Source organism: Diadema setosum, chromosome 14 (assembly GCF_964275005.1).
Source record: "Diadema setosum chromosome 14, eeDiaSeto1, whole genome shotgun sequence".
Classification (NCBI taxonomy): Eukaryota; Metazoa; Echinodermata; class Echinoidea; order Diadematoida; family Diadematidae; genus Diadema; species Diadema setosum.
In genome coordinates this window covers 1,131,426-1,203,514 of record NC_092698.1, presented here as the reverse complement: position 1 = coordinate 1,203,514, position 72,089 = coordinate 1,131,426, and the positions used below count along the sequence as shown (strand labels likewise).

At 37.9% G+C, this 72,089-nt stretch overlaps 2 protein-coding genes across 2 annotated transcripts in view; one reads left to right on the top strand and one right to left on the bottom strand.

The window, feature by feature from the left end:
* Window positions 1-7,585, bottom strand: part of LOC140237416 (metaxin-2-like) — an 8,001-nt gene extending 416 nt beyond the window's left edge. Inside the window, exons 1-8 of the mRNA XM_072317336.1 lie at window positions 7,445-7,585; window positions 6,598-6,654; window positions 5,603-5,722; window positions 4,874-4,950; window positions 3,448-3,540; window positions 2,431-2,595; window positions 1,359-1,435; window positions 1-931 (exon numbers count right to left, since the gene is read on the bottom strand). The exon at window positions 1-931 is cut by the window's left edge and continues 416 nt beyond it. Of these exons, the coding sequence (XP_072173437.1) occupies window positions 766-931; window positions 1,359-1,435; window positions 2,431-2,595; window positions 3,448-3,540; window positions 4,874-4,950; window positions 5,603-5,722; window positions 6,598-6,654; window positions 7,445-7,490 (801 nt within the window). The 5' untranslated portion in view covers window positions 7,491-7,585 and the 3' untranslated portion in view covers window positions 1-765. The remainder of the gene's footprint in view (window positions 932-1,358; window positions 1,436-2,430; window positions 2,596-3,447; window positions 3,541-4,873; window positions 4,951-5,602; window positions 5,723-6,597; window positions 6,655-7,444) is intronic.
* Window positions 7,586-19,539: 11,954 nt separating this feature from the next.
* Window positions 19,540-69,646, top strand: LOC140237817 (uncharacterized). Its single transcript, XM_072317746.1, has 13 exons — window positions 19,540-19,596; window positions 22,787-22,859; window positions 23,520-24,274; window positions 24,784-24,969; window positions 30,564-30,677; window positions 31,598-31,723; window positions 32,577-32,746; window positions 33,608-33,650; window positions 34,451-34,647; window positions 35,825-36,052; window positions 43,256-44,783; window positions 48,976-49,031; window positions 69,528-69,646. Exons 1-13 carry the CDS (start codon window positions 19,540-19,542, stop codon window positions 69,622-69,624), a joined length of 3,630 nt encoding a protein of 1,209 aa, XP_072173847.1. The 3' UTR covers window positions 69,625-69,646.
* Window positions 69,647-72,089: the final 2,443 nt, after the last annotated feature.

Genomic DNA, 72,089 nt, shown 5'->3' with positions numbered 1-72,089 from the left:
TCATCAACAATTCTTTGTGAGTGTGTACTGTATATGCAGTGGCAGATCAAGGGAGGAGCGCACCGGGCGCGCGCCCGCCCCCTTATTTTTTGTTAAAACAAGAGAAATAAAAAGAAAAAATGGGGGATGGGTGCATGCGCCGTTCTTTACTTCAGTAAAGGGGCCCCTCTTTAAAGAATTCCTGGATCCACCCCTGATATTGCATATATTTCAAGGTGGGTTTTTTTTTTAGGTAAATTCCATGAGTCAACTGACATTTGCAAATTAATCACCTCATGAAAATATTGCCTCTCATAACAGAGAAGCAAAGTGCGTTGTCTCAAAGATGGCAACCCAAGTTTCAAAATACTGTGTCCATGAAATATACATGTATTGCGTATACAGTATGTTAATCAAGCAAAGTTTCGTACACTACACATAAGAAACATTTGACTTAAATACACAATCTTGGCACTGCAAGAGTAGTTGCTTCCTTGCTGACAGTGATCACAGGAATTCATGTAAGGGGCATGCAGATAAGATAGAGACTTAGAGTGTGTTATATCTCTCTGCAGAGTTGAATACCACACATGCCCAGCCAGGTTTGATCCATCCAATGATAATATACAGTACTCCAGTCCAGTCTTGACAAGAAATGATGTGGCGGCAACACCACAGTCTTTGACCCATAACACTTTTCTGTTGTTGACATCAACTATCAACACCAGCACACATAATAAGTCTAAGAGTCAACGATGTGCCAGTGTCGTTTCCCTGGCAACGGAATCATCTACTCCTCTCGCGTTCGATGAAGTACCGGTCCCTGATGCGGTCACAGAAGTGCACCAGGTTGTCGTACTTGTTGACCATCCTGGCAAGACGTTCGTCCTCGGCCTCAATCATCCGAAGAGTCTTGAGGTGGCCGTAGACCAGAGCATCCAGTTCAGTTGGTCTGCAAAGACATTCAGAAGACTACATCACTTTGAGTATATGTGTACATGAAGCAAAAAATGCACTGGGAAAACAATATAAAACCTGTGAAAACAGGGTCATTGACCTTCACATTATGCCTATCATTATAATACAATGTATATTGTCACATTTGTCTGCTTATGTTTCCTACAGTATCAGTACTGAATTAGACATTTCAAATATTTGAACCAAATACACACAGCCACTTCTACTTCTATTTCTTCCTCTGATAATTTCCACAAACCAAACATTTGTCTCTCCTTGATAAAATCACTTTTCTTTAAAATCATTATTTATGACCATGTTTTGTACACATCAACCCAATCCTGAACATATCCCTCCAAGAGCCCTCTATGTCACTGGTAGGTGACAAGATGGTGCTGACATGGACTGACTCTAGTACAAACCTGTCAAGAAAGAAGAAATTCTGCTCGCCCAGCTTGTCAGACAGAGCCTTGCAACAAAGGTTGACTTCGTCATACACCTGATTGAGAGATAAACAGAAATGTGTCACATTATCAACATACAGTACAACCACACAGCTGTGTTGTATAGAGCTGTATAGCCAATGGAGGAAACTAAGGCCCAGACCTGGAAAAAAAAAATGATAGCTTTAAAAATACATTGTAAAACAAACTTAACAATAGAACAAGCTCTTTCTTTGTCTCAAAGATGTTTAGAACAGGTCCTACTATAGGACCGCTAAACAAGCATACATGTACTCTTATCACACAAAAACTCCAATGTGTATACTTATCACAAGGAGTCAAAAGATTGGCAATGTCCGAGTTATGCTCGAGACAGACCTAATCTAACAAAACCAAATACTGTATGTGCAAATTAACCTCAACTTACACAGATAGGATTAACCAATCATGAAGTGTGACTTGCTTTCCAGTTGTACAGTGGACTCCCATTATAACATAGTCCTCGGAACAGGCAATTTTCTTTCGTTATATTGAAATTTCGTTGCTGCCTGAATTTGTACTTCCTTGTAACCGGAATTTCGCTATAACCATGTTCATTGCAACGGGAGTGCACTGTACTAGACTTTTTTGCAGTTAGCAGGAATAGGTGATTTGAATGAATATACATACCTTACTAGGATCAGTGGGTCTCTTCATGAACATGATGGAAGAAGCACTGATCTGCTTTACTCAAATTGTGTTGATTTGTTTGTCTTGTTTTCATATCACTTTCACTTTCCGTTCCAAGACTGGAAGGAGTAAGCCTATGGTTCCATGACATTTGCTCCTGCGACAATTGCTCCTATGAAATATCTGTACACTAAGTCAAACATAATTCTTCCAACAAACATAACCCTAACCCTAATCCTTATCCTCACATCAAACTAAAGCTAAAACCCTATCACAACCCTAACCCCAACCCTAACCCCAACCCTAAGTCCTTGGAGAAAACAAGACCAGAGCAATTGTCCCAGGAGCAAATGTTGTGTCAACAAGTCTGCCACCTGTTTACCTGTTCAGGGAGGAAGTCATGCCAGCTTTGTGCCTTCAGGTAGGCCATGATTTCTCGCTGCTTCAGGAAAGGTAGGATGACATCCAGGGGCCAGGGGTAAGGGGAGCCGTAGCGGGGCTTTGTCACCTCGTCAGCAGTCTTCTTTACATTCCAGGCAAGAAACAACTGAATGTACAAGGAGGAGGAGGAGGAGGAGGAGAATGGGAGATGAATCAGGAGGATAAACAAGATGAAGAGATGGAGGAGGGGGAGGAGGAGGAGAAGAAAAAGAGATGAATCAGGAGGATAAACAAGATGAAGAGATGGAGGAGGAGGAGGAATGGAAAGAGGAGGATGTGGAAGGAGAGCAAAAGGAAGATGAGCAGGATAAAGAGAAGGGAAAATGGGGGCAGGAAGATACAGTAAAGGTGATGAAAGAGAAGACACAAACAGGGACAAGGTTTAAATACAAACAAGATTTTGAGTTGGCACAGGAGCCGAAGACAGCGGCAATCCTGATGATATTGCTATCACCAAACTCACACGGTTTGACAGCATATGTGCTTACACAATGTCTTATTATGATGTTCATATTTGTGTGGTAAAGCCTAATTTGTACAAAGCTACAATAGAGAATACAGCAGTGTTCCCTTTCAATTTGTTATCAAGTCTGCAGTTGGGTTATATGATGAAATCACCTAAAACCATCATTTTGCCACCCTGGTAATGAATGACCTGGATATATTCCACTGATAAATTATGGAAGCTGATGACTCATGAAACCGCTGGAAAGTGTCTAAAAATTCAGCCAAAAGTAACTTCAAGCAGAACACTTCGACAAATACAGCACTTGCATAACCCTTTGATTTTAGCAGAACCCCACCAAACACATGCATGCACACACACACACACACACACACACACACACACACACACACACACACAAAGCAGTAACAATAACCAATGGTGAATCTATGAAATCTACCCTCTACCCTGATTCTACCATCTATTTGAATTCAGAATAAAATCTGAATTTACCTCGGCCAAGTAGAGTCTGTTGATGGATAATGCCATGTACGCCTTCATCTCAGACTTCTGTCCACCACTCAGCTCTTCAGACAGTGATACACCCTTGAGAAAGAGAAAGTGGGGGAGGATATGATGAAGACGTAAAAAAAAAAAAGGTGATACATTTATATTGCCATTGTGATATTGATCACTTATATTTTTATCATTTATTTCACGAAGTAATGCCAAGTAGTTTTCTCCTTTCTCATACACAATGACATGAAGGGCAGTAAGATGGCTCAATCGGTAGCTGATCTGCCTTTGAATGGCTTGGTTTTGAGTCCCAGTGAGTTTTATTACTGAGCAGTGTTGTTTGTAATCATTCTTTTCTGTATTAACACTCAACTTATCACAAAGGCATTATTCAAAATTTGCAGATAAAACAAAACCCAGCTTTAGTGCTTCAAAATAGTCCTAAAATGTGAGTTAGGGATAGAAACAACCACTGTTGAAATTTGACCAAGTATAATCAATGTTGAAATATACAAGATGTGAACAATACTTATCATAAAAAATGTTTCTACACTTAACCGTCTACAGTTATGGTTTATTGAGAAAGTTAGTGAAATCTAATTACATTTTAGGCTTTATTGCCAAATGTTTATATGGTAGGATGTTTTGTGATATAAATGACCTACGCATATGCATCAGATGCGATTTTTCAAACGTTTTTTAAATCAGTGCTCCTAATGGTAAACAGCACCTTTAAAACATTATCCATGGTTCACATATTGTATATTATATACCTCATATATAGATTCCTCTCATCTGATTGGTTAAAAGTGGAGTCATGAAAATAGCTGTGCCCCATTTTTGATCAAAATGACGTCATGATTTACTGTGCCCAAGGCGTAGAATCAACTGTGCCCTGTAAATAGGTTTGGAGACAGTCGCAACCCCGTACACATAGATCACTCATATGTACGCACCAATGATATGACCGCCGTGCTGTCAATCAGCGTTGATTACGAGTGCTGTAAAAGAGACTAGAATCTATATTTTCGGTATCTATATTTCGGAATCTACATTTTCGGTATATAAAACAAATAATGACAGCTTGATATTCGGGGCACAGTTAAAATTATGTAGGCCCTAGGTGCTGTGAAAACCATAACTATGCCCTCAGCTTTGCTTCGGGCATAGTTATGGTTTTCACATCACCTTGGGCCCATAATTTTTAACTGTGCCCCGAATATCAAGCTGTCATTATTTGTATACTATTGAAATCTCATTTCAGTACTGAGTAAGATATTTTAACTATATAAGTCTTTGCTATGTCTATCAAATCATTCTACATTTTACTTGGTCATTACTGCCCATATCAGATATTTCAATGGTATCTGGCAAAATTAGAAATTATTGCTTGATAACATGAAGCATGTACTGGTGTACTTACTTTCATTGACAAAAATTCCACAATTGGGTCAAATTCTGAGATGATCTGGGATCCTGCCTTGATGAAGGGAAGAACTCCTAGGAACAAGAAAAAGGAAATTTAGTTCCAGGTAACTAAGATTTGATAACCTTCCTCATTAGAGAATTTGTCAACACTGAACTAGATCTCCACTTCAGAATTGCACTGTTGTTTAATACTAGAAATGTGCAGATAGAAAGAGAAGCATAACTAAATGATGCTCTGTTAATGGATACCTGGCTGAAATGATTTCTAGATATGATATGAACCAACTAGTAATCAGGGATTAGGGTAGGCTCTACTCAGCCAATTCTATCCACGTAGTCCACTAATAGCAAACATTTAAATACAAACTGTATCTCAGGTATCTGTCGTCAGGAAATAGCTTCCACTGAAGAGATAGACAGAGAGATGGATATATAGATAGCTGGACAGATACAAGGATAAAACAATGATGAATATATAGAAAGACATGGAAAGTAAGAGACTGAGAGTGTGTAAGAAATGGTATGCTATTACTGGGCCCCGTTTCATAAAACTTGTTATCAATAACAAGTTACAATAGTTGTTATAAACTACTGAAATCCGTGCATCTGACTGGCTGAGAGCAAATTTGTCACAGAAATGTGGCAGTTGTGGTACTGATAACAGGTTTTATGTAACGGGACCCCAGTGTAACTGCTGCTCTGACAGAGCATAATCACACTATACCTGAAGGAGACATATGTTCTGCATTGCTTCTGAGCTTGATCACAAAAGGGATGTCACACATCTTGAGGAAAGCTTTAACGGCAAGACACTGTGCTCTCTCAGGCAATGTGATCTGGTCCACTGGGAAATGAAAGAAACATTCAGCTTACAAATGCTCAAGTAATTCCATTCAATTTCATGCACTCAATCCACAGCATAGGGTAGAAAATTCTCATTATTATGGGCTATATCAGCTTTTCTTATTTCTAATAGAAATCCACAGAGTTCAATAAAGCATTCCATAATATGCAATGCAGCTCAATGCATCACACATACACAACATGAGTTGAAATACATGTGCACCAACAGAAACAAGAAAAAAGAGACAGAAAAATCAGTTAATTGTGAGATATTGTAGACCTGTTCAGAAGCTTAACACAGCTGACTATCCTTTTTTATGATTAATTGATTTCGTGATCACTTTACTGAATTAAGACATCACGTGATGCTTCAAAGGTAAACAAAATAAATGCTAAGCTTTTGCAAATATCCACATCAAGTAACTAAGCTTTTTCCCCTCAGAGCAGCTTACCAAATACACAATACTCTTACATCTTGTGACAAGACATTCAAAACTGTTTGCCAGAGGTTTACAAAACATGAACTATCCTGACATTAATTCCATTACTTTCACAGTTCTAGGGTACACACAAAAGAATTGTGTATTATTCAACTTCCAATCTGGCTGTTAGTATTATTTTTAGCAGTTTTACAACAAGAACAATAAAAAATGGAGTGCTCATAGTTTAATATGGAGAAGAAAGAAGATGTGTTGAAAACTGCACACAGATACATGCATTTTACGCAGTGTATGCCATTTCAGATATTTCTTTCTTTCACACCGAATTCAGTTTCAATCATTCAATGACACACTCTATCTTTGATTCTTAAATTTTTACATGTTCAAATTCATAACAATATCAATAATGAGAGACAATGTGGCAATGACAACAAACCTTCATATGGTTGATAAAATTCAACATCATCAGGAATTTGAGGCTGTCCACCGGAACCTACGGCAAAATGGAAAGAATTTAATGAGATACAATTACATCAAAGATCCTACACTCTTTGATTACATCTGGACTAGAATCATAGATGTAGATCTAGTTAATGAAAATCTCTTTAAGTTTCATATCCAGACTGGCTAGCTGCAATAGATGTTAGAGGTCACCTTCAACTACGCGGAGTATTGGCATTACAAAATTAATCCCACCAAAAGTGCAGTGATAGCTATCAACAATGCTAAGCAACCTACGAGATCATCTTGGTGTGTCAATGGATTCATTGTTGAGGAGAAATCCAGTCATCCAGTCATACTACCCCTGTCGTGATCCTGAATGCTACAGTCCACAGCCCCATTACGCTACGCGTTTGGGGCTGCTGGTCGAAATTAGAGCTAGAGTTACTAAGTTTATGCGTTACACTACAGTTACTTGTAAAGTTGTAGTCTGCCTGACTGAGCTGCTAAAATTGCACATCTTCACTCCAATTCAGCAATGCCAATAATTACAATGCATGCCTGGTCTAGATCTAATTACAAATGGGTGAGATGACGCTAGCCCGACCACACGCCGGGCGAAGCACAGCAGACTTCTGCTGTACAGCGACAGGGTTGTGTCCTACTCCATCCTAGTATTCCAACTTCATAAACAAATGATCAGCGCGACGTCAACAAGTCAACATTACTCTAGTTGCGGTGACCAACATGAAATAAAGTACGTGGGACTACTATCACCTCGCGCATGTATGTTGAATATCAACAGATAAAACATATTTAATCAAGTTAGAGATAATCATTACCACTGTTGTGTATTTCAGCCGCCTGCTGAGCCAGTGAAGTTGCCATTTTTATCCAAACTCAAACGTCGCTGTGTCTAGCATTCGCCGGTGAATTCGAGTTGATCCGAGCCCTCTCTCATGCACTGCATGCACTGCCGTGGTGGCAAAGGTGATACAGGCACACGTATACGGTGACACACACACGTACACATGTTACACCAACTGCAACGCACTAAACGATTACATAATCATGGAGTCCCCTGAGCTAGCTGTGTGATAAGCAGGCAACACGAATCGTACGCAAAAAAACAAACAAACAAACAAACAAACAACATAACAACTTAACAACAACTACTACTACAATAACAACAACAACAACAACTACAATAACAACAACAACAACAACAACAACAACCATAAGCAGTATCCTTAAAGTATTCTATTAAGATGTCATGTGCAGGGATTCTTCAGGGAGCAGTGTGTCCAAGAAGGGAAGAGTCAGGGAGGTGGAAGATGGAGTCTAGTATCTAGGAAGATGAAACTCTTCTAAGGGCATTGTTGTGGCGAACATGAAGCAACCTTTTGGAACTCGTAGGTTTTGTTGTGATGTCCTTTTTCTGTGGATATCTTTATTCTTGTTCCAGTGTGTGGTGGTGGTGTCGGTGGGCGTACCCCCCCCCCCCCCTGCAACTTATGGTGCGTGAGGTGTGAAAACTATAAGGAGCAATATGCCTATCTAATCGACAATAAGTTGGAACAGTAGCTTGAATATAATACTGTAACCTATTAAATAACTTTGTCCAATCAACTTTGTGTTACGGGGAAAAAAAGAAATGCAGAAATAAAATCAATAGGCCTAAATCATCAACGAATCAATCATTCATTATCATCTCAATCATCCATCCATCCATCCATCCATCCATCCATCCATCAATCAATCAATCAATCAATCAATCAATCAATCAATCAATCAATCAAAATCAATCAATCAATCAATCAATCAATCAATCAATCAATCAATCAATCAATCAATCAATCAATCAATCAATCAAAATCAATCAATCAATTCAATCAATCAATCAATCATCCATCCATCCATCAATCAATCAATCAATCAAGTAAGCAGGCAAGCAAGCAGTCAATCGATATATTTGACATCCAACAGAGCTGTGGTATCCAAAGATGTCCGTTCTGTTCTGAACTACAAAAGACAGGTGTAGCTCTTCGGCCTTTGGTTTAATTCATGAGAAGCAATTAACCCTTTGTATGCTTTGACTGCTGATTGGCACAGAACACCCCATAGCATTATACACACTGTCCAAAGTCCATGGCACAGAAAGGGTTAACAAGGGTGCACGTCACGAGACCGACGCTCACGAGTCATACAGCTCACAAGTCATTACAGCCCATGAGTTACACAGCTCACGAGTCATATTTTACAGCACATTAGTTCGACACTAAGCTAACAGGGCCCACGAGATCGACACATTAAGTCCCGTGTTGTATATTTATGTCGAACTCGTGGGCTGTATACTAGTAATTTACCTGTCGAACTCCTGGGCTTTATTTGCTTATAGTGTTGAACTCATGGGCTGTATGATCGACTCGTGAGCCTGTATGACTCATGAACCTGTTTTCAATGTCGAACTCGTGGGCTGTATGACTCGTGGGTGTCCGTCTATGGGATGACCCCTTTAACAGTTCCCAGCTATAGTGCAGGGGATGGTCTATAAGAAAGTTGCCTGAATAGAGAGAAGGGTTTGACAAAATGCTCTTCTAGTTGATTATTTTAAATTCTACTTGCTATTAAAGTACAAATCGAAAAAAAAAAAAACCCGCACAAAATACAAAGTACCGATTTTTTTTTTTTTTTGTTACCGAAGATAACGTGTTCCCCAAAGATAGAGCAGTAGGATGATGTAGGGCCTACCTGGTACATGTACATGGATTTACCGACTACAGTGTTTTCGCTTTTTCTTTATCATTTTTTTTTAATAGGCAATATGATTCAATTTCAGAATATCAGATCTTATGCTTGCATAAGTTGGACTCTCGATTGAGTGTTAGTTTAAACCACCACCATACTAGATTTGATGTTTATCGTGTTGATGATGAATAGATACGTTGATAGTGATAACAGCCTGAAACAGCAAAGTAAAGTATGATTTTTGGATAGACCACTACTGGAAGAACAGTATTGCATGCCTATTCCCACTCAACACTGGTTACTGCGCCACAGCAAATGTTCGACTACCAGTGACCACAGTGTTACTTTTATGTTTGCTCTTTTTCAATTTGTGCAATAAAATTCCATTTTAGAATAATTGATATACCTCTTAAGTTTGATTCTGATTATGGGTGTGTTTAGGTGTGATAGCATTGTTTATAAAGTGACTGAATGTGTAACATGACTTTATTCAATATGACAACACTTGAAGAGTTTGTTCGCAAAAACCGATAAGTCCGTTTTTGAAGATTTTGATGTACGGTCACTGTCATAAAGTACAACATAATACCTTTTAAATGATATATTGGTCACTACATATAAAGGTATATTTTTGAAGTTATGGTCAAAAGAAGCAAAAATTTTCTTATTATTCTCAGTATTTTTCTTGACCTTTAATCGCAAATATCTCCATTTGGCAAATGTGGACTTATCGGTTTTTGCAAACAAACTCTTCACTTGTAGATTTGAAATTTAGTGTCACATGATGACGAGATATGGAACATACATTGATAATGATATTTGGGGGAATCTGTCATAATTTCGAACCTGATAATATTATATACCTTGTACATGTTCCATGTGGAAATTCATTTTGTCTTACCGTCTATCTTTGTATAACTGCATGCATGTGTATAATTATTATTATCTACATTGTATATTTGAAGAGTTTGTTCGCAAAAAGCGATAAGTCCATATTTGCCAAATAGAGATATATGCGATTTAAGGTCAAGAAAAATAAAGAGAATAATAAGGAAATTTTTGCTTCTTTTGACCATAACATCAAAAAATATACCTTAATATCTAGTGACCAATATATCATTTAAAAGGTATTATTTTGTACTTTATGACAGAGACTGTACTTCAAAATCTTCAAAAATGGACTTATTTGTTTTTGCGAACAAACTCTTCATTTAGACATGTTTCAACTTTCTGTATTATATGTGCAATGCTCAAATATAAGTCAATATTTTTGTTTTTAGTTTTGAATGATTGTTAAAATGATTGGTAAAACGTGTGGGCTCACATTACTACGTAGTACTGTGTATCATGTTCGTGATGTTCATTCTGGTTTTTGTTTCATGTTTGTAATGTCTAGATCAATACGCTGCCGGACCTGGTGGTATAGTGCAGCGGGGAGAGAGAGAGCGCGAAACTAATTAGTCGTAACGAATGTTTATGATATGTATCCTATATTCTTTACCTGGTCGAATAATGATAGTAGTAGTAGTAGTAGTAGTAGTAGTAGTAGTAATAATAACAACAACAACAACAACAATAATAATAGTAACATATCATCGTTATGATTAAGATATAGCTTGTTTATGTATCTTGGATATGATATTATGTAAGCCTTTTATTTTTCTGAAGGGCTAATTATAATTTCTCTCTGTAGGGCCTACGCATGGTAGTGAATACTAATGATATTAGTATGCAGACTTACGCTCCATTTTACTTGCAATAAAAACCGAAACTGAATAGAATTGAATTCAGATGTAGATGTTGCTTTTGTTTGTTTATTTCTTGTTATCATTATTCACCCCTGCTTCTCGTCTGCCCTTATCTGAATGTATCGGTGAAACTAACTTTCAACCAATCAGAAACCAGCTGCATCGCGAAGGAATTAGGTATCTTAACATAGAGGAGATTAAATCCCCGCTTCATTGCACATGGCAACACTATGTCAAACACTGCCATGATACAATAATCCAAATTTTATGATTATTACCGATCAAAAAAGGTAGCTATGGCACAAAATAATTCGTGCGTTGTTTTCATACTGATCAGTAACGACAGTGGTTGTTTGGGGCACCATTTCCACTACTGAATTCGAGTTACGTATTATTTTCCTGACAAACTTTCTAAGATGTCTGCCGCCATCTTTAGTTCGTTCAAACTAAACACCGCGAAAGGATCAAGGTGACAAAAAGTCATACACAGGAGTGGGTGAGTTTTCCGTCGGTTTCTAATGCGTGGGAAGCCGCACGTCAACGCGGGTAATGCTGTCAAATTTCACGGTGTGTGTGTGTTTGTGTGTATCATGCACCGGTTGTGTACTGTGAATGAACGGTAATACGGTACACGTACGGAAGTTTTGCCATCGCCAAGATTGCATGCACGGCGCGCGATGATCGAAGTGAAATTCCCGTCGCGGTAAACATACACCGGAAAGTCACCTGTTGCAACAATACTGAGGAGGTAAATTATCACGTCTTTTCACACTTGAGACTGTATTGTTGTCTCAGGATATTTCGAGATAGGTTGTTGGCGTAGACGTAGCGTAAATCTTGTGTTGTATACTTGTATCACGATGGGGTGTATTGCTCTAGCTAAAGATCAAACTCAACACTGTACAACTACCATAAACACTTCGCAGCCAATAAATCATAGGGTGCCACCTACGGAGTAGTGATGGTTTCATATCGGTAAAGCCCCCCGGCCCCGCGCGATGCCTGCCCACCAACCTGTACTGTAGCTATGCTTTACTGTGGCCTTTGTGGTAAACACCTGTCGTGCCGCGAATGACTTTCGAAGCCATCTTCTTTTCACGGCATATTGATTGTTTCTGTACAAATATGGTGAAGAATTTTTAAACCTACTTATCTAGAATGTTGAGTCATTTCGTCCCCACAATAATGTTACTTTTTTTCCTACGACCACCAAGACCACGCAATACTACTTTACTAGAACTACGTAGGCCTAGTACGTTAGTAGATGATAGTCTAGAGTCTATAGGTCTAGGCCCTATACATTTTCTACTAATATACCAACGGAGCTGTTTTCAAACACTCCTAGTCCTACTCCTAGGCTCCTATATTCCACAAACCATAAAGGACTGGAACTTGTTACCACCGGACATTTAGAGCACAGACAACAATGACACATTTAAATTCAAGCAACCACTTTTTTTTTCTGTAATCATGAAAGACTCAAGCTACAAGGACTAACGGAGCAGAGCAACAATAAACATTGCGCACTCCTCCCCCCCCCCCCCCTTCGTCCTCGTTTGGTTCCAAATGGAACGTTGAGGAGTATATTGAAGAAGAAGAAGAGATGTATAAATGACTAGATTTATGCATGATATGTCATGATGTGTACGTGTGCAAGCTCCAGTATCAACACCTTTTCCACTTCTTGTACAATGTACGTACATGTAGCTGGTGCTACTTGTAATGTAATGAAGTGTGTGTATAAAGCCTATTAAAGGGGAATAGTAGACTGATATTGTACAAAATAAGTGTAGACTATACAGCTGTAGATCGATTACAAGGTGGGAGGATCGATGGTGAGTTGGAAATGTAAATGATGAAAGAAGAACGTTGTGTGCCGAGATCGCAGAAGTAAACAGAAAGAAGAACATTTAACGTAATCCCGGTGTCTATATCATCAGTCATTCTATGTGTTGTCAGACGTCCCCCTACAACTTCATACAAGTGACACAAGCGTCTTTCAGATATTTTCGTACATTTGTAGACTACCAAGAAGAACATACAAGTACAAAGAATTACTCTCTAGATCTGTAGAATACATTGTACTTTGGTTTTAGGTAATTGCATCTCTACTCTTTAGTCCGACCAGACACCATGCAAAGCATGGCCGCGACAATTGTGTTCTAACATTACAGCAACAGGGCTGTGTATAGTTACTCTACTCTAAGTCTAGATTTATTTAGTTTTAGACTACCTCTTATAAACCTCATAGGTACTGTAATACCTTCAGTATGTCATCAGAACTTTTGGCAGTTTTGCGTGTATACTTGTAGTATAAAAGTAGTAGTTTTCAAAGCACAGAGGACCCTGAATGTCTTTCGAAAGAATCTCTGGGGTTGTGACAAGACCACATGACCTATCTGATCCTGGTGAGACCACTGCTCAAGTATGCAGCAACAGCTTCTAGGATCCGTCTTCCACCTGGGACATGTGGACAGATATTCAATCACTGTTAAGAGTTCAACGACAGGCTGCTAAATTTTGCACCAGCAACTAGTGTGAGAAAGAGGGCTTTGTTACTAAGGCCCAGAACGACCCTGGATGGGAATCCCTTCAGAAGGAAAAGGAGGGACCAGAAGCTGTGTGTACTTTACAAGATGAAAAGTGGAATAGAACGTTAAAATGAGTTCATTCAACATAAAACGGAGAACCACAAGTTCCACCAGATTCCCCACAAAGGCCAGGGCTTTTCAAGATTCATTCTTTGTCACTGAATTGTAACCACTGTGAAAACTAAAACATCTATATTGTAAAGAGTCCCTCTTTGGAAGCATCTACCTTGAAGTCAAAGCTAAAACAATCTTGCTACAATGATTCTACATGCAGTGCATTTCTCATGTCACCAAGTTTTAGATATTTATATTGTGGATTTGTCTACTAGGGACATTTTTCTATTACCAACAAAATTCAGATTCAGATCTAATTTTATGGAAAACAAGCAAAATAAACATGCACTGTATATAAGTCTGTCCATGGCAATGCACTGTACAATGTACGTAATGTTATGTTTAATTGCAGACGATTATAATTCATGATTTGCCATGTACCGGTAGGTCTTGCAAGACATGTTTGTTTGTTTGTTAGGTGATACGCTATCAGCGTATCACCTATTGTGATTGTCAAAATCTCTCTTTATTTCTTTTTATTCTTCTTTCTTTCTGGACAATTTTGTGTCATCAATATCTCAAGAGTGACATTACAGAATGACATGACATTTTCAGGGAACATGTCTCATGACAATATCTAGCCACAATAAGGTTTTCATGACAGTAACATGTCTATGACGTCATCTAGGCGCCATTTTGTGATTTTCGGACCATGTTACATGATCGATCATAACTTCATAAATAAAGGTCATTTCTGTATCATTTTCGGTGGACATTAAGTTCAGGTCACGCTCTATCTTACATTTTAATGCTAATTACCTAGGACATTATTACGCGCGCGTACGCGCGCGTCAAACTTTTAAAAGGCTCAAAACAACTTACCAATGGGAAATCTCGAAGTTTCAGACAATTTTAAGCGTTTCGCGCGTTCGCGTCCGTCCGCACATTTTCGCGCGTAGTGCGCGTAAGCAACATGAAAATGCACATTTTTTGACAGATTTGGATTCCTGATACATTAAGCAACAATATCCATTGATTTCCGATCAATTTTGACCTATAACAAAGGAATGCGTTGGCGGCAAAGTTGAAATTTCGTGTGCGCGTCTATGTGCAAATATAGCGAAAAACATGTCTTTGTTTATTTCGCCATAGCTCTTTAAAACGTCTGGTTACCCTATGTTTTTATTGCATATTACAAAAACATATGAATTGGAAATAACGTTTCAAGCATCAATATCTCCATGAATACATTATGACGTCATCATATCATCATCTGAAATAAAAAAAGTGGAATTAAATTTTTTAAGGTACTGTTTCTGACATTCATTTGCTCGTATCTCTGTTGTTTAAGCTCAATATTATCCCAAATTCAGATATGTTGTACTTTGAACATTTTCCTTTCAAGTCCACGCCATAGTTTTGAAATTTGATGACGTCATCATGCTTTAAATTGTGTTTAAAGGTAAAGACGCAAAATCGGACAAGTTTACGTGTTATGTCTATGGGAGGTGATTTTTTTTAGAAACCGTGCATTGACTTGACAACGTTTAAGCACCTTTATCTCAGCTGATTTTGCTTCATTTCCTCTGAAACTTAAGTATGTTGTAGCTGTGACAATAATCTGCAGTAATCATGCATTTTATGTTTTGAAATCTCCTCATGAGGTTGACAATTTTGCAATTTAAAACTGAAAATGAGAATGGAATGCGGACGAAACGATTCCTGATTCATCTTTCACGTACATAAGTTTACGTTCCTCTAATTTTCTCGTCGAGACGAATGGCCGAGCGGTTAGAGGCGTCGTCTCAGAAACCATGAGGTTGCACACGTACGGGTTCGATCCTCACAAGAGCACGAAAGAAAATAATTATTTTTTTTTTTTTTTGCTTTTTTTTTCTTCAATGGAGTACTACACCTTCGTCCATGTAGAAAACACGTTTGCATGTAAACACACCTATACGCACACACTCACACAGTATACAACCTTTGTTTTGCATTGGAGACTGCATTCCTTCGACTGCTGCAAAATTTTGCAGGCTGGGCTTTTCAAACTGATATAGTATATTGTAACAAAATGAAATTTGTTCATATCAATTCAGTAACACAATGTAGTCGTGGTTACTTTGTGCTTATTTACACATGTAACAAGCTATACATTGTAAAAAAGGTATTTGCATTATTCCTTTAAGTCAGTCTTCTGTATTGATGATTATTTGTCAATTAGTGGTTTTTGTGGAGTTTCAGATAGTGATAAAAAGTATGAATGATAAGTGCAGCGATAATTCCTACAGTAAGTTCAAAGTTGTGTTACAGATGTTTGATACATACATTTAGCATTGTGTGTGTGTGTGTGTGTATACGTGTGTATACAGGTTGGCCATATGACACATTCTAGACAATTAATCTTAATTAGCAAACGTGATCAGCTATGGAACTGAATATGGTACTAATGTATGATGTTAATGATTCTAATTAAACTGTGACGAGTTTAAAGGGATAGCATAACTGTGTGTAAAAATAAGGCAATTATAAGGAAATTTTAGGGGAATTTGATAACCATGCCTATAATAATTTCATACAGGTACTAATACCTGCCTCATATTTATGTGATAGATTGTCATGTCAATAGCAAACTGACAACGTACGATGAATGTGTTATATATTGAACAACTGTCTTTCAAGTCCATAATGTTCCTCATATTTTCTTGTCGAGACGTATGGCCGAGTGGTTAAAGGCGACGTCTCAGAGACGTGAGGTTGGGTTGCGGGTTCGAACCCCACAAGATCACGAAACAAAATACTTAGCTATTTACTGTTTTTTTTTCCTCAACTTTGTATTACATATTCGTCCATGTAGAAATCACGTTCGTATATAAACGCACCTATACACACACACAGACACACACACACGCCATATCCCTCTTTTTTGTGTGTTGGAGACCACATTGCTTCGACTGCAGCAAACTTTTGCAGGTTGACTTTGTCAAACCGATCATAGTATGTAATGACGACGACTGAGGTGTTGTCCTTTGAACAATTGTCTTTCAAGACGATGTCATTGTTTATTAATTTGATGACGTCATTACACTGAAAATTATGATTAAAGGCAAGGTATCAAAACCAGCCGATTATAGGTTTTATGTCTGCGGGACGTATTTTTTCCAAGTTGCCAGAAATGGCATAGCGACCTCAGTCGTTACAAGGCCGCTTTTCCGTCTAGCAATGCAATAGATGTTCACACGGCCACGTTAGTTGAGTGGGCATTGACTTTCCCCCTGTTATATCTATACATTGTTTTTTTTTTTTTTTTTGTCTTACCATTTCCGTGGATGACCCGTGGCCGAGTGGTTACAAAAACGGTTTCGCAAGCACGCTCAATATAACTTTAAGGTGCCTATATTACATTCTTTTCTTTGTCGATCACAGATGACTGTCATCTGATGACCACAAGCGTATCACCTAACTCGTCCTCAATGTGACGAGTTTTCATGTCTCGTTTGTTTTGGGGTTTTTTTAATCAAGACCTACAGTAATAAAAAAAAAATAGAAATTTGTATACTGCACCCTTTCCAGAAGAAATATTTTATTGATTTCCAACCTAGGAAACAATATACACTGTATGTACAACTGTACATTTGCAGGTCTACAGCTCATTTGTGTTCTGGGAGGCAGTACTGTGTAAGTGGTCAAGTTTTTGAATACAGTTGAACCTCTCGTATCCGGACAAGTCGGGACCGGGGCTCATCCGGATAAGGGATTTGGCCGGATACGGGAGACTCAATTTATACATGTACATATACATACACATGTACTGATGTAGCCCATTGTAGTACCACATGTAGTAATGTGTATGCTGCAACCTTTTCATTGTTACACTCAGTAACAGACCCCAAAATAGAGGTTCGTGTTTGCAAGCATGAAATCATTTTTCTTTTATAAATTCTTGGGATGATTTACCGAAATAATTATTAAGAAATGTATCAAGTATATGTAATTCAGACCCCAAAATAGAGGTTCGTGTTTGCAAGCATGAAATCATTTTTCTTTTATAAATTCTTGGGATGATTTACCGAAATAATTATTAAGAAATGTATCAAGTATATGTAATTCATGTGTGTTTGTGTAGGAGTTCTCAAGGAGTTTCTTAAAAAAAGATAAAAAAATCACGGCGAGATAATAGAGAGATCCGGATAAAGGGAGGCCGGATAATAGAGGTTCAACTGTATCTGCGTGGACTGTTGAACTAAAAACACTGCAAAATTAAGTGTTTGGTAGGTTTGAATATGCTTGCTGGTGTTGGTGACTGTACATTTTTACCATTTCAAATGCAGTAAGCTGAAATAAAGTGGGTTGAAATGGAGTGAAATGAGTGGTTGAAGTGAAGTGACTATTCCAAGAGTTCCATACATATTCCCTCTACTTAATTGATCTTATTACCTGTGAAAATTATTCTTGCAATCCTACTGTAGGAAGTGAGGGTATGGGGATAGCCATAGGTTTGAGGTTGGAGTAAGGTCTTTCTTACTGAAATGTTTATTGTACTTATTTGTAAGTAAAGCAAATCAACCCCAAATATAAAAAAATAAAAAAATCCTAAGTCAATGTGTATAAGGATAAATATTTTCAGGGTTAAGATCAGGGTTAGTGAGGTCAGCTTCAGTTGGGTTACAGTTGTACATGGAACTTTCTCCTGGAATGTACAATGTAACTTGATTTAAAAGTACAATGAAATATGTAGAGGTCCCATAGCCTGGGTTTATAAAGTTTCTTAATATCTTAGCATTGTTAGTGCCCTCTTGCAATGAGTGATACAGCTTAAATATAATTTCCACTCTTCATACCCCTTCCAAGGCGTTTGCGTGTATCTACAATGTACCTGGTACTGTACATGGACATGTGGCATTAACAATGTGCTGATATGTGTACATTGTAAATCAAATTGAATGATAAAAGACCTCCATGAACATACTTACATTTGTTTTCATGCTCTTATAATGCATAGCAAGTACTGACCAGTAGTCATGTGTTGCATTTATCTTTTGAAAAGGGCTGCTGTAGTCATGCGAATTTCACCAGCAGATAACGGCATGGGTATGATGATGAAAAGTTTCAAGTTTTACAGTAGTTAATCTGCATCCATTTCTCAGGAAGAAATTGGATTCTTTTAATTATTGTGGGTTTTGTGCAAACATCCAGAACACTGTAAGGCAACATCAGTGTGTAATCCTTTACTAAAATGTCATTTTCATATCGTGTAAAATTTTCGATGACTACCTTCCAGTCTAAGGATGTGATTTATGCAGAAAGTAGTCATTGTGGTACATTTCATGCCCAGAGGGATCGGACTGTCCAACCTGTTAAAATAGACCATTTATAATTATGCTCATTTTAATGTGGCTAGATGGGTGACATGAGGAGAATTCAAAAAGAAATATCTTTTTCGTGGTTTTATTATATGATATAAGACACAATCAGTTTTATTCTAAGTGTAATGGAGTGGATTATGTACAGTTTTGCTACAAGTAACTTTGAAACACCATATGTTGTACTTTAACCATTTTTTTTTTCAGACACTGAACAACAGCTTTGAATGCTTCAAACCAATCTAATGTGAGACAGCAATGAAAGCAGACTACATTGTACAGTACATCATAATATAAAGTTGTATCTACAGAGAATCTACCATTGAAGCGCTTGCCACGAGAAGCTAGCTGACCAATGACATTCCAGGAGATATGCTCGGACTAGTCACATGACCCCTTGGGGGTGTGGAATGCTACCTTTTTTGACGTTGTCATGGAGCATGGCGACGTGATTGACATCGATGATTTGCTGGGGGTATCTTCACCAGAGGTGAGCAGTTTGTAGCACATTGTAAAACAAGGATTTTTCCAATTTTGTGATAAAGATGCAATGATGGAATAGGGTGCGTGTCTATTCTGATTATGATGGAAACGGCTCAGAAACTCCTAATATTTCAATCCATAAATGTTTTGACGCAAGATATTTCTTTAACTGAACAAGAAGAAAATATGTATGCAGATCATTTAAACATGTACTTTACCAAGAGCATTTTCTTGTGTCAGCACTAAAAATATACAGTAAAACATACACATCCTGTATAGGCAAGCACTAGAAAGATTATACTCAAGATACTTACTGTATACGCTGAATATTTTGCGAGGTTTTTATTTTTGCGAATTTCGCGTGTCAGCTGCTATTCGCAAACTTAAAACCATGCGAAAATATTGACTCTGATGCCGATATGAATGTGACGTATGCGTACACATTTCTCCGTTCAGTACAGGACTCCATGATCGCGAATTTAACCACCCGCGAAATTGTGAGGCAGTCCCGATTCACGAAAATTTAGACTCGCGAAATATATGGCGTATACAGTAATATGGAAATATGGAGTATGAGGAATGGAAATCAATGTAATTTACCATATCATTCTATAAATGGTATTCATGAACATCTCATTTTCTGGGAGTCATTTGGTTTGGTGTTTAAGTGTGCACCTGCAATCCTACTCCTACAATGTAGTCATTCAACTGCTAGTCTAAACAGATTAAAAGTTTGCATGAATTTGTTGATGTTTAGAATGATATCAATTTCAATTTTTCAGTAGATTGTGTTGTGAGATTTTTATACAAGTCAAAGAAATAAATATAAAAGAAATTATGTCAATTCATTGCGCATGCTACAACACACATATACATAGTGTACAGTACACATACAATGTACACACTTTGTACATTGTACGTGTACGTGTATTATACAATGTACATGTATAGCCCAATAAAGTAGAGCTTTTCCAGAAATCAAATTTTGATCTTCTTGTATGTTCTTAAAACATCCATTACTTATCAAATGAAGAATTCTGTATTTCAGCAACCTTTCAGTTACCAATACATCTACATGTATTTCAAAGAACATGTCACATAAAACATTGTAATTCAGTAATTCAATTTTTGTATAGCATAAACTGTCATATCTTTTTTTATAATATATTGATTGATTATTGTTTGTCAGATTTCACACAAACCTTCATTGCCCTGTAGCGTTGATAAGAAATCAGTGCACATCGAATTGAACGTTTCCCACACTCCATTTTGCAGTAGTGGTCATGGTCGAGTGATTCTTTGTCCGACCACTGAAGGAGGTGCTGGGAAGCTTCTCAGAGCTTTCAAGTAGTCCTTGTAAGGTTTCTATGGCCTCTCTGATCTAAGCTAAAAAAGAAGCAGAGTTCCTCTCATCCTAATGAGATTGACGGATGTATTTTGAAGCTTTCTCCAGCCCCCATTTTCAGTCCGGGGCATGTACAGGCAGAACAAGTACATTGTTAGTGAAAAATGCCTCTTTGGTGTGGATTATCCTCTAAGCTGTCTTTGCAGTTTTTTATTCATCGGCGATGGTAAAAAGTTTTGCGAGAAGAAACCCTGAGTCATCTCCTTCTGTGATTTCTCTCAAATAATGCAGAGGATCTGTGAGGATGAGATAGTTTTGTGCCTGTGAAAAGACATTCTTGAAATCACATCGGGACACTTGTATTGATACGCATGTAAATTCACTCTGAGTAAATGGTATGATTATAACTCGAACCAAAAAAGAAAAAAATCCTTTCTGATTCAATCGTGCCATGGGATGTCATCCTACAAGCTTTGCAGAAAGCTTCATTAATTCCTTGTGAACAGTGTGCATCCCTTTAAATGTATATACATGTATGTGTAGTTAAATCTTCAGGCTTTTCCACAGAAGAGTAAAAAATTAGAATTTGAGCTTGAAGTCACCATAATCAGGGCTGCACATTAACCCATTTTTCCTACTGGTACAAATGTAGGCCCTGTCCCTGTAAGACTAGCTCATACCCAGTTTTTCCATTTTTCACTGATTTGAATCTAAAGTTTACTAGTCCAAAAAAAATATGGAAAACCATGAAAAAATGGAAATGTGAGCTTTTTTTAATATCTATTTATTGATTCTATTAATCCCCCCCCCCCCCGAAATCAGTAAGTCTGCCACAACAGTACTGATGCATTAAAAACTGATGCAATCACTTGTGCAGAACTTGTTGAATCATCTTTAAAGGACAAGTTCACCTTCATAAACATTTAGGATTGAGAGAATGCAGCAATATTAGTAGAACACATCAGTGAAAGTTTGAGGAAAATTGGACAATCGATGCAAAAGTTATGAATTTTTTTAATTTTTGTGTTGGAACCCCTTGATGAGGAGACTACTAAGGCTCGTGATGTCATATGAGTCAGTATAAAGAAAATGTAAAGAAAATTCGACATATTTTCACTTTTTTCACATAATAAAAGAGCACTTGACTTGCCTCTTTCTAAAAGCAATGGGAATAATATTACCCATAACATATGTCAGTAACGAGTCAAGGGAATGTGTACTTTTTTCAAAAGATGAAATTTTGTGAAATTCTCTTTAAATTTTCCTTATACAACGTACATGTATTGTTGTACGCATACACTGCAGTAGTCTTCTCATCCAGCGGTGACTGCACAAAAACTTCAAAAATTCATAACTGTTGAACGGATTGTCCGATTTTCCTCAAACTTTCAATGATATCTTCTACTATTGCTACATTCTCTCAATCCTTATGTTAATGAAGGTGAACTTGTCCTTTAATATTGTCTTTCTATGTTCCCTTCATCAGACTTGTTCAATTATTGACTGGCCAGACAATGATATAAGCTCTTTTACTGGTCAAGTTGGACCTGTAAAATGGCCATTCCAGAAAAGTTACTTGCCCAACAGTGATTCTTACCTGTCTGGCACCTTCAGACCAGTGCCAGTGTTAAGCCTTGTCACAATGTTGTAATGACTATAATGTTTGTCCATTTTGATAGTGAGTGTACATATGTACATGGATTTATTCCATATACAATATAATGCTTGATATTACACATTTTGTATGCTTCATTAAACTGGCCTTTGATCTTGCATTGGCTATTCAACCAAAGTTTAATTTCCCTGAACCTTGGTGCCATTCACACATGTCATTATTTTTAATCAATGGCAGGCATCCTTGCCACTGGAGGAATATGACCTGGATACCTTCCTTGAAGCTGCCCTCCATGGCGAGGAGAAGAAAGGTACATTTGAAGGTTATTACAACCAAAGAACTCTCCGTATGTAATAAATTGTAACTGCCCACACCGATTTTGTGTTGAAAATACATTTGTTCCAAGCAGTTAATGTTTCCTTATAATGAACAAAAAAAAAAAAAAAAAAAAAAACCAGCAGAACTTCTCTGGATATGTAAGTTGTACTTATATGTTAAAAAAAAGATGAAATTAGAAATTTCTTTTTCTTAATTTACCACATGATAGTAATGACAAGTAAAAAATAAAAAAATAAAAAATAAAAATAGTATGACAAGCTTTGCAATGTATGATCTTACCCATAGCATGTACGAAAGTCTTGTCCTCCCATTGCTATTATTATTATTATTATTTTTATTATTATTATTTTTTTTTTAGCTTACAGTGATCATTCATGGTCTTGCAGGAGTGGCTGGCTGAAATTATTAGAGAATGCTATATTAAAAGGAAGAAGATACTGTTTTATTGATATCAGAAATTAAGAATCATTTCAAGTGTCATTGATACCTAGTTCATATCTTCTTCTTTTTTAACATCCATAACACTTGCATTTAAATCATTATACTGTTATGATGCTTTTGTAAGTCTCAGTAACCATCAAGCCATGTTGTGTAATGTATAGTACTCTCTGTTTGGTTTGTCATTGTTCAGGCAAAGTTGGTCGCCATGGTCACAAAACAAAGGGAGGTAAATCATCAAAACCTCCTGGGAACCATTTGGCAGCCTCAACTCCTTCAGCTTCAGGAACAAGCGAGGAATTCTTAGACTCTCTACTTAGTTCTGTTGGCCAGTCTGTTCTCACTCATGGGGAGGAGTCCGTGGATGTAAACTGGGATGAGCTGCGGAGATTCATCGCTGAGTTCCAGAGTGATGGAGATCTTGACGTGCTCAATGCCAGCCAGAGCCCTGGGACCAAACAGCTTGATGATGGCGTCTCGGTCAGCTCCAGCAACTCGGAGTCTGTGGATGGCAGCTTAGCGTCAGGCGAGGGTGTGGGAGGCGGAGTCAAGGGGAAGCAGAACCGGAAGGTGATGCGGGGGATGCGGTTGCTAGTGGCGAGCCTCCTCCGTAGCAAGTCCTCCCCAGCCATGGCAAGCCCCACCCTTAGGGGTGAGGAGGAGCGTCAGAAAGACCTCCTGCGCCGGCAGAAGATGAAGGAGAAGAGTAAGAGGCGGGAGGAGAAAGCCTTGGTGAGGCAGGCTAGTGAGGGTTATGGGTCACAGGACAGTGTTTCACTGGTATCCAATGCCACGCCCGTGGTGGTTCCAAGCTCTGTGTGCTCAAGGGGGGTAGAACTGGACAATGGCCAGAGGAACAGCCCAAAGTGGGACACTTACCTGTCCGGTTTGGATGAACAGACAGCAAGGCTGTTCCATATAGCAGTGGAAGAGGACAGGAATGCTCTGGTGAGTCAGGTCACATTTTCTATAAATCTCACACAAGCCCCCCCCCCCCCCCCCCCCCTACTGAATCAAATTTCTACATTTGAAAGGGATGCATAATTTTATGCCACGGAGATTCCTGACCATCTCTAGGTCATCTGCACCCAAGGAAAATGTCATGGCATCAGTGCAGAGTTCATATGAAAACTGCATTGTTGGTGTGCTTTTTTATCACCCTTACATGTACACCTTCAAAAGGGATGCTTGCAGTATACCAATGAAACACGTACCCTACATCTTAGTACATTATTTTTCTTACACTGTTTGTGCAACGGCTGTTGGTAACACAGAATGAGCATCTCAACAATTTTTTTCATCACATCTGAATCATTAGCTTAAATTGTAAAGCATTATAGCAATTTTTGAATGTATTGTAGTGCTGCATTACAATCAAGGATTGCCCTTAAGTCTTCCAGGCCTGATACAAACTGTATCTTAGTGACCTTTCCAAACTATTGATTTGATATTTGTAGGAGCAATACCTTCGAAGTAATCCCAGCCTCCGGGATTCACGAGATCACCTTGGCAACACACTGCTGCACATGCTCTGTCGTCAAGGAAAGCTAGAAAGTGTCAGGTGGTTGGCGTCGGGCCTCTGTGGACACCATGTCACTTTGGAGAACAACAACTGTTTCACACCCACTGCACTGGCTGTCAAGGTAAGTTCTACTCCTCTTTAACCTTTTTAACACATTCTTCAATTAGGATTTAACCCTTTTGAAGTTTGCAATTTGAGCAGTTGCATTGAGAATCAGAGAGTCAACAATGTTCAAGTAGATATCATCAGCATCTTTTGATTAGTGGGATATGTTGTGATGCTCATATGGAACTACACTGTACTAGTTATTCAAAACAACTACAGGCTGTACATCACATACATAATTGTCCCCGCCGAACAAGTTCGAGCAGGGGACTATGAAACGGGCTCCGTACGTGTGTGTGTCCGTCCGTCCGTCCGTGTGTGCGTCCGTGTGTGATCAAAATGTTCAAAATGCTACTCCTTCGCCATTTCTAACCCGATTTTGATTCTGTTTGCTTTATATGATAGCAGTACATGGGAGCTTTGAAACTTCTATACAGAATTTCAGTTGTGACCTTTGACCTTGACCTTTGACCTATATTGTACATTTTGCTTCAAAATGCTACTCCTTCGCCATTTCTAACCCGATTTTGATTCCGTTTGCTTTATATGATGGCACTAGGTGAGGGCTTCGAAACTTTTACACAGAATTGTGACCTTTGACCTCTTTGACCTTTGACCTTGATTTTTGACCTATATTGTACATTGCCTACAAAATGCTACTCCTTCGCTATTTCTAACCTGATTTTGATTCCGTTTGCTTTATGTGATGGCACTAGGTGAGGGCTTCAAAACTGCTACACAGAATTTTGATCTTTGACCTTTGACCTTGATTTTTGACCTGTATTGTACATTTTGCTACCAAATGCTACTCCTTCGCCATTTCTAACCCGATTTCAATTCCGTTTGCTTTAAGTGCTGGCACTAGGTGAGGGCTTCAAAACTTTTACACAGAATTTTGACCTTTGACTTCTTTGACCTTTGACCTTGATTTTTGACCTGTATTGTACATTGGCTACAAAATGCTACTCCTTCGCCATTTCTAATCCGATTTCGATTCCGTTTGCTTTATGTGATGGCACTAGGTGAGGGCTTCAAAACTTCTACACAGAATTTTGACCTTTGACTTCTTTGACCTTTGACCTTGATTTTTTTTACCTATATTGTACATTGGCTACAAAATGCTACTCCTTCGCCATTTCTAACCCGATTTCGATTCCGTTTGCTTTATGTGATGGCACTAGGTGAGGGCTTCAAAACTTCTACATAGAATTTTGACCTTTGACTTCTTTGACCTTTGACCTTTTTACCTATATTGTACATTTTGCTACTAAATGCTACTTCCGGCGGGGACATATATTACGCACCGCGTGATTTCTACTTTTCCTTGTTTACATTTGATGTTTGTGGATATTTTCAATGTCTTGTCTATGTTTTGGTCCAGTCTAGCAGAGCATCGCTCAATAGTGAAGAACTGATGATTATTCTCTCAGTCCCGTACTTATGTGCTTATTCGGTGATTGTTAGTATTATCAAGGAAGTACTAGGCAGCCTTCTAACTTCTTGGTATTTACAATCATGTATCAAGAGAGAATAGTAAAGGCACTATATGCATTAAAGCAGTGCTTCTCAATCAATTGGACATGATGTCGACCAAAAATAAAATACAAAAAGATTCATATTTGAGCTAACTATGAACCTTTAAAAAAATTGTAGCAGCGAAGGTGGGCCTCGAGTTGAAAAAGCATGCATTCAAGCATTCAATGTATGTACACTTGTAGACATGGCTTAGATGTCAAGCAATTCCTAATATGTTTATGTTATCATGTTTAAAAATTACAACAAAAAAAAATATGCGCTTTGATCAACACCAAAGTTGATCATGCTCGTCATGGTACATAATTGTTTTTCTTCTTACCTTACTTTTACAGAGAGTTAATATGTTTTATGTCATTTTGTATGGTAGAATTACATTTATAAACAATTTTAATGTGCTCTTAAAAATTGCTTTATGTATTTTAGGGTGACACAACATTTGCTCTTGGGACCAATACTCCAGTCTTATTTTCTCCCAAGGACTTAGGGTTAGGGTTATAGGGTTGTGATAAGGTCTTAGGTTTAGTTTAATGTGAGGATTAGGGTTGGGGTTATGCTTGTAGTTAAAAGCTATGTTTGGCTTAGCTTGCAGATATTTCATGGGAGCAATTGTTGCAGGAGCAAATATCTTGGAACTACACATGTATGTTTAATACAGTACTAAAATGCCTACCGTGTAGACTATGATCTGTCTTTAAATGCAATGCGAAACTTCCCTTCAATGTAAGTTGACGCTCATTCTATCCCTGAAATATAATCTTCTTAGCTACTTTTTTTTTGGAAGTCCCCTTTTCTGCAATATTGTAGTATAAAAAAAAAGGAAGCTTTACAGCCATTTTATTTGTGCAACCAAATTTGAATCGCCTATGGAATTTAATGCAAATCTCTTTATTAAACATAATGCTTTTTTAAAAAGCCCTGTACATGTCAACATGTTAATTCCCAGCGGAATTTCTGTGACTCTTATGGCGTCATTAGCACGTGTATCTGTATGTACAATTTTTGTATCTTATCTATGCATGTACTGTGCTTACTATTACAGCATTTTTTAAGACTGCTGCGCATTATTAATTCTAGCTGTATACAGCTAGGATGTAAGAGAATAGAATTAGACTGCACTGCAAGTCCCGACACTCAACAGCACCATTGTATCAAAGTGCTTTTATGTTTCTATGAAAATACATTGGCTTTATTTTGTTGTTTGTATTCAGTATTGAAATGATTTAATATGCCGCTGTATATATTGTATGTTGTTCATAAAGGCAAATGCTTTTGATAACGGAAGTTGACATCCTGTGGCCTATTTCCAGTGGTCGTGAATGTCCTTGTTAGCTCTGTCTCTCATTAGGATGGATAGTTTATGAGTGGAAGAATAATGCGAGAATACAAGGACATAGAGAATATCCCATGTGCTGGAAAACTAATTAATTCTGCAATGTACACTGTACATACACTGCAGTTATCACACATTGTTTACAGTGCCTCAGCACACTGCTGAGAATGTAAAGAAACTTTAATGAAGTGTTAAAAGAGCCCTCTAGCGTAAAGACGGCTGGAGGTTCATGCAAACAAATTAAAACAAATGAACACTTATCCACCCATCCCCAGAAGTTGTATGCACTGTGTACATTGTATGGATCATTCGATGCTTGAGTTATTTCTTTATTTGGCTACAGGTGTTGTATTTGTTCTTAATATTGCACATTTGTGAAGATATGTTTCATTTATTTCTTTCATTATTATTATGATCAAAAGGTTTTGCATCAATTTCTTCATCTTATCTGAATACAAATCTTGAATACTACACGTGTATATCAATAGTCCTCTAGTAATGTACGTTCTAGTACCGAGCCTTTTCGTCTTTTTTGCCCTCTGGGAAACATACTTTTACTGTTACAGCAACAAATGAGTAGAAGAAAATCCGTACTTTCATCAAATCTGCAAGCTCAGTGCATGTTATGAAGAAAATGTTGAAAACTTACATTTTTCCTCAGTCATAATGATTTCTCTAACTTATCTTTTTGTGTGTGTTTGTGTACATGCCTGTTTTGTAAGTGGTGTGATATACAGTAGGTGTACTCTTATTTGTACAATGTTCATCTAAATGCCTGATAATAATGTCTAAATATTTACCTCTAACTCATTGGGGAAAATAACATATCATACCCTGTGTATGTTGCAAGTGTGTGTGTGTGTGTGGGGGGGGTGGAATATTAAACTGAAATCCTCACTCCTTTGCAGCATTTTTTTTTTTTTTTTGGGGGGGGGGAGGCATTGTAAACATCCAGTCTTTTACCACTCTTCTACACTAAATCAAAACATATACACTGTACAAGTCAAAAGGCCTTGGGATTAAACATGTGTACAGATAATTTGTGTTAAATTCTAAATCTTATTTATCTCTGAGGTTGGACACAATAAATCATCATCCACTTTCACTTTTCAATACCCGTTTTAATGTTTTCTGCCGATTCAAAGAACTTTCCTCAAATTTTTAATTTCTTTGTAAAATATTTCTCTTTTCTTTTTTGATATTAATGACAAAAGTTATTAGATTATCAGCAAAAGATTTACAATGTAAATGTGTACATGTGTAATTATGTTTGTTTGACTACAGAAAATGTGTCTGTTCGTGTTTGTGTGTATTTGTGTGTGTAGGAAGTACACATGGTACGGAAAGATGCGAGCTGGGCAAATTTCCTATAAATAGCCTATCAGTAAATTTCTCTCTGCTGGGAGTAGACTGTGTATGAATGGTACACACTATGAGGGAAGGGGAAACCAGACAAGATAATAGAGACAAAATCCCATATGACAAGCCAGGTATGCTTGTTCCATGAACCACAAATATGCCTGTATTGATTTTTGTATTGATTACAGAGGATTGCTTCTTAAGAGAAAACTATTGTCATTTTGATGTTTGTTTGGGGTTCCTCTTATTGTGCTAATAGCACGGAGGAGAACAATAAACCTAGTTCCCCTGGAGCAATCGTTTGTGTGCTGGCTTTCTCTCACCATTGTATCTCATAGTCCCACATACATGCTCAAGAGAGTTGGGGATAACTGGAAAGGAGGCTTGAGAGAGAATGTGATAGATAAACAATAGAGCTAATCCCCTCATCCTGTTTTTCTGTTTTTTAAATGTCAAAAAACACTTCAGGCAGGACCCTGTGTGAAGCCATTTTTGAAGCCTTTTGAGTGCTGTTTGGAGATCATACCATTGTGCATGTCTTATGAAATGTGTCTCTCTGAATAAAGTTGTAAGAGTGAAGGGGTCATGTAGTCACAGAAGGGAGACACTGCTAACGGATTCCATTGTAGCATGAATTCATATGTGATACTGTACAATACTACAGCCACTTATGTTCTGAAGAGGTGCATGTACAGAAACACACATTGTCAAATGTATGTTTCTTCTTAGAAAGAGTCTGCAAAGTTATTTTTTTTTTTAATCACCATGTTGTTACAATCTAATATCTTATGGTAAAAATATATATTGGAATTTTTGAAGTCTGTAAAACCAGAAATTTTTGTGTCCAGTGAATGCCTGTGGCAATTCGCAAAAATTTTATGCCTGGAAAAAGGCCGTCGGCTCCAATTCATGAAAATTATCTATTTGCAGCACATACAGTACATTGTAGCTGTCTATCTGCCCATCCATACATTGTAGCTATCTATCTGCCCATCAGTCCATTTATCTAGCAAGTATCTCAATGGATACTGTTTGTCTATCCATATATCTGTCTATATCTACAAGTCTATCTATCTATCTATCTATCTATCTATCTATCTATCTATCTATCTATCTATCTATTTATCTATCTATCTATCTATCTATCTATCTATCTACAAACCTAGCTATCTTTGTACATTTTGAGGGAGAATACATTGGGAAGGGCTGGAATATATATCTTAAAAGATAAACCATTCATACATAATTCACATATTTTTATGTAACAGTGAATTACTGCAGTATGTAATCCCACATATGTGTCCAGTTTTTGGTTTAAATAAATTGAAATTGAAATTGAAATTCCAAAATGTTTCAAGGTGAACTTTTTCTTTTTGATCTGGCAGTATGGCAGACTGGAGTGTGTGGAGTGGATGATCAGTGAGACCAAGGCTAGAGGAGAACTCCAGTCACAGGACAACAGGTGGTCCCTTCTCCACATTGCTGCCAGATTTGGGCAGGTGAGTTAATTCCCTATTCCATTTCGGAGTGACATTGATATTGTGTATGATAAAGTGGCCTCGAGAATGTAGCGCTGAAACGAGTCTCACGTGCACTCTGATTTTTTCGCTATGAAACATGCATGGGAGTGCAAAAAGTGTGCAGCAGACAAGCATTTCTGCACTGAGTGTTATCCTGTGGCAGATTACCCATCACTCTATGCAAATGGCAAGAACCCAAACAAATGCTTTGATTCACATGGTTGTCTGAAAATAGTTCATAGACCCAATTTATAAAACAAATAGTGCACCAGATTAAGGATCTTTGGCCAGTCCTTGAATTGCTGTGACTTTAGCATTGACTTCACAAATTTTTAGCTTAGATTATGCCTACGAGTTTCAAGAGACTGCAGGTGTGTTAACTGAAAAGCATAGAGATACAGTGTATGTTTCATAATGCTGCCCTAAACACCCTTATGGCACATCTTTGCACCCTATCCATTTGGGGTGACTCTTGTTTATTATTTTGCTGTAGATTTTTTTGTTACCCAGTAAAACCTAGTGAGCTAGAGACACTTACTTTATCTGGAACAAATCTTCATTTCACTATTCAAATGCAACCTTTGAATGCAACCCACTACAACACAACATGTGATTACCGCTGAATACAATTGTACATTTCAGATCTTGGAATCCAGGTCATATACATTGTGTGTTAGTTTTTGCTCCATAGTTTTGGCTTTCTGAATGTTAGGAACAACTGTTATTGTCACGGATATTCATGAAATTGGAGTGTCATTAAGCTTAACTTTTCTTCTTTTTTTTTTTGCCAAAAATATTGTCCACCACCTGTTGCATGTACAGTTGTAGTATCACGTGGTCATTCCTTCTCCTTATGTTTCTTTTTCTTTTCAAACTTTTTCCACTGCTTTGGTGTAAAGGAACCATGTCTGCGCTGGCTGCTGCAATTCATGCAAAACGTGGACATCCATCTAGATGTGCTAGATCGTCATGGCAACTCACCAGTGCACCTTGCAGCCAGACATGGTCATCTTCGTTGTCTGCAGGTCAGTTCCTTGGAGCAAACCTAGTTCAGATCTTGTCATTGGGGTCATTATTTTCACACTTTATCCTGTTGCACGCATTACCACGTAAATACATTTGTCCTGAGAAAGGTATGAAGTGTCTTGACATGAATTATTCACCTTCCCATTGTTGAGCTGCAAGGACACTAGATGATATAATCCTCCAAGGAATGCACATATGAAAGGAAAAAGGTGACAACAGATTGGAGATTATCTCCAGCTGTAAAGGGTTTCCCCGAAATGAGTTTGTCACTGAATTTGTTACATTCATTAGTGTGACCGTTTTTGGTAGCATTATTGTGTTAGTCTCTCATCAAGACTGTTATCATTGCTGCTGAAGAGTAGATTTTTGATCTGAAAGTTTTTTGTGGGATTCTGACGGTCGTAACTGACAGGAAAATGTAAGTCATAATTGGCTTTCATTTCATTCATCTTCAGCATTTCTCGTGAAGAATTCAGTCAGGATTAGAATAACTCACAGAATTAAAGTATCTAATTATAAATGGACTACCTTTTTTTTTTCTTTATTACTGTGACCAAGATTTCTTGTTTTTCATGCACCATTGCAAGTCATTTATTCTTCATGTACATTTTTTTTTTTTTTTTTTTAAATCTGAGCTGACTTTGTACTGCTGTAACTGCAAAAGCATACTCGGACTTCTAAAAAATTTTTATCTATAAAGTCTGCTTTAATATCATTTGACCATCTTGTCTTCTTCTAGGATGTCAGATATTAGATTTGAAGAGAAGATGTGAGCCAGTTTACTAGCTTTCACCAAGGCTACCCCTAAGAATTTGATATGAACTACGGGCAATAAAATTTTTGTCTCTTCAGACCCTGGTAGAATTCAACTGTGACATCACAATGGCAAATGGCAAGAAGCACACAGCCTGCAGCCTGGCCACAAAATACCAGCATGACACCTGTGCCCAGTTTCTGGTCGTCACGGAAACCTGCATCTCACTCTCCGAGCAAGTCACACAACTCAGGAAGGACCTCAGAGAGTATGACATGAAGCCATTCATATACTTTTACTTTAAATGACAAATTCAAAGCTAACTGAATGAATTCTCGGTACCCTAATACTTGTTATAGTCTTTTCCCTCAATTGATTTTAGCTTTTGAGTTTTTCACTACATGATGCCTTTATTGCCAACTTTATTGAAGAATATACAACAGTAGCGCTGATAGTGATTGCTGAAAAGGATTTTAACAGCTTAAAAAAACTAAAAACAAAAAAACAAAACAACTTTGAATATGATTAGGAAAATGATTGTCAAACAAGATATTGATTTGAAACTATGTTTGCACAGTGTAGTTATCAATGCAGTTTCAGAACTGCCAATCTCACTTAGTCTGTCAAAGGTTCCATGCGGACTTCAGTGTCTTGAGAGGAGACTATGTGAGCCTCCCGGATTTGGAAATAGCTTCTGCCAATAGAGATGCATAAAAAGACAAATATCTCCCTGATTGCTCCTTTATAAAGCCTCACCCTTTTTGTACTTTGAATATTAGCAGCCCTGATATTTGCAAGTTTAAAAGTAGCAGCCTGAATGGTATGGGGAAAGTTTTTGTGCCAAGAATACTGTACATCTAACATGCTAATATTTTCCTATACAGATATTTTCCGAAATGGTTATTGATTGAACACTTTTTTTTCCATTCTGTTTATTCTTTGTTTTGTAGCCTTCTAACTGCCATGATAATTGCGAAAACAAAACAAAACAAATTCAAGTATTTAGAAAAAAAAAAGTGTGACTTCTCAAACAAATGTGGTACTTTCCTTCTCTTTGTGTGTATGTTGTTGTTATCTCTTGAGAAAGTTGCCATGGTTATTATGTAATTATTCTCTCTTTTTTTAATAGATACCATCAGGAGAAAACAATGCTGAAAGCAAGATTGGATGATGTAAGCATACAATTGAATTTTATATTGTCAATTGGTTTGTTATTATCCAGGAAGGAAGATCAATGTCCCGTTTTATAAAACTTGTTATCAATAACAAGTTTAGTTACAATATTTATGAGCTACTGAAATCCTTTCATCTGTATGGCTGAGAGCAAATTTGTCATAGAAATGTGGCAATTGTTACTGATAACAAGATTTATGAAACAGGACCCAGATCTGACAGGCTGACATATCATTTCTTGAATTATCATTCTTTCAATGTCTGTCTTGCCTGCTCTCTTTTGTTCTAAAAGGAACCAGATGCAGAAAATAAACTTCTTTGGTATTGTGCTGTAGGATTTGTATATGACTTTGTGTAATAAAAACGGAAGATCCTTTTGTTTGAAATACCATCAAATTTAGAGTATAATTTCAGTTGAAATTGCCCCCCATTTGGCGACTGTTCTACTTACAACACAAGGTTTTTTGTATCAAACTAGAGAGAGAATTTGACACTGTCACAGAAGTTTCAAGCACCAAGGTATTATCAGCTTTTCATAATACTTCAAAAAGGAACTTGCCAGTGGCTTGGAGAAAAAGATAGGGTACATAATATGAAGATAATTACTCATTAGGTTCCATGAAGTAATGTTGTATTGTACTTTATAGGTAAGCCATTTTTTCGAGGTACATTAAACTCAAAAGCTCCCTTTTATTGGAAATTCGCAAAGATATTTTTCAAATGATGGTCAAATCTTGGGGACATAAAAGGCAGACATCTGACCCCTTTGTGCTTTCTTTTCAACTCTTGGTGGCATCAGGCCATAGCATGCAGCGAGGCATTGGTTCGTCTTCAGCCAGTGGACACAGCCCATCGTATTGACGAGGTCCAGAGACAGTACGTTGACCTCACCAACCTTTTGGTGAAGCGCATTGATGACATGCACCAGCAGCGGGGTGGGGCCAACTCGCTCATGGCATCAGCTGGGCGGAGTGGTGCTGAGTTTGATGAACTTGGGTGAGTCAACTTTACCTGTTCCTCCTAAAACCTCCATGCAACTCAACTGTTTGTAATTTAAAACAGGCAACTCCTGATATAACAAATTCCTCAGGACCAGCAGTTTTATTTTTATTTTGCTATATCAAAATGTCATCATAGACGAACAGTAAACTATATAAACACATATGGAGTCCGACCTTGATGATATGGCCATTGATTAAACAGATCTCTTTGTTATCCGGATGTCAAGTGGCTGACATGTATTTTCAATGCCAAATCTCTTGTTAAACCAACACACATTTAACCAATATCATGTAAATGCAAGACATATTCCAATCATTGTGATGGATTGTAACTTAATCCCGCTTCAACATTGTAGCAAAGATTAGTAAGATGATCACTTGTTTATAGACCTACCAGGGAGTGAAATAGACTTGCAAAAATGGACATAAAACAATCAACACTTTGCTTTCCAAGCAGAAATTATAGCGATTCATTGTTTCCGCCAGTATTTTAAACATCTTTATCAGCAGTGTTATTGCAACTATGGACAGCTGCTAGGTATCAAGGGAGTGATAAATTTGTCAAAATAACATGTGTATACCCCTAGCATGATGTGCTAGACGGTAGTCTGTTATCATTTGTGGATTGGTTGGTTAATGTTAACCCTTGAAATTCATCAGTTTTCCGTTCCAATCTAAAAAATTGTAGAGTGCTGTGAATGCCTTGGTTATGAGCACTACGGCAGTGCATAGTTAGAGCTGAATTAGACACATGCTGTCTTCACTTCTAAATACCACCTTCAAGAAAAACAAACAAAGACAAACAGAAAGAAACAAACAAACTTAGATTAATTATATGAAGAGCTGTGAGTTATTTCTGATGAAGATCTATCTACTGTATATGCCAAATATTTCGGGAGTCAGTTGCAATTCGCGAAATTAAAGACACTTGAAAATATTGACTCTCATCCCAATATGAATGTGATGTACTCGTATACATTTCTCTTTTCAGTACAAGATTCCATGATCGCGAATTTAACCACTCGTAAAATCATCAGGAAGTCTCAATTCGCGAAAATTTAGACTCGCTGAATATATGGCGTATACAGTAAGTTCGAAGTTCAAAGTTCTAAGATTATCTATGTTCATCTGTAGTAACTAGGCAGTCTTCTTGTGTGATTTTCAACCTGCAGAGATGAAGTGAAAATGTGCAAGCGTAGAGCCAGTGAGCTCCAGGAGGCCTGTCACAGGATCCTGGAGGATGAACAGACCAGGAGATCCTCCAGTCAGGAGAAGGAACTGTCCCGCATCCAGGAGACCCTACACAAACTCCAGCACCAAGCCGAGGAGTCGGAGGGCAGAGGTCAAAGGTCTCGCTGTGAAGAACATGGCATTGATGTGGAACATCTTAAGAGCATGAGGTAACATGCAAATGCATCAAGATCTTGAGGAAGGGGCACTAGCCTGACTTCAAGACTATTTGTCTTTTTCTCAAGCTTCCAAGCCATGTCCATACTCATAGATATTTTAGTAGAGGGAAAGACTCCTTGTACACAAGGTTATCTCATTTACCAGATGATTTTCACACTGGCTAGAGCAATGACCTACCCCATTGGAACCAGAATCTAATACAGAATGTGACATGAGTGTTAAGAGGTCTGATTCTGTGATCCTGATTGAAGTTTAGAGACTGTAAGTTCTGAAGATGCAATTTGATTTGTCATTGTACAATGCAATGTGCAGGAAGTGCATTTTGATTGTCATTTTATTTCATTTTATTTCATTTTTGTCAAGCCTACCGGAGGTGTGGGGAGAACTAAGGGCCCAATGTTAATTTTTTACGGTGCATTTTGATTATGACTCATAACTTTTGATGTATATGTCCATTTGTGACCAAACTTGGATGGTAAATGTCCCTTGGGGAGTTGAAGGTCATCACAAGGTCAAAGGTCACAGACATGGGTCAACGAACTTTTAGTTCCCAATGTTAAGTTTTTACGGCGCGTTTCGATTATGGCTCATAACTTTTGATCCCTTTGTCCGTTTGTGACCAAACTTGGATGGTAAATGTCCCTTGGGGAGTTGATGGTCACCACAAGGTCAAAGGTCATGGGGGGGGGGGTGTCAATGAACTTCCAGGAGTTAGAAAAACATTACTTTCTTCTAGGTGAATGGGCGAGACACAATTTGGCACTTGCCTTGTTTTTTTTTTAAACCCCCGCCACACATAGTGTGAAGGGGGTATTGTAGGAATCACCGTGATGTTGGTCGGGCGGGCGGTCGGTCGGTTGGTCTGTTGCAAAATCTTGCGTCGCGAACTCCTCCTACAGTTTTGAAGCAATTTAAATGAAGCTTAGGGTAAATGATGATATTGAGGTATAGATGTGCAAGACATGTTTTTTATGTTTGTCGGACAATGCGTTGCCATGGTAACCATAATTTTACCAAAACCTTGTGGATTGAATAACTTCCATAGTGTTTAAGCAATCAATTTCAAAATTGGTATCTATGATGATCTACAGGTGTAGTTATGCAAGACACTCATTGTGTTTGTACTTGATAAAGCGTTGCCATGGTAACCGCTTGTTTTCTTCGAAATCTTGTGGAGTGAACAACTTTAACAGTTTTGAAGCAATTGAAATCAAATTTGGTAGGCATTATGGCCTTGAGGCATAGATGTGGAACACATAATCTTTGTGTTTGTCGGACAAAGCATTGCCATGGTAACCATAATTTTACCAAAACCTTGTGGATTGAATAACTTCACATCATTCAAGCAATTAAGGTCAAATTTAGTATGTATGATGATCGGGAGGTGTAGTTATGCAAGACACCAATGTGTTAATATAAGAAAAAATGTGTTGCCATGGTAACCACTCATTTTTGTATCAAATTGAACCATTTAATCTATGAAGGTGAAATTTGGTGTGTATGATGCTCTTTAAGTGTAGTTTTGCAAAATGTCCTTTGTATTTGTATCGGACAATGCATTGCCATGGTAACCGCATGTTTTTTTTTAACCCTAAAAGGGCCGGGGGGGGGGGGGGGGGGGGGGCGGCGGCGTTTCGCGCTATAATTCTGTAACGCGAGAAGGCCTCATCGCGAGGCTTCTTGACTTTCTTCGTTCAAGTCTCGCGCAACTTTTGAGACCAAATTTGCAACGTCCGCGCATACTTTTGCAAAGCCACGCCCATTTTTGTAACGGAATGTCGCTCCAAAACGGGCACAATTTTGTGATTTTGTGTACATTTCCTATGGAAAACAGTGCTCTGTCATGAAAGGCATAAAAACCTGATTATTTTTACAATTAATCACTTTCATTGATTAATTTTGTGCTAATTATGGTAGAAAAGTGGTCAGTGACAATTTCCAATGAAAAAACAAAGAAAAAACAAAAGTTGAAAAACAAAGAAATACATAAGAAATTCTGAAAACAATAAAATACATAAGAATTGAAATGAGTTTTGGAAGTTTTTGTGATGTACAATTGTTTAATATGCTAAAACAAACGAGACATGAAACTCGTCACGCTGACGAGTTAGGTGATACGCCTGGGGTCATCAGATGTCGGTCATCTGTGATCGACAAAGAAAAGAATAAGATATAGGCACCTTGAAGTTATATTGAGCGTGCATGCAAAACGGTTTCTCTAACCACTCGGCCACGGGACATCCACGGAAACGGTAAGGCCAAAAAAAAAAAATGTATAGATATTACAGGGGGAAAAAGTCAATGCCCACTCAACAATCGTGGCCGCGTGAACATGTATTCATTGCTAGACGGAAATGCGGCCTTGTAACGACTGATGTCGCGGTGCCATTTCTGGCAATTTCGGAAAAATACGTCCCGCATACATAAAACCTATAATCGGCTGATTTTGATACCTTGCCTTCAATCACAATTTTCAGTGTGATGACGTCATCAAAGTACAAAACAATGACATGGACTTGAAAGACAATTGCTCAAAGTACAACACCTCCGTTGTCGTCATTACATGCTATGATCGGTTTGAAAAACCCAGCCTTCAGAATTCTGCAGCAGTCTAAGCAATGTGGTCTCCAACACAAAACAGAGTGATTGTGTGTGTGTGTGGGTGTGTATAGGTGCGTTTATATACGAACGTGATTTCTGCATGGACGAATGTGTAATACACCATTGAAGAAAAAAAGTAAAATAGATAAGTATTTTGTTTCGTGCTCTTATGGGGTTCGAACCCGCACGTGTGCAACCTTACGTGTCTGAGACGTCGCCTTTAACCTCTCAATCATACATCTCGACGAGAAAATATGAGGAACGTAAGCTAATATGTGAAAGATGACTCAGGAATCGTTTCGTCCACCTTCCATTCTCATTTTCAGTTTTATGCTGCAAAATTCTCAACCTGGTGAGAAGATCAAAAAAAAATAAAATATATGATTACTGCAGCCTATTGTCTCAGCTACAACATACTTAAGTTTCAGAGGAAATGAAGCAAAATCAAGTGAGGTAAAGGTGCTCGAGCGTTATCGAGTCAATGCATGGTTAAAAAACAAAAATCCCCTCCCATAGACATAACGTATAATCTTCGCTGATTTCGGTATCTTGCCATTTATTAATCACAACTTCTAGCATGATGACGTAATCAATTTAGAAAACATCGATATGGACTTGACAGACAGTTGGGCAATGTGTAACATATTCATCGCACGGTTTCAGTTTGCTGTAGAGGTGAAATTCGATCATTTGAATATGAGGCAGCTATAAGTACCTGTATGAAATTATTATAGGCATGGTTATCAGATTCCCTTAAAATTTCCTTATAATTGCTTTATTTTTACACACAGGTAAGCTACCCCTTTAAACTCGTCACAGTTTAATTAGAATCTTTAACATTATACATTAGTACCATATTCAGTTCCATAGCTGGTCACGTTTGCTAATTAATTAAGATTAATTGTCTAGAATGTGTCATATGGCCAACCTGTATACACACGTATACACACACACAATGCTAAATGTATGTATCAAACCTCTGTAACACAACTTTGAACTAACTGTAGGAATTATCGCTGCACTTATCATCCATACTTTTTATCACTATCTGAAACTCCACAAAAACCACTAATTGACAAATAATCAGCAATACAGAAGACTGACTTAAAGGAACAATTCAAATACCTTTTTTACAATGTATAGCTTGTTATATGTATAAATCAGCACAAAGTAACCACGACTATATTGTGTTACTGAATTGATATGGACAAATTTCATTTTGTTACAATATACTAGCTCAGTTTGAAAAGCCCAGCCTGCAAAATTTGCAGCAGTCGAAGTAATGCAATCTCCAACGGAAAACAAAGGGATACTGTGCGAGTGTGTGCGTATAGGTGTGTTTACATGAGAACGTGATTTCTACATGGACGAAGGTGTAGTACTCAATTGAAGAAAAAAAGTAAAAAAAAAAAAAAATTATATTCTTTCGTGCTCTTGTGAGGTTCGAACCCGTACGTGTGAAACCTCACGTTTCTGAGACGACGCCTCTAACCACTCGGCCATACGTCTCGACGAGAAAATTAGAGGAACGTAAACTTATGTACGTGAAAGATGAATCAGGAATCGTTTCGTCCGCATTCCATTCTCATTTTCAGTTTTAAATTGCAAAATTGTCAACATGATGAGGAGATTTCAAAGAATAAAATGCATGATTACTGCAGCTTATTGTCACAGCTACAACATACTTAAGTTTCAGAGGAAATGAAGCAAAATCAGCTGAGATAAAGGTGCTTAAACGTTGTCAAGTCAATGCATGGTTTCTAAAAAAATCACCTCCCATAGACATAACACGTAAACTTGTCCGATTTTGCGTCTTTACCTTTAAGCACAATTTAAAGCATGATGACGTCATCAAATGTCAAAACTATGACATGGCCCTGAAAGGCAAATGTTCAAAGTACAACATATCGGAATTTGGGATAATATTGAGCTTAAACAACAGAGATACGAGCAAATAAATGTCAGAAACAGTACCTCAAAAAAATTAATTCCACTTTTTTGATTTCAGATGATGATATGATGACGTCATAACGTATTTAAGGAGATATTGATACTTGAAACGTTATTTGCAATTCATATGTTTTTGTAATATGCAATAAAAACATAGGGTAACCAGACGTTTTAAAGAGCTATGGCGAAATAAACAAAGACATGTTTTTCGCTATATTTGCACATAGACCCGCACACGAAATTTCAACTTTGACGCCAACGCATTCCTTTGTTATAGCTCAAAATTGATCGGAAATCAATGGATATTGTTACTTAATGTATCAGGAATCCAAATCTGTCAAAAAATGTGCATTTTCATTTTGCTTACGCGCACTACGCACGAAAATGTGCGGACGGACGCGAACGCGCGAAACGCTTAAAATTGCAACTGATTGACAAATTGCCCTACATCGACGTAAATAAGCACTGAATTGATCAGTGTTTCTTAGTAGTAGCCATGATAAAAAAATTCATGGGCGTACATACTCGAGCAGGATTCGAACCTACGACCTCCTGATCACCGAACAGGCGTCATCTCCACTAGACCACCGAGCTTTCGCCCGACAGCAAGTGTTGGTTCTAATCCTTATAGCATGCAGCGGGTACTGCTTTGTTATTCAAATTCATGAATTTCTTCCGTCGAGATGTTTTCATTGCAACTGATTGACAAATTGCCCTACATCGACGTAAATAAGCACTGAATTGATCAGTGTTTCTTAGTAGTAGCCATGATAAAAAATTCATGGGCGTACATACTCGAGCAGGATTCGAACCTACGACCTCCTGATCACCGGTGATCAGGAGGTCGTAGGTTCGAATCCTGCTCGAGTATGTACGCCCATGAATTTTTTTATCATGGCTACTACTAAGAAACACTGATCAATTCAGTGCTTATTCACGTCGATGTAGGGCAATTTGTCAATCAGTTGCAATGAAAACATCTCGACGGAAGAAATTCACGCTTAAAATTGTCTGAAACTTCGAGATTTCCCATTGGTAAGTTGTTTTGAGCCTTTTAAAAGTTTGACGCGCGCGTACGCGCGCGTAATAATGTCCTAGGTAATTAGCATTAAAATGTAAGATAGAGCGTGACCTGAACTTAATGTCCAACGAAAATGATACAGAAATGACCTTTAGTTATGAAGTTATGATCGATCATGTAACATGGTCCGAAAATCACAAAATGGCGCCTAGATGACGTCATAGATATGTTACTGTCATGAAAACCTTATTGTGGCTAGATATTGTCATGAGACATGTTCCCTGAAAATGTCATGTTATTCCGTAATGTCATTCTTGAGATATTGATGACACAAAATTGTCCAGAAAGAAAGAAGAATAAAAAGAAATAAAGAGAGATTTTGACAATCACAATAGGTGATACGCTGATAGCGTATCACCTAATTAGACTCTCAATGCTTTTAATTAAGCTAAAATATCACCTTGAGCTTAATTTGCATAATTAATTAATTAAAATTAGAAATTGATTGTTTCAAAAAATCGTATAACACAATCTTGTAGATTATGACGCGGGTCTCACGCATGCAAAATTTCATCGCGATTGGGGGGGGGGAATCCGCCCCCCCCCGTTCTGAGCATAGCCAAAAAAGCCCGGCCCCTTTAGGGTTAAATCCTGTGGAGTGAACTTCTTCCACAGTTTTCAAGCAATTGAAACCTAATTTGGTAGGCATTATGGCCCTGAGGTATAGATATGGAACACATAATTTTTGTGTTTGTCACACAAACCGTTGCCAAGGTAACCACAATTTTACCAAAACCTTGCAGATCGAATAACTTTTCCATCATTCAAACAATTAAAGTCAAATTAAGTATGTATCATGATCTAGAAGTGTAGTTTTGCTAGACACCAATGTGTTAGTATAAGGAAAATGTGTTGCCATGGTAACCACTCATTTTTGTATCAAAATAAACCATTCAAGCAATGAAGGTCAAATTTGGTGTGTATGATGGTCTTGAGGTGTAGTTATAAAATGCAAAAAATCCCTTGTGTTTCTATCAGACAATGCATTGCCATGGTAGCCACACTTTTTACCCAAACCTTGTGGAACCAACTGTTACCACAACACTCAAGCAACTGTTGTCACATTTTGTTTGTATGATTGCCCTCATGACATCACATACTATAAAGCAACACTAGGGGCGGGGGTATTAATCACCTTCAGTGATAATTCTAGTTTGTTTGTTTTTTTGGTGTTGTGCAGAGAGAAGAGTAGTAAGGGAGAATTAATTTGTCCATGTGCAGAGAGAGGTGTAAAATGTGTCTTAATTTTTCACTGTGGAGAGATAGACACCCTGGTAAAAGGTGTTCTCATTTTGCAGTATGCAGGATAGGTATAAATTGAGCCATAATTTGTTGATTTGCACGGAAAAGCAATTTGATGAGAGGTGTCTTAATTTTTTTAAATGTGCAGGGAAAGGCACCCTGGTATTAGATGTGGTTTAATTTTTCATTGTGAATGGGTAGGTATAAAGTGATCTTTGATTTTTCAGTGTGCAGGAATTGGTAAAAAGTGGACCATAATTTTCAGTGTGCAGGGATAGCCATTCTGGTATAAGATGAATCTTCATTTTTTCATGTGCAGGGAAAGGCTCAGTGAAGTGAGCCTGATGCGAGCTGCCAGTCCTGCCATTATGAACATCTCTCTTGCTGACAAACAGGATGACATCAGCCTCAGCAGCAGCTACACCTCCCTCAGCTCTTCTTCCTCCTCCCTTTCTCTCATGTGGAACAGTCCCCTGGCATCTGCAAAGCCCACACTGCAGAAGCAGGTGTCGTGGGAGGATCAACGCCAATCAGGGGAGTCCTCAGCATCCTCCAGCAGAGGGACCAAGCCAGTGGAAAATGGCTTGTGTCTCACTGCTGAGCACCGCGCTGAGCAAGAAGAACTGAAGGCTAAAGTGACAAAACACTTGAATGACTTGATCTCAGGGAAAACTAGTAGTCATGGTGATAGCAAACAGTCACAGTCTTCCAAAGTGAACCAGTATTATTCATCAACAAATGATGAGAAAGGCTATGCAACCCCAACTAATTCTTCACCCATCGAAGGTGTGTATGCTGCAAGGTTAATAAATACAGTGCCTACAAGTCACCGTCCTTCAGATAGAACTAGTGTGTTGCTAAGCAACAAGGCTAATAGCGGTCACATGATGAGTATGAAGAGCACCCTCCCTGATGTGATTAATTTGATAGATGGTCCGGTGAGTCAGGATTCACCAGTAGATGGAGAGAAATCAAGCAAATTTGGCAACCTTTCTAGTTCATGGCATGGAGGAGGCAGTAGTGGAAGTAGCAGTGGTTTAGCCAAGAGGAAACCTCTTCTCTCAAGATTGAGACTGACAAATGGGAAAGATAGCATCAGTAGCTTGAAGCATGCGAGACACAGCAGTGAGAACAGTGTGTTATCAGGGGTAAAAATACCACTAGGTGGGGAGGAGGAGGTGCTGCATAGACCGGTATCAAACAGTGGACTGGGGGCGCTCTCCGTGCCTGGCTTTATGCGAAAGCTTCGCCCCACAGCAAGACAGCCTAGCACTGAGGTTAATGTCCAGGCAGAACCTGTGGCAGCCAGCCCTAGTGATGTGGGCATTGAAGTCAATGGAGATACCTTCCACCCAAGACTGAACTCAGACTCAAGTCTGAGCAGCACGTCCTCAGACGTGGTCTGGTCGGACACTGACCGTCAAGACGGCCAGGAGACCGCTCCGATGTACAAGCAACGGGCGGGGATCCTCAACCGCACGCGCAGGACTGGGGAAGGGAATCGCAAGTCTCGCAATCGCCACATCAAGTTTGCCTTGGACGAGGATAAATCGCCTTCAAGCCCAACACCAGATTCATCATACCGTCGCCGCGATCTCTCCCCAATTTATGAATCGGAGTCGCGGCGTCAGCAGCGAGAGCAGGAGAGGGAGTCCGCCCCACTTGACATTCCAGCGATATCGCCACCAACAAGCAACCTGAACGCCATCATGCTGGGTCACCGTGAGTACCGAGTCAACTACTATAGCAGTGATGATGACTATGAGACAGAGTCACCCCCACCCCAGGACAGTCCTCCCATCATTGCACCTACTGTGGATGGAACCAACACTGAACACCAAGAACAGGTGAGCTGCCTGTGTAGTAGTCTTATTCAGAAACTTCTACTTAATTGCGTTACACTCCATAGAACTTGTGATAAAGTGCTCGTAGCGGAATTGTTTGATTTGTTTTCATGGCTGACCGTAGTAGTCTTATTAAGAAGCTTCTGCTCAATTTCTTTATACAACTCCTGTTAAAATATTCATAGCAAAATTGCCTGATTTTTCTTTCATCCTTTATTCAGATGAGCATGAGATTGTTTATGTTGTGTTTGTGTTTCTTTTTGCTTCTATAATTTCACCACATCAAGAATTTCGGAGTATTAATCAAGCCTATAATTTGTCAATTGAATATGAATAGGATTCATTTTGCAGGGCTGCACACTAACCCATTTTTTCTGCCGGTCCAACCTGTCTCTGTCGGACCGGTAAATGCCCCATTTTACTATTTTTTACCGGTCCGAACAGAAAATTTACCGGTCAACAATGACAACCTAAAAAAACATTAAATGACTTGCAAACTTATTTTCTTGTTTTTTATGGACGTACCCCCTTACCCATGTACATTTTACAGATTAATATTCTTTTTTTAAACTTGCATTATTTATTGCACAAGAAATAAAAAAAAAAAAATAGGAAAAAAATAGAATGTTTGTTTGTGAATTACAGTGTAAAATGATAATGAACAAAATCAGATTGTATCAAATGCGTTTGTGACTTTTTCTAAACATCGGCGCACGATTGTATCAAATGCGTTTGTGACTTTTTCTAAACATCGGCGCACGAACTTGCGGCGTAACCTGCTCTTGGTGGTCAGTTGGATTGCGACGATTTAATGAATTATTTTAGCTGTGATATTTTCTGATGCACGCGCTATCAGTACAAGGGGTTCTTTATTTTTCTCCCGATAATCTATTCGCATTGTGCATGCGTTCTTGAAAGGTACACGTCATGCAGGACCGAATTCGCAATCCTTTTTGCGCCCATTTCCACCTCAAATATTAGCGGGATTGTGACGATTTCATAAATTACTTCGGCTGTAATATTTTCAGATGCAAGCGCCAAAAGAGGTTGAAAATGTGTCCTTTATTTTTCCCGATAAACTCTTCGAATTTCGTAAGTGCGTTCTTAAAAAGATGCACCACATGGCCGAATTCATGATACTTTTTGCGCCTATTTCTACCTCAAATATCAGCGGAATTGTGGCGATTTCATGAATTACTTCGGATGTAACTTTTTGTGATGCACGCACCGGCGAGAATGGTTGAAAATGCGTTCTTTATTTTTCTCCCCATAATCTCTTCGCATTCCGTACATGCGTTCTTGAAAGGTATACGACACGGCCGAATTCACGATCTTTATTTGCGCCTATTTCTACCCAAAATATCAGCGGGATTGCGATGATTTTATAAATAACTTCGGTTGTAATCTTTTATGATAACGCACCAAAGTGGGTTGAAAATGTGTCCTTTATTTTTCCCGGATAAACTCTTCGCATTTCGTAAATGCGTGCTTAAAAGATATACGACACGGCCAAAAATCATGATTCTTTTTGCGCCTATTGTTTCCTCAAACTTCAACGGGATTGCGATGATTTCATGAATTATTATGCGGCTGTAATCTTTATGATGCACGGGCCAAAAGGGGTTGAAAATGTGTCCTGTATATTTTTCTCCCAATAATCTCTTCGCATTTCGTACATGTGTATACGACACGGCTGAATTCACGATCCTTTTATCGCCTATTTCTACATTAAATATCAGCCGAATTGTGGCAATTTTATGAATTACTTCATCAGATGTAATCCTTTGTGATGCACGCACCAGCTAGAATGGTTGAAAATTCGTTCTTTATTTTTCTCCCCATAATCTCTTCGCATTCCGTACATGCGTTCTTGAAAGGTATACGACACGGCCGAATTCATGATCCTTTTTGCGTCTATTTCTACCTCAAATATCAGCGGGATTGCGATGATTTCATGTATGACTTCGGATGCAATCTTTTATGATACACGCGCCAAAAGAGGTTGAAAATGTGTCCTTTATTTTTCCCCGATAAACTCTTCGCATTTCGAAAATGCGTTCTTAAAAGATACACGACACAGCCAAAAATCATGATTCTTTTGCGCCTATATCGTTTCCTCAAACTTCAACGGGATTGCAATGATTTTATGAATTATTATTCGGCTCTAATCTTTATGATGCACGGGCCAAAAGGGTTTGAAAATGTGTCCTGTATTTTTCACCCAATAATCACTTCGCATTGCGTACATGCCTATACGTCACGGCCGAATTCATGATCCTTTTAGCGCCTATTTCTACATCAAATATCAGCGGGATTGCGATATGTCATTAACTATTTCGGCTGAAATCTTTAGTGATACATTCATCAGAAGGGTTGAAAATGCGTTCTTTATTTTTCTCCCGATAATTTCTTCGCATTTGTGCATGCGTTTTCAAAATTATACATTGCATGCAGGGCCGAATTCGATATTCTTTTTGCGCCTATTATTGTTTACTCCAATTCCAACGGGATTGCGAAATTTTCATGAATTACTTTTCGGCTGTAATCTATATGATGCAAGCGCCAAAAGGGGTGAAAATGTGTCCTTTATTTTTCTCCCGCTAATCTTTTCCCATTTCGTACATGCGTTCTTAAAAGGTATACGACACGGCCGAATTCACGATCCTTTTTGCGCCTATTTCTACCTCAAATATCAGCGGGATTGTGGCGATTTCATGAATTACTTCAGATGTAATTTTTTATGATCCACGCACCAGAAGGGTAAAATGTGTTTTTTTTAAATATTTTTCTCCCGATAATCTCGTCGCATTTGTGCATGCGTTTTTGATAACCAACACGGCATGCAGGACTGAATTCAAGATCCTTTTTGCGCCTATTATTTCCTCAAATTTCAACGGGATTGCGTTGATTTCATGAATTGTTATTCGGCTGTAATCTTTTATGATGCACTCACCAAAATGTGTCCTTTATTTTTTTTTTTTTCTCTCTCCTCTGTAATCTCTTCGCATTTCGTACCTGAGCTTTTGAAAGATACGACGCGGCCAGTCGAATTCATGATCCTTTTTGGGACGATTTCTACCTCAATAAGCGGGACTGCCATGATTTCATGATTTTTTTTTCCCTCCCTAGTATTATCTCTTCACATTTTGTACATGCGTTCTTAAAAAGTACACGGAAGAGCCGATTTCGTGATCCTTTTTGCGCCTATCTTCATTATGAGACCATTCTGATCGAATGAAAATATTAGCCATTTGTGAAATGACTGTGTAAAATGAAAATGAACGCAATCAGATCCATTTACTGTATCGCTGAATATCGAATGTGTTTTTACTTTTTCTAAAAATCGACACAAGTAAATTAGTTCTAACAAACTGCCACGCTGCTGCGAAGCCGGGATCGGATCGATCTTGCGTTAAAAAATCATGAGTAAAATGACCCAGAAATGCGTGCGCTTCTATCAATGCTTCTTTTCTGGCATGACCGCCGATCGCAAGCAAACGAAAAGCAGTTACACTGTACATGCTCTGCATGTATTGCATTGCATGGCAGTGCGTGAGCAGCGCCAAATGCGCAAGCGAGGGCGAATAACTGGTCGACTGCTAGTGCTCAAAACTACAAAACTGTAATGTATGTTTACTGTACAAAGTGCACCGGTAGACATAAACGAAAACTTGCGTAAAACTTGTTGAACAGTGCGATATCTTGCATTCTGTTTCTCCCTGATCGGGGCTGCTCTTTTCTTTCTACTGACCCCACCAACGCTTTTTTTTTACTGGTCATGTCGGACCGGTAACTTGTGGATTTCCTGAAAAGTTACCGGTCCGACAGTGACTTTTACCGGTCTTTGACCGTCGGACCGGCGCCAGTGTGCAGCCCTGCATTTTGTAATAAAGTCCTTACAGATATTTCCAGCATTACATTAAATTGGCAGTGATGTAATTGATGCAATTTCTGATGTTGCAGACTGTATTAGAATTTGTTCTCAATGTCAATGTAGAGTTGAATGATTCTTCCGAGTAATGAATGAAAGGGCATTAATTCTGAAGCTTGCAAGTTTTTTCATCATTAAAATGGATTGCAACTCAATGAAACTGGAGAATGGATAGCTTCTTACACTCTACAAAGCAAAATATTTCACATACAATGTTGACTTAGAAAGAGAGGATCAAATTTTTGTCATGTGATATATCTGCAGAATCACAATGGGACTGCTCAGCAGGATTCCTTGTTGGACGGAGAAGACAGGTTTTGGTAAGAAACACTCACATACATTTGCTTAACTTTTTATTTTGCTACAACAATATCTGTAAAGGTACAAATACTGTGAAAACAAAAGCATTCATATCAAGGATGAACTGCTGTGAAACTTCCATCGCAACACCCCAGTAATACATCATTTGCGAAAAAAAACCCCAACAACAATGAAATTAAGTCAGCCCTTTAGTCATAGTTTAAGCTAGATCAGGTATATTCCTCGTTATCAGGACTTTAATTTACATAGCTATAACTGGTAATTAAGTCTTTCTATGAGCAAATTAACATTTGAAATTACGCATACATGGTACGTTGCATCACATATGCAATATGTATGCATAATTGCAGGTGATATTGTTTGCTAAATGTATGTGAATGCATTCCAATTCTACACGTGCCTTGTGGAGTTTTCTTTGTTATGCAAGGAAAGTAGAGTGACCGTGTTTAACTTTTATGCTTTTGTTTAATTGCTTGTCTAATATGGCAGGGGACAGGAAGGGTTTTTGTTTGCCTGTTTGTTTGTGTGTTTGTGTTTTGTCCTGTTTGCGTATTTGTTCTGTCATTGCCGCAAAAGTACAGGTACAATATAGATGACATAACAAGTGCATCATACAAGGACAGTGATAGTTGTATCAATACTCATAACACACTTCCATTATGTAATGTACCACTACAAAGGAACGAAGGACACATAGTGTTGCTGTTTTTTGGCACTGTTATTTTTATGAATGCGCTGAAGTGTAGGGGATATTTGTGTGTGTATATTCACACGGAAGGAAATACACATGCTCTACTTCAGAGTCATTTAATTTTCCACATTGAGAAGGTCAAAACGTATCCTGTTACTATTTGAATGTTTGTTAGAGACTATTTCATAAACCCCAGGGTTGTTATCTAAACATTGCAAAATTTTGGATGCGGGAGTTATTATGGTTTTATGTTTGTGTAATTAAAGGTGTGTGTAAAATTGTAAGGGTACACTGTATGTGGGTGTAATAGCTTATAGACTTGTGCAGGATGTTATCTTAAAAGTCTTACAAGTTTCCAGTGTTCATGGTTGTGCACAATTGCAACATGAAACTTAATAACTGACCAATGACTGCTTGATAATTTTGCTGGATGAAAGTGCTTACCCTCTTCAAGCTAAACTTGGATTCCCCCAAATTTATGTGAAAGGTGCATTTTGAATCAAAGGCTCATGCATTCAGCTTGAACAGTGCTCATATTCATCTAGAGTTTAGAGACGAAAATATTTTCCAGATTTCCTTTCATTTTCTATGAATGCCCTAACTCCATAGCTGCATGATGCGTTAAGTAAATGTTGCATTGACAACTGGAATTAGAAACCGGTTATTCATATTGCAGCTGCTTTTAATAGGTACAAACGCTGTATCATTGAACAAGTTCACAATGCCCATTTCAGTTAATCTCCACATACATTGTATGTTCCCTCGCCAATTAGGGCTTCTTTCAGTCACACCATAGCAGTATTCTCAATTCGCCTTTCAGTGTCTTATAAATTTATTAAAAGAGAAGAGTGAAGGTCTGTTTCTTTGTAATCAAGATATTGGGGGAAAATAATGATGATGACAAGCACACATTATGTACAGTTGAAAGCAATGTCTTAATTACAGTTGTATGACTAGTCTCCCCTATTCTCCTCTTCAAGGCCACGAAAGTCCATAAGCACCCATAGAAACTAAAAAGTAACAATTAGATGGATTTCTTTTTCAAAGAAAATTAGCAATATGTTTAGACCAAGGATCCACAATTGTCATTAAATGCTATTCGTGGGTGACAGGCATTGTGCAAGTCTTTGAATGTGCATGTGAAAGTACATCACTATGATACCAATTAGCGGATGTTCTCACAGAATTCGTACACTGGATAGATCTTATCAGCCATTGCATAATGCATTACAAATATGATAGGGTTAGTCATGTGATGGTTAAAATGGCATCAATTATGTTCATAGTTTCACATCTTTGGGAAGCGTTCATTCTCATGAGATTCATTGGTTGGACCAATTAGATCTTACATTGTAGTTGCATGAACATCATGAATAGACAAACCTTCGTGCTTGATTCCTGTAGAGGTTTATAGTGTGGGTGAACTATCAAAATATGTCACAGTCAAGGGATTCCAGACGGGATATTTGTTTCTGGGAATAGAAATATCCCGATTACCTGTATTGATTTCCCCCTTCACGCTTTACTGCTTTGCCCGCCACCATGAATGAAACATGTACTGCATGAATGGGATTCCTCTTCAGTACATGTATACCCCCACCCACTAGTGTGAAACCTACATCCGCCATACTCACCTGTTCTTGAGTAGAACTGAAGTGCAGGTTGCATTCCACACACACCAAGTCAACCCCCACCCCATATTCTACATCATACCATGAAACCATGCATTTACTGTGAATGAATCAAATGAATGTGGTCTGTGTAAATTCCATTCATCCTGTATTATAAATATCCTTATGTTTAAATAACCCTTCCAGTAGTATGGTGTGGCTTTGTCTTAACCCGTTGAGGACAGGCTGATTTTGCTACAACATGCATTTCCCATAGACCCTTGCCCGAGTATACTCGGGACTCGTCCTCATCATGTTAAATTGTAGGCCCTACATGTAGTCTGTCTTGTATGGTTACTGTACGTGATTATCTGATATGATTTATTAGTGGAAAAATGAGCAAAGAAAATGGGATTCCATCGGGATTCGAACCCTAGACCTCCGGATTGCTAGCCCAGTGCTCTACCCACTGAGCTATAGAAAGCCCTAGTTTCAGTGTTCGTCCCAGAAACCCTTAGTTCTCAATGCTAGAATTATCTGATATAAAACAAAGTAGTAAGCTTGAGGAGTTTTCAAGTATTTTGAGTGACACAACTAATGTGGCTCGATATTGAAATTTTTGCCTTCATTATTTCCGCATTTTTATTTTTGAAAATCATGAACATAAATATAACAATGAAATGACACAGACAAAATTAAATGGTGTACAAAAACATAGTCATTGAGCAATTATCATCTGAACTTATGATTTGTAACCTAGATTAGTTCATTGGTCTAATTCTAAGATAATTTTCACACTATCACAACAAATTCATTGCATCTTATCAATGTAGAACAAAAGAAAGAAAAAAAGAATGCAGGATACTACCATCATACAATTTGTAAGCACAGCTTGATAAGGACAAGAAAATGTGCCAGGAAAATTCTGAATTAAAAAAAAAATGAAACAAGAATTTGCATGTGATAGTTGGCATGTAATCCATATTATCATCAGAATTATGGTACTACGGTTTTTGTTATGATTACACAATTTGTCGGTGATATTATTTGTCATCTTATTTCTGGACTGAAACTTGAGCACTGTTTGTCTATAGCCATGCGAGCCCTTCATGCTATTCTAGAGACTGGTATCTGTAATGTAAGAGCTGAAGGTCATAGTCAGGATGAATGTAATAGGGCCCATTGGCCAAAGTGATATGAAACATACACTGTGTATAGTAGTTTAAATGATACATGTAGTACACAAAGGACTGAACACAAAAGTGAAACAAACTCTATAGATAGTTGCACATTTAAATGCAGCTGCGAATACTTTATGCGCTATAATGATGTCTGGCAGTCACTCAACTTGTATGTAATGAATGGCACTGGCATGCCAGAAATGTAGAATATAATATTTCATCATAATGATTTTGCAATGACTTGGCCCAGCTGCAATTAAACAGTGCATGATGAAAGCTAGAAATTGTCTGTTGTTTGTTGTAACAACAGAAATAAAAATGGCCATTGTAAAAGACCAATTTGCTATCAAACATGTTCAACTTAATTCATCCATCTTTACATAGTAACAAGCTTTTCTGTTAACCTTTACTTCACAAGTACTTTTCAATACATGAAATCCAGTTTGCATGCATTAGTTGTTGCTATGCCAGGCAAACTTCGACGGGCAAGCTTTCAGGTTGTCAAGAAAAATCATTGTTTGAAAGGCATGCATAAGGTTTGAATAATAGTAAACCAGTTTATTTACCACAAACCATACACCATAATATATTAATGCATACGGTAGAATATCAGTCTTGCATGGATGAAATACAGTACTGATCCTCATTCACTACATCTTCTATTATTAAAAGTTACTGAAACTCTCTTTCATCACAGGAAACATTGCTTAGATATTTGATGAATATATTGTATGAATCTGAAATCCTAACAAATGGAAATCTGTCCTTTGAATCACTTGCATTGATTGCAAATGCACTTGCATTGATTGCTTTGAATCACATGCATTGCAACATCGCTTCATTTTCTTTCTTTCTTTTTTGTGAGGATTCTTTGTATACAAGTCTTGCCGAAGATTTTCTCAGGCTTGCTAGGGTTGGTGTAGGAAGTGATGTGGGTGTATGGGTGTCTGCAGCAATAGGTTGGGTACAGGAAAAGGGTAAGGCAGTGGTAAACATTCTAGAGTATTTTCTCTCCTCTGTGCTAGATTGTAATATGGTCATATCCCATAATTTTTATCAAAGATTTAGATTTCTGGGAAGAGTGTAAAGGATTTGTAAGAGGGTTAATGCAGAGGGGCTTATTATTTAGTGTTTTGATGATTTAATTCATTGCAACTTGATATAATATGCAGTACTTACGTCACGAGAGCTAGATTCAAAAGGAGTTTTGATGGTATGAATTAGATATTGTTTGTGCATACTGCAATGTTGCATCTACTGAACTGAAAATTTCAGTGCTACACTGTGTATGTCTGTATGTTAGTGGTTAACCACAGTTCCAGCTGCAACATTGCACTCCTACTTTTGTATCCCCCCCCCCCCCCCCCCCCCGTGCTTTTTAGGGTACTCATATTCTTGTTCCCTCCCTTTGACATGTATGGTCTGTTTAATTTTTTTTTTTTTTGCTGTCTCTAATAATGTTTATATGTAGTTTGATTATGGTTTCCCTCCTAAGCCTTGACTGTGCATACTCCTTACAGATCATTCAAGGAAAAGAGTGGAGATTAGATATTTGGGGTAGAATCTCATGGTCATCCAAAAGATGTCAGATTCTTTTTCAAGCTCACTTGAGCCAAATGGCTTCAGTATAAAGCTATTGCGATCACTCACAGTATATTGAGTAGGCTAGAGTAAATGAGTCATTAGAGTTTGTTTTAAGGGCACTCCAAAACATTGCTAAGTGCAAGGATGACTTGACGGAAAAATATCCTCATGGACAGTAAGCTTTGCTGTTGGGTAGCAAGTAAAATGTTAAGACAAAGCATTTCTCAGAACTTATGTTGCTCAGTAATGACTTTTGACACAGATAAAATATTCCAAACTGATGATATTTTTATATCATCAGTTTATCGAGTAGGCTAGAGTAAATGAGTCATTAGAGTTTGTTTTAAGGGCACTCCAAAACATTGCTAAGTGCAAGGATGACTTGACGGAAAAATATCCTCATGGACAGTAAGCTTTGCTGTTGGGTAGCAAGTAAAATGTTAAGACAAAGCATTTCTCAGAACTTATGTTGCTCAGTAATGACTTTTGACACAGATAAAATATTCCAAACTGATGATATTTTTATATCACTATTAGAGTGGGACAGAGTTGAGGTATCGGTCAGCAGTATGATGTTGAATTTCCTGAGCTGTAACTGAAACTCACTTGCTGAAAAATAATTCCAGGAAAATGTATATTAATCTGGGTGACATGCATGTAGCTATCATGAAAATTTTAGCAGCTTGAAGAAATGTCTCAGGCAGTTCCATTCTTAGTCTTAATCTTTTGTTATTGGTGGTTGACCAGTGGGAGATAACAAAATATTTCCAAGAAAGCCTACATGAAATTGTGGTGACCTGTGCCAAGTAAGTTTTAGCCATGTGGTTTTGTCACTGCCGAGCCACATTTCTACACTTACCTGCATATTTTTCTTTTATTTCAAACATTAAGCCACATGGAATGTGATGATTTCCATCAGGGGTTTTTGCATCACATTGGCTACAACATGTACATGCATGCTATGACTGACAGAAAACATTGGCCTTTGGCATTACATTGTTAAAGACAAGAGTCATGCTGTATAATCAAATCAATGTAAAACAAAATTACTACTGTTTGAGTGTGACATAGGGCATAATAATTTGGTGACTTGCCCACATAAATAGGGAGGAAAAAAGTCTTGAAATTATAATCCACTTTAAACATATTGGGTATTCCTTAAACTAAACTTTCCATAGCAAACATAAAGGAAAATACAACATGCAGTTATAGAAACAAATTACAGGATCTTACCCAGGAAGCATCATCAAGCATTTTGATCAGGACAAAATTAGGAAAAATGGGTGGGGGGGGGGGGGGGGAAATAGAGATGATGACAAATGACAACAATTTCTTATAACACATCTTCCTCTCTCTTCATTAATATTTTCTTTCTGTCACTTGATAAGCCGTGTCAGCCTTGGACCATTTAAACATAACAATAGTTAGGTTCACACGCTGTTTCTAACAATGATTAGCTTGTAGTTTAGCGCCGTGTGGACGCACTCGAAAGTTAGCAGTCTTTAAGTTTAGTCGATGATTAGAACCACAAGACATCTTAGGGTTTATGCTCTCTCCACGAGCCACGGGGGGGGGGGGGGGGGGGGGGGCACATGTAGTTTCGCTCCATGTGGACACAATAATCAATGAGCTTGAGAGTTAGCGTGAACCTCACGTCTTGTTCGCTGCATTATTTTGTATGGGCATAAGGTCATCTAGCAAAGACTCTGCACTTCCGCTGTAATCATTGAGTGGGGCTCGCTTGTATTACATAAGTTGAAACTTTAAGTTTAGGTGCGCATGTGAACCCACGTCGTGAATTCACGAGTGAAGCTAATCATCGACAGTTAAGGTTTCGACCTAAACTTTAAGTTTGGCAACTGCGTGTGAACATACATGTAACTCATGTCAGAATTTCAGAGCTTTGGTATTTGTTCCAAGTTTATCATTTGACTACCAGCAACTAGGGATAGCTTATAGTGGTTGTGTCGCTGCCCAGAAAACAGCAGGTGACAGGTACCCTGATTTTTTTTTTTTTTTTTTTTTTTTTTGGGTGAAAAGTACATGTTCCTTTGATATTATTCCCCATGCTTTCTAAAAGAGGTGAGTCGATTGCTCTTTCATTATAGTAGAAACATGAAGTATTGTGTAATTTTCATTATACATCATCTTCTTTAAATCGTTGTTCTGATGTAGTGTCACAAGCTATAGTAGCCTTCTCACCTGGCTGTGGTGGCACACCTAACTTTTACAAATTCATAACTTGTGAACAGAGTATCCAATTTTCCACAAAATTTCCCTGATGTGTTAGACATATTGTATTGCTGCATTCACTCAATTCAGATGAATGTTTGGTTTTCATTCCCCTTTATTGATTCATTTGCCCGAATGGGGCAAATATGACAAGGACCCATCAGTGATATCTACACGTAGTTTTGCATACATGCTGCAGGCTTTAATACCAGCCACCAATCAGCCTTGACAGGCCAGTCACCTTTAAACTCCCCACCTCTGGATGATACCAGTCATTGTGCCTTCACCAACACTATCCTTGAGATTTGTCCGTTCATTGAAAAGATGCGAAAGTGGTTGTTAACTACAGAGATGTGAGGACATTGTAATCTGTGACCTTACACGTAGTCAATGTGTGAGCTTAAAAGGAGACCTCAGTTTGATTTTCAGACTTTGACATTTGAAAAACTATAAATTGGTTATACTGGGTACAGAGTTTCAGAATTTATAGCGATTAGGATGAGTAATGAGAATGTTTTCAAAATGTATAACTATCACAATGAACAAAGATGATGACATGGCAGCTTCACCATATACATAAGAATGCATGAGTGCTGGCTCAAAGGAAAAAAAGATTTAAAGAAGAAAACATGCATAAATTCTGCTCGGGTGAACTTTCCTAAAGCCAGCAGAATTGTAGTGGAATTACATTGCTACATTTCTGAAACATATGTGAGCCTCCTATGTCAGCGTCCTTGTACATTGTAATTTGTTTTTTGGGGTTTTCAGAGTAATGGTTTATCTGCTCAAGGACCACAATAAATTCCACATACAGTATCTATACTCGAAGCTGTCGATTTATGAACTACATGATGTGAAATTATGACTTCCCATGGACTTGCCCTTTAAAAGAAGCTGGAGAGAGGGATTGCTAGTATCTCATTTGGCACGAGAAATGAAAGTCACGTTCACGTTCTCAAGGATGACCCATTGTCTGTTTAGATATGTGAGGAAATTGTGCTGGTACAAACATTTTTTGCTTAAAATCCCTTGGCTTGAGTACAAAGTCTTAAACTTGATCCGAGCCTACACTGTACTACTAGTAGCTATGGATAGTTATGGTGGAAGTTGATAAAAAGTATCTGAATGAAGCCAATGTGTTTTGAGAAGATTGGCGTAGCTTGTGTGGGAGTGTAATAATTTTTTTCTTTAAAATCAAGTGCATTTTGCTTGATTTTGAAAATGTAAACAAATTGATTAAGATTTCTTTGTGAACTCAAATTTTCATTTGAAAATAAAATCATGTCAATAGGAGGTATATTGCAAACTTTTTAGCATGATATTTATAACTTGGTGCGATTTTTCATTAGAGGGTTATTGCACTTTCATTTTTGATACTTCTATTGCTAATTTGTAATTCAGTTGGACTGTAATCTCTGTTGGTACAAAGATGTGTTGCAGGAGTACACAAGAGGTGCAAGACAATATTTTAGATTGAGAGTAACATGACTTTTGGCCTGTTGGTGCCTTATAGTGAAACTTGGTTATCTAACATTTAGGATAACATTTCTTAGTTTTGAAACTGTCATGGCATCTTACAACATGTTGCACACTGTCTCATTTGAACCCTGTTGAACCCTGTGCACCAAAAGTTTTGTTTGTCCTCTGAAATTCCACCTCTCCGAGGCTACAAAAAGCAGGTCATGAATATTTCAGATCAGGGGTGAACTCAAAAAAACAGTCATCTTGACAAAAGAGGTCCTCTCCATCACCTCTCCCGAATGAATCCGAAAGTTATTCAGAGCCTCCGGGCGATAATTCCAAAGTTTACTTTTGCGCAGCTTCTAGAGTGGATTCGTACAGAGGGATGTCTGTTTTGTTAGTGCCTACATGGTCGAGCAATAGTGGATGCATATTCTCTTCCAAGTAATCTATGAGAAAACAATTAGTGTGAACAATGCCTGAAATTCCACTCGCTCCCCCATTGCTGTGAAAGGGTAAAATCAATATTTTCTACCACATCCCCTCTCAAAGATTGTCGTAGTGAAAAGTAACCCTTCTAATTGCTGTCACTTATCTTTATCCTTGGCTAAATTTAACTAGGTAGCCGGTATGGGGTCAAACTTGTCTCCGACAAAAGATTGGCTCAACTCAATTGTACACGAGTTACATGCTGTCCATTCGTGCCCCCCCCCCCCCAAAAAAAAAAATGAACAAAACAAAACAAAACAAAAACAACTTAAGAGAGCAGAGAGAAAAAGAAAAACTACATGCTTTTATTTTTTTTAAAGAAATGTCTGTCCAAAGTACCTGTTTCATTCATTTTTTTTTTCCCCATTGGACATCTCATATCCGAGTCTATAGAGATAGATCAGCTTTTTTGCTATTAAAATTCTGTATATTCAGAAAGTTGCCTTTTATGTCTGCCCCCAAAATTAGACAAGAATTATTCAGTATTTGCTCCATTTATTCTTTAAAGTTTCCCACTAAAGAACGACTTGACTGTAGCAGACAATTTATCATGAAATTCAGCATGGTGCTTTGTTAGATTGTCAGTCCTTTTTAAAATTTTCTAACTACCAGATGCTATAGTGGCATGGGTCATGTTTAAACCCGAAGTACTTTGAACCCAGTTTGTGTATCAGAAACAAAATTAAATATTTCTTGATTTTCTGTAATTTCTTTGGCTGTTTCTAAGTTGTTGCATTAAAAAGGGGAACAATTATGTGCAAGACATAAAGTGGGTGTTCCTTTTTTTTTACTCACTGGACTGTGTAATATACCGAAGATCTGTCACGATTTATAAGTTTCAATGAGAATACTTCTTTTCAAACCATTGATGGTATACAAAGACAGTTGTAGGCATGTTTTTGCTATTACACCATGCTAGATGACATATTTATGTTATCACATGTCTTCCAAAAATCAATGATCTGGAACTTTGCATGCCAGCTTAAGTCTGTTTTTAGTCGTGACATTTATTTCTTGTTTTACTTGTATCTTTAAATGTAATAATGGCAAGTAAAACTAAAATAGAAGTAATCTGGCAAATATAGATTTTCACTGTGCTTGTTTTACAACAAGCGTCAAGGACGGCTGAACTGGTAAACAACAAGACAAGAAATTGAATGTAAAAATATGCCTTGGTCTGATATAAACTAGGTGAATCATTCCTTGCTTTACTGCATTGTGAAATAAAAGTTGATCAGCATGAGGAGTAGACTTGGAGGAAGAAAAATGTATAAGCACATTTCTTGGTATGCAACTGAACCATCATTTGAGTCAATGTGCTACTCTATATAATTTCAAAAATTGATCCCAGATATTCTTTTTTTTTTGGTGATAAATGTATTGAGGGAGAGCCATTTCTTGCCAGTAAATGTGAAGAAGTATATGATATCTATTTCTAGAGTAGAGGCATGAAGGAAGTTTCTCTTCTGGGAAAGCATGCAAATAATACAAGATACAAAATTGAGATGAGTACCAGGTAATGCAATCAGAGTACACTCCAATTCTATTCCGAGTTTTCCACAGACTGCCACTTATGACAGCAAGCCTATTTACATTGGCAAAAACCTAACTTGAAAAGGTGAAGGCTCTTTTTGTTTTGTTTTGTTTTTTATTCCTTGGTCTCCTTTTTATACTGGTGAAGAAACAAAAACGTAACAAAAACCTGCGGATTTCCTTGCTATGGATACCTTCAAGTGTTTTGATTTGTAAGTAGTGTACATACCCTCTTTCTTGGGATTGTCCCATGAAATCCCTGAATACATGTTAGACATGACTGTAATCCTTGTATGCTTGCATGCACCAGATTAGGGAGAATTGGAGTGAAATTAGCAAAATCGAAACAAACCAAAACCCCTCCAAGCTAGAATATTCATAATAACCCGTTGAAGATGAGTCCCGAGAATACTCTGGCAAGTATCCATGGGAAATGTGTGTCGTAGCAAAAGCAGCCTGTCCTCAATGGGTTAATACAGTGGCTAAAACCACAGAAGAGCCTTAGAAGTGTCAAGGAAAAATACTTCTGAATCTACGTTTTTCACAGCCAATGTACAATGTATTTAAGGAGGTTAGTTTTCATTACATGTCGTAAGTCGAATTCTGTAATGATAATTTTTAAAACTTCTACCTAGATGCAATCTAATGTTGGAACTTTCTTCGATTTGTCTCAAATTACATAGATTTTGCAACATACATGTATGTTGGTCTTAGGGATAATGCAGAAATTCTTGATTGAGTCATGTGATCGAATGACATCATTTTCCAGTAAGTTTGTCAGTAATCTGTTCCACACAGGTGTGTTACATGTCATGTAATTGGTGGCATTTGTCACGCATCATCGTCACACCAGCATTGTCTGTAGTATCCCTTGAGGTACAGCATGAAGGAATCAGGCTTCCCGAAATCAATATCTGTCTCCCCATGTGCAGCGGACCGCTGCTGTACCCTACAATTGAGTGTAAAGCTATACCTCTATCAGAGCAAAGACAAGATGCAGTGGAACCTGTCCCACTGCCTATTCATGCAAGCCAAGTAGTGTTGGATTTCAACCAGTAGGAAAAGAGGGAGAAATGTAACACAGGAAACAAGCAGTTGAGGTTTTTGTCTTCTACCTTAGAACTCTTGAAGAACTCGTTATTGTTCTTTCTCGGAAAGGAGCTGTGCAAATTTACAGGAGAGCTCTGGCATGACAGGGAGTCTTCCGCTAGGAGCAGGCAAGGAGCGGGAGAGGGGAGCGATGGAAGGGGAGAGTTTGGAGGAGGGAGATGGTGTCAGAGTGGTGTTGTTTGCATGCCTCCCCCTCTACACCCTGTCACAATTACCAGGCATACTGAGGTGGACAATGGGCCATACAGCTCCCCGTTTAGTCAGCTAGGGTTCCCCCTCTTTTGTCCCTGCTGCATTCCTTTGTTATTGAGTCGTCTAATCTGCTTTGATTGCCATTGTAGTAGCTCTCAAAAGGGGGCTTCCTTACAGAGCAAGCTAAACTTTGGGGTGGGGAGGGAATAGTAGGGGGTCAGGTTGAGATGAAACTTAATAAAAGTAACAAGACTTAATTAAATGATATTGAGATTTGATGTGACAAATGATGAAAAATTGAAATTTAACCTGCTTATGTGTATGTTTGCTTTGCTCATGAGCCAAAGTTAGGGTTACAGGTTCAGCAAATTCCTAAACAGTGGCCGAGAATCTGTTTCAAGAAACGTCAGAATGAAAGTACAATGTAACATAGCACTAATGAATAGAAGCGTAGTATCACAACCTTAATTTTACGAAATCAATATCACCTTCTGGGTTGTAGAATTCTCTGCCCCTTAGGAATCCGTTGGTTTAACATAAGAAAACTGAAGACTGCATTATGTACCTACGGTAGATACAGTGATGACAAGGGGGTGGGGCAATGAAATTATGTCAAATAGTGATAACAGCAGAAGTTTGACAATTTAACTGTGGTTTATTGAGACGATTAAAGAAGGGAGAACAGAATAGGAATCAGTAGATTAATGCATTCTTGGAGATGATGAGGCTTTACAGGGTGATTGACCCATCTTAAATTGATGGGGGGGGGGGGGGGAGTGTGAATAACTTTCCTTTTTGTTGTGTCATGTAACATGTATGGGAATGGAATTGCAATGTGGGAAGTAACTTCTGTTTAATCTTCGATCTCTCTTTTAGCTGAGGGTAGAAAGGACAGAGAATGTTCAAAGGGACTGTACAGTACTGGTTGATGTGGGGATTCATGTTTTGAACATTCCTAAGTGAGATAATGAAAAACCTCTTATGAAATATAAAAGAGCATGTAATTTTAAGAAGGATTCAACGTTTAAATTTGATGAAAATTGGTTTTCAAATGGCTGAGATATCAAAAAAAGTGCTAATAATAAAAGGCGACATGCCACAACTTTATTAGGATCTCTTTGTTTCACCTTGTTTTTGGATATCTCAGCCATTTCAAAACCGATTTTCATCGAATAAACTTTTGATACCCCCTAGAACTGCATGCTCTTTGACATCTCATAGAGTGGTTTCTGAATATCTCGCAAAACGTTAAAAGCTAAATTCTCACCTCGACCAGAACTGTACACACCCTTTTTAACACTGTTTTTTAATCAGCTGTGTACACCGTAAGTGAGATTTTCCTGGAAAATAGTAATGTTATTAAAAGCAGCAGCCCTAATTAAAATAGTTTTTACAAATAATTGCAAATGATAAATCATTCAGGTGAGACATGAAGAGTGTAATGTGTATCGTATTGTGTTTCATGACATAAACCTGCCATTTAGAATTTAGTGTAATTTGCATAACAGTTTGCTTGATTTGTTATACAGCCAGAGAAAAGAGAGACGAAAGGAAGGGAACACTTACATCTATTGTACATGCATCACTTCTGACCCAGTGAATTATTTCAGTGCATTTTTTTTTAACAGAATTGTGGACATATCATTGGTAAACTGACTTAAACTGACTGTGTAGTAACTCTATCCTGAACACGAGAAAACTTGATTTTTCATATTTTCAAAGAGACATGTTAGAGAAGTGATAATGATCTTCTTTGGGTTTGAAGTGTTGCTAATATGCAACATTGGGTCTGAGAGAACACAGAATTCGATTAAAAATTCAAATTATTTCTTGACACTATACATGTATCTGCCATAAGCATGAGTTCAATTTTGACCACTTCTCTTCAAAAAATGTTTGCATTTGTAATTTAAATGGATGATTTAAGGGCTACATAAAGAGGGCTGAAGCCCATTGAGTGTAGATTTAGTCTTTGGTTTGAGCCATACTACTCCGACAAATTTCACTACAGGTCTAGTTTGAGTTTTACTGTACACAAAAGTGGATATTTTTGTGGTGTTGAAATTTTCGTGCATTACGCGCAACTGGAAACTAGCGCGAAAATGAAATAATGCGAATGTTTTTGCTTACCATATGATCCCAGAGTTTATGTCTTCAATCCGCGGAATTAAAAAAACGCGAAACTCTTCTTACCCTGCTGAGCGCAAAAAATTAGTTGCACAAAAATATCCACTTTTACAGTAGAAGAACTTGTGGACAAAGAGAGCTATTCTCATAAGTTTCAACAAGATGCCTGTTAAAATTGTCAGTACTTACCATAGACTTTAAATAGCACAGAGTATTCAAACAACCATCTACAATGTATTTAATAAAGCAAATAGTGGGTAAATCTTTAACACCCTCATCAAAACTGTCTACCGGTAGTTGATATCACCCTGTCTTTCACAATGTTTCTTCCTTTATGTTAAAGCTTGCTATATATTGTAGGTCAGCTTATTTCAGTACTTTTACCCCCATAAACTTGTAACTTGAGATTTCCCAGGTTAGGAAGAATATCTTATCGTCATCGTTTCAAGATTTATAAGAGAGGCAAAGAAATATTATATTCAGGTCAACAAACTAAAATAGATGTTAGTAGCTAACTGGTGTAACCTGGTGACTCACTGGTGCTCCCTGATTGGACTGTTCCTTAGAGGATGATCACAGATCAGCCTCGTATCATGTCATATTTCATGAAAGCAGATTTTCAGTAGGATGATGACCTGGGATCATATAGTTCAATTTAACTTCCCAACCACATAAATGGCTTCAGAAAAAAAGGAATGAGTGCTTTTATTGTAAGACCAGGTTAGGTGTTCATTTATCCACGTTTTGCTGGCAGAAAACCTGCAGAAAGTTCACATTTCAGGGCAGTAGAAAACATATTTCCTGTTTCTCAAAGTGCAGAGGTAATGTAAACTGTCTTCACTCTGCCAGCATCTTTCACTGTTGCCCCCTCAGCCATCTGAACAGAGTAAAATCCAAACAGAAGTGCCTTTCTAATTTTTCGGGGGGATCCTGATTGCAACCCAAATTTTGAAAGTTTTTATAGTGAGAATGGAATTTTTTGGTGAAATTTGGGTCACAACATAAATTGCACAAATTAGTGCAATTTTTTTTTTGCAAAAAAGATGCAAAGTTGTGCAGTGAGAACGATGACTGCATAAAATTGTGAGATTTTTATATCCCACAATATACCACACATGTCATGTGTTGCTATTTTTACCAGCTGTGGCGTGTGCGGTATATTGATTCAGCATTATAGGAAGCATACACCATTCATGTACATGCACAGGTCAGCTCTTTGCAAATAATCACAATGCAAAAAGTTTCACACTTTTTTACAGTGAGAATGCTAAATGAAAAAGTGCCATTCTGATCGTGACCCAGATTTTGAAATTTTTGGCTAGTCCCAAAACACTGAATAATTGGTGTGTGTTTTGTTGCTGTTGTTGTTGTTGGTGGTGTTGTTAACATATCAATTAAGGGCCATTGTTGGTCAGTTGCACTAAAAACAGGGCATAAAAATCATTTATTTGAATACCTAGGGGTGTTTCATCACTTAAGTCAGCACTGACAAGTTGTCAGTCTCTGACAATTTCAGCAAAATCCTTGGTTTTTATTGGCTGAGATGCTCTGGTCACTGACTGTTACTTATGGTTACTGTCAGAGACTGACAACTCGGACTAAATTGATGAAACACCCCCTGTAGGTACTGTGATAGGTTGCTAGGCAACAACCAATCCGCTTGAGGGACTGGATTGGCTGTCATGGTAACAGCTATTACAGACAAGCTGCAATGGTTGTGATGTTAAAGTGTACATCAAACATGACACTGAAATCTACTTTGGTCCTTTGTTTGAAGGAAAAAGACTAAATTGACAAATATTGAATTATTTTACATGCCCCAAATCATAGATCAATACAAACCTGATGTGTACATTCATGTCGTAAAAGAGAAACTCACGTGAGCATCAGGTGCATCGCAAGATTCTCTACACGGGATCACCTTGATACCAGCCTTTTGTTGCGTAGCTGCAGTAAACTGCCACATAACTTTGAGAGTATATGATACCCTACTTTTATACAGCTCTTGAAGTCTTGTCCTTAAAGTAGGTCAGTTTTGAACATTATAGGAAAATACAGAATGAATGAAAATATAGACAGTCAGGGAAGAGTATCTTCACCCCAAAAATTAAACTCTGAAATTGAAAGGAATCTATTATTATAAAGTATATTAACCCATATCGGGCCAACGCACTTGTGTAAACAAACACCACAGTGGCCCAGCACCGTTTGCGCACACATGCCGACAGGCAAACAACTCTCCAAACAGTCTTTTTTTTTTTTTTTTTTTTTTTTTTGCAAATTCAGTTCAGTTCATTCAGTTTATTTTTTATTTCCACATTTCAATAAAAGAATCACATGTTGACAAATGACAAACATGAGATACATAGGAAATATAAAATATATAAAAAATGCACATTATTACATAAAAGACATAAAAATAACAAAGTATTGAGTGTGGAGGAGGCTACATAGGCCATTGGCCTTTCGAGGTAGCTCTCCCAATCAAACAAAATTATCAGTTATCACAATATACAAATAACAATAAACAAGTACAAAATTCAAAAAGGCAATGTAGAATGTAGTAATTTCAAGTGGATGGATAACAGTGATGGGGAGCTCATCAGAATGATATTGAAACATTTATTTCCAATAATATAAAAGTAGAACTACATATATCTTATATTGCATAAAACATCATCAAAGAACGAGCATCCCACACACACTGCCAAACCTACCACTTGAATTATTCATTCTAGATACATTTATCAGGCTTTTAATAAATAGTCCCTATATCTACGTTTAAAAGACTTTAAGGTAGGTGATTGTCGTATTTCTAAAGGCATTTCATTCCACAATTTGGGTCCGGTATATTTTATAGTTTTATGAGAGACAGCACATTTCAATAACGGTAAATGAATATTTTGAGAGAATCTAGTATCATAATTATGAAATGATGCATTATACAAAAAGATTTGATTAAATACAGGTGGTAAAAGATCATGATAGAACATGTCCATAAAGGATCCAGTTTGCAATTTATAAAGTTGTTCGAGCGTGAGTATATTAAGCTTTTGAAATAAAGGTGCACTTGGAGTTCTTGGATGGGAGTGAGTAATAATGCGAATGACTCTTTTCTGTAAAACCACTAATTTATCTGAAAGAAATTTGGCACAGGTGCCCCATATCAAGTTACAGTTACAATCGCTCTTCATTAGCATGCAATGAGCAAAACATTTGAAAGAAGATAAAATTCCCTTTAAAATGGTATATGACATGCTGCCATTTGATTCACAGTGTAGTCATAGTAAACAGCAGAAGTGAAGTACAGTCATCCAAAAATTACAAAATCAATTTGTTTGTTTGCTGTCATTCCTGGATTTAGAAATAGCAAATGTTGTAATTTTACACATCCAGTACCAGAAATGAAATGATCAGAGTGTCAGCTTTCTGGACATATAAATATCATGACCATTGATACAATGTACAATAATTGCAGATTTATGTTTATGTTTATGACGATGAAGCCATTGCGAGTGCACAGGAAATCGATAGTATAATGAGTGCATCCTATAGTTTGTTGAAGCGAAACTCGTCACGATAGGTACACTTCTACAGCTTTTCAGTTTCGACTGAATTTAATTGTTGTACATACATGTGGATGTACATGTGGGACTATTATCACAATCGAATCATCGCCCGGCAAGTGTCCAAACCTCCTCAAAAACTGCGGCAGAAAATCCAAAATCGAGCGTTCCGTATATATACCTGTAGATAGCACCTACTGATGCTTAGTGGTTATTCGCGTTATTCCATGTAAACACACATTTTTTTTCGATGATTTTTACGAAATAGTTGGGTTTCGACTGACAAATCCTTCTTGAATTATCGCAGACAGTGTAGCAAAGCATTCTGGGATATGTTGTCAAAGGTTAGAAGGTGAAAGAACTTTGGAATGACGTCGTTTATATGTCATTTCTTTCACTACGGGATATTCCGTATATGGCCCCTGTGGCGTTTGGACGAACTACGGAATATCCCGTAGTTGGCCCGATATGGGTTAAGGCAAATATTTGATCCCCATTTGAATGTCAAGTTTTCACAAGTATGGATAAAGACGTAGAATGATTTGTTTCATTTTTTTGCAGGTTGTTCCCTAACTTTTTTTTTTAAACCATTTGCCCAGTCTGGTAAGGAGATTTTCAAATTATTCACAGAACACTTGCCTAAAAGAAAGTCCAAAAATGTCAGAAAATGATTGAGAAAATCACTTGTAAGTCAAGGGCTTGATGATGAAATACAATCATTTGAATGAACTGCATACGTTGATCCACACACTTTAACACATTGTAGTACACAAACAAACTTGGTTCAATTGAGTATTGGCGTTGCATTGCATTGGGACTTCTTCCCTTCAGTGTTTAGAAAGTTGCTGAAGTGAAATTAACGCTTGCTGCATCATTAAATAGTCATCATCTTTCGGCTTGCCTACTTTGGGCAAACGTTTTTCTCAGAGTTCCAAAACACTTGCCCGACTTTGATTTTCACATGCCCCGGGCAATCGGGTAAGTGCTTATGTAGCACCTTGGTTTGACTACTTATATAATGATATGATTTGTGATTATTCAAAATAATTGTCTGTAAACACTTTCCCTGAAAACGTCTTCGATTCTGAATCCATGGCATACACCTGTATTGCACATGTTTGATAATACATTGAAATAGTTCATTGTGTGTATAGGTACATATGTGTTCATACACATAGAGTATTTCAAACCTTAAATGTTCAAGAAATTTTACATATTAGGACTATCTATCCTCACACAAAGTATACAAAGGTACAGATGCAGCTGTCAGGCAAGGAAAACCTTGATCCCAACAATTCATACTATCAGTTCATACATACACAGTATTCTTTCCTCTCTTTCCAACCTCATATTCACTTCATTCAAATGCATAGACCTTGCCAAAGGTATGATTCACTTTATGAGCATGGTTTTCATTGTCACTTATATCACAGAATCTTGTCCTTGGCTTTGAACTCATTATAACATATCATTCAGTTTTTATATTATTTTCTTTTATATTATATTTCAATTCTGTTAAAGTGTCTCCATTGTCATATTTGAAAGAGATAGTGAGGTTCATTTTGAAAGCTCTTCTGAGAAGGATTTATCAGACAAAGGATGGGAAAGTTGTTGTAGAGCTGTTTTCTTTGTCTTAGCAGGATGTCAGGGCATTGTCATTTCAAGTGGATAAAAGGAGTGTTTTCATGTTTGCGGATATTCACTAAACGGGGTTTGCGAGGGAAATCCTAGTTTCCGAAGAAGAATATGAGCGAAAACAGTCACCGGATTTTTCAATGCTTTCATGCAAAACCCCATGATGTGCCTTGAAAATGCATCATGGCCTAATCAATGTTGATGACGAGGGGATTTTTTTTTTTTTTTTTTTTTTTTTTAGAAGAAAAGCTTGGTGAGATCCAAGGCTTTGTAAACTTGTTTCATTCAGTAGAAATGAAGGTTTCTATTTTTAGTGCCAGATTGGAAACTGACATAGCACTTGTGAAAGTAAAACATTTTTGTGCATCAATTCCTGTTTTGAATGCATAAATAAATATAAGAACCTGGAATATGTATTGCTTCCAGTGTACAAGCAATAAATAACTTTGTTTCCTTCCCTTCTCAATTTCATATGTATGAATTTTTATGAGATTATAGCATGCCAGGTGTTGCTACTTGGAGCTATGCCAGTGAATTCTGCAAGTCAAGACAATTTTTACATTGGTATAATTCTATCTACTACTTGGCTATAGAGCCAGAATGTAGATTTGGAACTACTCCCAAATGTTTCAGAATTTACCTTGAAAGAGATACTTTTCAAACATTCACTCTCATCATAAGAGCTCCTCTTATGCTTCTAGGGTCTTGATATTACAATCCAACAATGAGATATATGATATGGTGGGATACATCACTCCCAGCAACCAGTTCTACTGTTTGGCCATGTTGATGTGGTACAGTCTCTTTTCTCTGTGATTCCCATGACTATTTCATTCTCTAATTTCAAACACACAGAAACTTTGTCAAAGGGATAATGTGCCACGTTAAAATGGTTGCATCATAATCATTAACGCTGTCATGATACTGGTGTAAATGAAAGTCAAGAACTATTGACCTCACATTATGTAATGCTTTGCTAACGATGAGACCTACTACTGGAGATCTTGAAAAGAGTAATCAAGACTTTGCATTCATGGTTGCATTCCTTGAATCATTTTTTTTTTTTTTTTTTGTCTTTGTACAGGTATGAGAGCTCAGAGGATGAAGAGACTGGCGAGACGGGAGACGTTCTGAATGCATCTATGGGGAGTCCCTCGGACAGACACATCTGCTATCTGTGATGCATCCCGTTGCCATGGCCACCACCATCATCACCACCATCACCATCACCATCTTCAGCATTGGTTCACAATGGTTCTCCTCACCTATCTCATGGGCACAGAGACTCGAGCTGCCAGAGGGAGAACAAAAATCTTAGTGACCAAGTCTCACTGAAGGTTTAGATTAGGACCTCATAGAAAGGAATCCCGGACTCCTTAAGGTTAAACTGATGTGTCCCACAAAAAGAAAAATGTAATTTGTTTCTCTGTTATCAAGCAATCTCTGCCACCCCCTTTGTAATATGCATTTTCCAAACTTGGTAGTACTGTGAATAGGGATTTCAAATGTGTTTTAATGCTATTTTCATATGTGGTCATTTTTATGCCTCCGCCACGTAGTGGTGCCGGAGGCATTATGTTTTCGGGTTGTCCGTCCGTCCGTCCGTCCGTCCGTCCGTACGTCGTTGCGTCCGTGCGTCCGTACGTCCGTACGTACGTCCGTCCGCTTTCGTTTACGCGATAACTTGAGTGATATTTACTGGAATTTTACCAAACTTGGTCCAAGTATGAAGTATGATGGGGCAATGATTTGATTAGATTTTGGGTGAAATCGGCAAAAGGTCAAAGGTCAAAGGTCAAGGTCAAATCATGAAATTTATCCGTTTACGCGATAACTCAAGACTGTATGGAGCAAATTTCACCAAACTTTGTTGGAGGATGATGCATGATGGGACAATTACTTGATTAGTTTTTCAGTGAAATCGGACAGAGGTCAAAGGTCAAAGATCAAGGTCAAATCCTAAAATTTATCTGTTTACGTGATAACTCAAAACTGGATGAAGCAGCTTTCACCAAACTTGGTCCAAGGATGATGTATGATGGGAAAATTAGTTGAGTAGATTTTAGTGACATTGACATGAGGTCAAAGGTCAAAAGGTCAAGGTCAAATGCTAAAAATGTTGCTATTTCCCCCATATCTATGCAATGCCCGCAGTTATTTTCTTGAAACTTAGTGTAGACATGTACTACTGCATAAAGATTCTCCAGAGAGAGTTTCATGTCATAAGGTCAAAGGTCAAAAGGTCAAAGGTTAGGTGAAAATGTTGCAATATCACATTTCTCACAAATGGTTCAATGTATCTTCATGGAACTTGGTACATATGCATGTACTGACTGGCAGGGATTATCTAGGGAATTTAGGGGTCATGGGTCAATAGTCAGGGGTCAAAGGTCAAGGTCAACTCCTCAAAATGTTACTATTTCCCTCATATACTAGTATATGCAATAATTGCATTATTAGTTTTAGAATTTAATATATATACATGTATTACTGAATGGAGATTCTCTTGGAAGTTTCCAGCCAGAAGGTCAAAGGTCAAAGGTTAAGGGTCAAAGGTTAGGTTTAAATGAAAAAAAAAGATATATTTTGTACTTTGATTACACTCTTACTTCATACCTTGAAAATTATACTCAATGCATAAACTTATAATAAGGTCGGTCAGAAGTCAAGTAAAAATTTTCAATTCCCCAAATATGTGTACCTGTACTCTTTAATAGACAATTATAGCAAACCCAGTTCGTGGAAAGTTAACATTCAAGATATTTCTGATAAACCTGTTATTTCAATATTTTGCCAGTTATGTGAAACTGTCATCACACATTGTGAAGACATTGTACTATACACCTATTGGGAGAATCATGCATTATGGCGGAGGCATCAGTCACCGTAGCGACATTTCTAGTTTTTTTTTTCAGTGATTATATGTTTAGTCCTGGTCATAGTGACATGTTAAGTCCTGGTCATAGTGACATGTTTAGTCCTGGTCATAGTGACATGTTTAGTCCTGGTCATAGTGACATGTTTAGTCCTGGTCATAGTGACATGTTTAGTCCTGGTCATAGTGACATGTTTAGTCCTGGTCATAGTGACATGTTTAGTCCTGGTCATAGTGACATGTTTGTGCCTATGGTAGTAGATCATGAGGATGCTGCCTGCTTCCAAAATGTTAAGGAAGAGTTCAAGGGTCAAAGGTCATTGCGAGAGGATTAACCAGAAGTCTTGTTTGTGAGATATGAAATTACATCTCCTTTGGTTTATACACTATGCTTGAAATAATAACAGGGTTCAGACTTGTTCTCACTTACATGCTTGAAATGTGTTTCTAAGTGTGTCTAGAGGTATGCAGTGATCAGAAGCTGAACTGAGTCTCCTGGCTAACTGCAAACAACTTTCCATGCAAACTGCTGTGTTACACACTCCATGGCCTGTCCGTGAAATATGCAACTCTTGATAACCAGCTGCATTTACTCGTATACAGGAACCAGGGTGGAAGTGGATATGAGGTATATCTAAGCTCCAGCTCCCCAATCATGTTTTGAAGGTTTAACCATTCAAACTATGAATGCTTTATATCTAGAACTTTAACAAAACTTGATTAGAGCCCTCTGCATGACAACTGGCCATCATGTATAGGAACATTGGGATT

Coding starts and splice junctions, on each gene's coding strand:
- LOC140237817 (XM_072317746.1), top strand. CDS start 19,540: ATGGAGCATGGCGACGTGATTGACATCGATGATTTGCTGGGGGTATCT. Junction 34,648..35,824: donor GCTGAGTTTGATGAACTTGG/GTGAGTCAACTT, acceptor TTCAACCTGCAG/AGATGAAGTGAAAATGTGCA. Junction 36,053..43,255: donor GAACATCTTAAGAGCATGAG/GTAACATGCAAA, acceptor TTTCATGTGCAG/GGAAAGGCTCAGTGAAGTGA.